This window comes from Zalophus californianus, chromosome 14 (genome assembly GCF_009762305.2).
Source record: "Zalophus californianus isolate mZalCal1 chromosome 14, mZalCal1.pri.v2, whole genome shotgun sequence".
Taxonomy (NCBI): Eukaryota; Metazoa; Chordata; class Mammalia; order Carnivora; family Otariidae; genus Zalophus; species Zalophus californianus.
The window spans coordinates 53,039,529-53,099,901 of NC_045608.1; the positions used below are offsets into that span (position 1 = coordinate 53,039,529).

Below are 60,373 nucleotides of genomic sequence, written 5' to 3' on the forward strand. Positions count from 1 at the left end.
CTGGGAGGAAATTTCCATAAGAGAATGGCAGTAGGGTGAAATTCATTTGGGGAAAATTGGCAATGTCTGAACCTGAATCTTAAGATGAGGCTTCAGCTAAAATTCCCATGGAGCCAAGGAGTTTTCTGATTCTAGTTTGTGTTTAGTAGTAGATGCAGTGTTTATGAATATTGCATACTGGCGAGGGTGCAGGATATCACACTTACTTTTCTCCTTATCACTGTGGTTCTGACCTAATAGTGTAAACTTGCCAAGTGTACTTCTCTGACTGAAGCAAGTAACATCCAACATGGTTGTCATCCCTAATGGTAAATTACCTTCCAAGGAAACAGATGGAAACCACATTGTATTTTCAGATGTGTGTTTAGTAAGTGTTACTCATCTATATCCAGCTCTTTATTATACATCTCTTAAGTTAAAATAATTTACTTAAGCTGAGCTGTGAAAAAAAGCCTGCAGTATGGTTAAGCTTTGGGGGAATTTTTTTTAAGGGGATCTAAAAAAAGTTTTTAGAACATGTAAAATGTTTAATGGGAAAAGTTAGAATTGTTCTGTACAGTAATATCGTATTATTAGTTTTAATTGAGTTTAGTACTTTTTTAAACAACCCTCTGCTGCTATTTTAAAGGGGTCAACAAAAACTTTTAACAGAGTTGATGGTATTGTGTTAACACAAATGAAATTGCACTAGACAACCCCTATATCCTTACTCTATCTCACTCCCTAACTAAATTTTCTCACTAGAATAAATCTTGCATTCCTGATTTGACTTGTCCATAAGCTCTTGGCTTATATAATGCTCCAATTTATAGATAATTCCCAAATTATATAGTATGATATATTTTTCTAGCTTCAAAATTTAATAATGTATTATTTATGATATGTCATTTCTATGTGCTTGCTATATAGTATTACCTGGTTTAAAAAATCTCTAAATAGAATCAAAGCATTCTTAGATGGGGTAAATTTACTCCAGCAAAGTAGAGGAATTTTTTTTCTCTTTTCTAAATTCAGTGTTAATATGAACTCACTAAAGTGAAACTGGATATGACAAAATCTTTTAAGGATTATTCCCCGCCAATTACTCAAATTCCCCAGGGTGTGACAAGATGAAAGAAGAGTCATTCAACTTCCAATACTTGTCAAAGGGGGCTAGGGAGTGAACTATTTTATTAGAGCTATTTTGCTCTATGTTATAGCAGATGATGTCATTATTTTCAAAGCCACAATATACATCTTATTTTATGTCTGTAGACTATGTGAAATTTTGATAGTCTGTAGCATGCCAAAATGCAGAGGTATAAATAAAGTCATTCACAGGGACTCTTTCATTTCTTTCCCATTTGGGGACGGGGGGTTCCATTAATGATGGATAATCTTTCCAGAAATAAAGTCAAAAGGTATTTATTGAAATATACTTGAGTATGCTGGACCCAGGAGTTTGAAGGAATAAAAGTAATTATTAGTTAATTAATTAAAGGGAATGGTATCTGACCACAAGTAGCTTATGTGTCACTTTGATTTATCATCAGAAGTGTTTGTTAAAGACTCCTGATATCTTCCAAAAAAGTTTTTTAGGTTTTCTAACAAAAGCTAGAGTGACCATCTTCAGTAACTCTTATTATTAAGATCCATTAGTAAAAAACCATGGAAGATATAAAAAGTGACAATATTAGTTGTCAATCCTTCTAGGAAGATACTTTCAAATAAATTTTTTGTCAGGATTAAACACTTATGTTCTAACTCTTTATTCTTAAATTTTAAAATTATCTTTTTAAGATACAATTCTAACAATCATTTAAAGGCTTGTCATTTTTTTCAATAAACAACCTTTGGGCAGAAATCAGTTCTTCTCTGTAGATCCTTTACTCCAACTCATGGACCTTAGGTCATTCTACAGACCTAAGATATGGAAATTATTTTATAAGTAAATAGTTATAATTCAAATCTATATTGCAAGCTGAATCTCAGATCAACATGCTCTTAACAAAAGGGAGAAGGAAGAAATAGTAATTTAAATGTTATGTGTATATAGTTTGAAAACAAAGAGTTTAATATTTATAAAACATCTGACTTTCTAAAGAGGTGGCCCTTAGGGTCAAAAATTAGTGTATCATAAATACTTTATAATTTAATATCAACCAAAATGCCATCTTGAGCTAATTTTGACATTGAATTCCAGATATATGTGCTACATCTTACTAGCCTCTATTTATATTGCCTGATGTAACTGTATGTGCACTAAAAATCTGCAGAAAAATTACCTATCTGGGGATATATATATAGGCCTTCATCTGGACATCTCTTCTACACTGGTGTATAGTTTTTAGCCTTATAATCTCCATTCAATGTAATTTCCTGACAGAATTTTAATTATATAACTTCAAAAATTACATATGCGTTCTAACTATATGTTTTTAGTTATATACACAATTCATTTCTGAATTTATACCAACATTTGAAGGTCAACCAGGGTGTAACACATATGATACCCTTTGGCTAGGAACTAAAAGGTTTTATAATCATTGGCTAAAATAGCCAATTTAGGAAACCCAAAACGAACTTCTAAAAGTATTTGCTACATTTTCCCATGCCTATTTAATAAATTCCCATGCCTATTTAATAAATTCCAACTTTTGGTAGGATTTCCAGTATTTTTAAGACTTAGTTCCCTTTGCACTGCAATACACCAGTCCACATAGATTACTAGTCCCCATGAAATAGAATCTGCCTCCCAGTTCTAGATTGTTCAATTTATGTTGGGACAAAAGCATGAATGGATCAACCAAATAACCATCAAAAAATTTTAAAACAAGGAATAATCTATTGTTTAGCTGTCTGTATTCTTTCCATTTAGTTATATCTGAATTACTGAACATTTTATCATCAAGCGGTACCTAGTTTAACTTATTTTTCTTTTGCTATTTTACAAGTATTTTTAAGCTCTAATATTCATCTTCGGTGATGTTTAAAACAAGGTGCTTTCTTTCAGGTTTCAATATAAAAGTTCTTGGCTTATTTGGGTGCTAGTTCCTTGCTTGGTCCTCTGTTGGCTATTTTAAGTCGGTTTGTAATTTCCAAAGGCTTGTGTTTACAGCAATAAAATGATTGGTATGCTTCCATTATCTTTTCTGAATGGTAAAGGTGGGGAGGTTTAGACTGTAAGGAATAATTAGAGTTGTTAAAACTTATTTTCATTTTCCATTTTCTAGCTCTTTTCTTTTTTTTTTCAGTGTTTACTGAGGAGGCTCCTCTCCAAGAGTACTTCCCAGCAGTGTCTGAGTGCAGGCATGAACAGCCCCACACTAACACATAAATGACAAATAGGATTTTAAACATCCATTGGATAGTTTTAGCATCTTTATGCTTTCATCTTTCTCTCTCTCATACTCTAATGTTGATTTTTGTTTAAACTAGCATTATATTTCTTTTAAAATGGATTTTCTTGGGGCACCTGGGTGGCTCAGTCGTTAAGCGTCTGCCTTCAGCTCAGGTCATGATCCCAGGATCCTGGGATTGAGCCCCGCATCGGGCTCCCTGCTCCGTGGAAAGCCTGCTTTTCCCTCTCCCACTCCCCCTGCTTGCATTCCCTCTCTCGCTGTATCTCTCTCTGTCAAATAAATAAATAAATAATCTTTTTAAAAATAAAAACATTAAAATGGATTTTCTTCTTATTTGCCTTTCAAATCCCACCCTTTCATCTTTATTGGGCATACATCTCTTTTTTTGCTCTCCAATGCCACTTTCAGAACATGATCACCTTCGTCTTACACAAAACCTTACCTTTTTCAGACTCCTGTGTTCTGCTTGTCTCCCTCTCTTCTGCTTGTGTCATTCCCTGACTTCCCAACAAGGTCCTCACTTTTACTGAAGACTCATAGTCAGGACCACAGTTTGCTGTGACCTTTCCAACTCCAGAGAGCATTCACAGGAACTCAACTGACCCCATGGGCGAGGCAGCTGACACCTGGAATTCTCAGTTCTCTGACCTCCATTCTCCCTATCCCACCCCAGGAGGGCAGCCTTCTGGATGCCTGTTTCAGTCTTCCCAGCCTCTGACCACTTCCTCCTTCTCCTTCCAGCTCACTTGCTCATGGATTCTGATTGCACACCTCCTCTGCTTCATCGAAGTTTCCTTGTTTTGACTCCTCCCACTTTCCACTATCCACCACCCCGCCTTCCTCCATCTCTAGTCAAGCTTCATGAGTTCAAATACGCTGTCTCTTGGTGAATGCCATCGAACTGCTTGCCTGCTCTTCCCTTTCGTATCCCAACTCTTTCACCCTCCGTCTTCTGTCGTCACACAAACAGCCAAACAAGTGATTCAAGGCAATTGATTTTTTGTTTTTCATTTTGAATACTCACTCTCAAATCTCAGATTAATATAAAATGTTTTCCCACAATCCTACCTACCTCTCCCATAGACCTCCCATCTCATTGTACTAGGTCACTATTCCATAGCTTCTCTGTCCTCAAAACTCCCACACCTCTTCTTTCCTCCTCACTCTTAGTTGATGACCTAATCTTATAGTTCATCAGACTTAAACATCCACCTGTACTTGTACTCTCTCCCTCCATCTTATTACAATGGAGTTAGTGTCCTATTTATATAAAAAGACAATCCCCTATTTGTGCTCAAGGACTTTATTCTTTCCCTAATAGTCCTTTTTTGAAACCATCTCTCTCTCTCTCTCTCTCTCTCTCCCCCTCCCTCTGTTTCTTTCAGAGCATGTTCATCAGCACCCCTCCCTGGAGCTACTGCTTCATTTTTTGTTTGTTTCATCAAACTTCTTAAGACTCATATACATGTGCCTTCTTTACTTTCCCATGTCCTATCAAACTTCAACCCATCCCATCAATCTGCCAGAATGGCCCTTGTCAAGTTTGTCTAAGACTTATAGATTGCCAAACACAAGATCCATGTTTCTGCCCTCATCTTTCTTAACTTCTGGGAAGAATCTGAAAAAAGTAACTATTCTCTCTTCCCTGTAACACTTTTCTTTCTTGGCTTTTATTCCATCTTTTCAAAATACAGCTTACATTTCATTGGCCACTCTTTCTCTTATTTTGTTTCTTTCCCATCTGCCCAATTATTAAATGGTGATGTTCCCCCTAAAGATGCCCTCTGCTCTTAACACTCTACACTGTCTCTATGAGACCTCATCAAAGATTTAAATTAAATGTTTAAAATTAAACACTTGTACCCCCAAAACCCCCTAATAAATATGACTCCACCAATCCATTGCTCAAGACAGAAACTAAGTACTCCTCCTTGATTTCATCCCTTCCCTCATATCCCCTGTCTTCATTTGATCCATTAATAAATGCTAATGACTTTGACTGATTCTATAACCAAAATATAGCTCAGGCCATCCAATAGCTTCCATCTCCATCTGCCATCATCCTACTAGAACTGTCTCTTAAGTAGTCTCTCTACTTCCATACTGGCCTTCTTCAAACAGTTTTCTACAGATGAGCCTATGTAGCCTTCTAAAACGTAAATTAGATTAAGCCAATCCTCTATTTTAAGAATTTTAATGGATTTCCATTAGATTAAATTCAAATTTCATTATGAAGTATCTTAAAAAAACTCAAGCATAATAAACACAAGTGTAGCATATTAAATTGGTCCAAAAGTTTGAAAATGAGCCAATTTCTGGGTATGTACTTAGTGACTGAGTTCAAATAAGACAAACTTTAGCTGACCCTTTTCCTAATTTTACAAACAAAACTTAATTATGAGAAACTTGGTATATCCCCGTCTGTGCCTATGTATTAGTAATCCCTCCTTATATAAAACCAAAGAAATCTATAGATTTAATGTAATCCCTATCAAAATACCAACAGTATTTTTCACAGAACTGGAACAAATAATCCTAAAATTTGTATGGAATCACAAAAGACCCCAAATAGCCAAAGCAATCTTGAGAAAGAAAAACAAAGCCAGAGGTATCACAATCCCAGATTTCAAGATATACTACAAAGCTTGAGTAATCAAACAGTATGGTACTGGCACAAAAACAAACACATAGATCAGGGGAACAGAGAGCCCAGAAATAAACCCACAATTATATGGTCAGTTAAACTTTGACAAGGGAGGCAAGAAAGTGGGAAAAAGACAGTCTTTTCAATATAAATGCTGGAAGAAAAACTGGACAGCTACACACAAAAGAATGAGACTGGACCACTTTCTTACATCATACACAAAAATAAATTCAAAATGGATTAAAGACCTAAATGTGAGACCTAAAAACATTAAAAATCCCAGAAGAGAAGACAGGCAGTAATTTCTCTGACATTGGCCATAGCAACATTTTTCTGGATATGTCTCCTGAGGCAAGGAAAACCAAAGCAAAAATAAACTATTGGGACTACATCAAAATAAAAAGCTTCTGCACAGCAAAGAAAACAATCAAATACAACCTACTGAATGCGAGAAGATATTTGCAAAATACATATCTGATCAAGGGTTAGTATCCAAAGTATATAAAGAATTTATACTACTCAACACCAAAAAACCCACAAATAACACAATTTAACAATGGGCAGAAGACATGAACAGACATTTCTCCAAAGGATACATACAGATGGCCAACAGACCATGAAAAGATGCTCAACATCACTTATCATCAGGGAAATGCAAATCAAAACCTCAATGAGATATCACCTCACATCTATCAGAACAGCTAAAATAAAAAAAACATAAGAAACAACAAGTATTGGCAAGGATGTGGAGAAAAAGGAAACCCTGTGCACTGTTGGTGGGAATGCAAATTGGTGCAGCCACTCTAGAATACAGTATGGAGGTTCTTCAAAAAATTAAAAATAGAATTACTATATAATCCAGTAATTCCACTGCTGGGTATTTACCCAAAGAGTACAAAAACACTAATTTGAAAAGATATATGCACCTCTATGTTTACTGCAGCATTATTTACAATAACCAAACTATGAAAACAGCCCAAGTGTCTATTGATAGACGAATGGATAAAAAAGATGTGATATATATATAGGAATATTATTCAGCCATAAGAAAGAATGAAATCTTGCCATTTGCAACAACATGGGTGGACCTAAAGGGTATAATGCTAAGTGTAATAAGTCAATCAGAGAAAGACAAATGCCATATGATTTCACTCATACGTGGAATTTAAGAAACAAAACAAACAAAGAAAAAAGAGACAAACAAGAAAACAGACTCAAATATAAAGAACAAACTGCTGGTTGCCAGAGGGGAGGATGGGGGATGAGTGAAATAGGTGAAGAGATTAAGAGACCCTTCTCATGATGATCATCATGTATTCTTTTTCTCCACATCCTTGCCAATACTTGTTGTTTCTTATGTTTTTTTATTTTAGCTGTTCTGATTCAATTCAATTCAATTCAAATTGTTAAATCACTATATTGCATGCCTGAAACTAATATAATACTGTATGTTAGTTATACTGGAATTAAAATAAGATAAAAATAAATAAATAAAATAAAACCTAGGGGAAGAGCCCTTGCCTCAAGAACTTTCCCACAACTACTCAAAATGTCAGACTCTAATTCTTGTCAAAGGTCACATCTGAGGGTGCTTGTGTGACTTAGTCAGTTAAGCATCTAACTCTTGATTTCAGCTGAGGTCACAATCTGAGGGTCATGAGATTCAACCCCGTGTTGGGCTCTGCACTCAGTGAGTGGGGAGTTGGCTTCTCTCCCTCTGCCCCTCCCCCTACTCATGCACACACGCCCACATGCTCTCTCTCAAATAAATAAATGTTTAAAAAAAAATGTCACATCTGGGGGCGCCTGGTGGCTCAGTTGGTTAAGCAACTGCCTTCGGCTCAGGTCATGATCCCGGAGTCCCGGGATCGAGTCCTGCGTCGGGCTCCTTGCTCAGCGGGGAGTCTGCTTCTCCCTCTGACCCTACCCCCTCTTGTGCTTTCTCTCTCACTCTCTCTCTCAAATAAATAAAAATAAAATCTTTAAAAAAAAAAAAGTCATATCTGGTTCAGCCCAGAATGTAATTTGTCAGATTTTTCAGTGGAAAATACTTAGCTGTGTTCAAATTAATAGATATCTTTTTCAAAATATATGTCAGTTTTCTACTTGACAAATTACTGACCTGGGCTTCTCGATTTGTTTTGACCACATCTGAGGTTGGGTTTACCCAGAATTAGACCCTGAGAAACAGGATTTGTGGGCAACCTGAGGGGGTAGGGGATGGATGTAAAGGAACACTGCTACGTAAATGAGAAATGAAATAGAGAAGGGAAAATAGCCAATAGAGGCCAGTTACCCCCATGGGCAACTGAAGCTCAGCCCTCTTGGGGAAAATGTTGGAAGTCAGTGTAGGTGCACACACCACAGAGTTAAACCATCTCAGAAAGGAGGATTTCACAGGCCTTTCCTCAACATTCCACTGTAAATAAGAATGGATTGTAAGTTAACATATTGATAAACTGGATAACAAAACCCGGTGGTGTAAAATAGGAAAGTCTTCAAGTCCCCCTTGTCATTAATTTGTACCTTTATGATATTATATGATTCATGTTAATTAGATGCCTGTCCCTCTAAAGTGTTTAGACATGTAATCATTCTCCTCTAAGAGATGACTTAGCTTTACTGTTATAAACTTAGGAGTGACCTTGATAGATAATTGGTTTAGATGTTTGTTTACTGCTAGAAAAAAGGGTCATGAGTCCATTAAAGTCATCATTTTTTGTATAGGCAGCCCAACGTTTTAAAAGCTTATTTCCAATAACATCATGTTATTTCACTCAGTTTCTAAGACATGTTCTTTACCTGGCTTATTTAAAAAGGTACACCAAAAATTGCATTGCCATTCTTTGGATATGGAAGTGATTAAATAATAAACTTTGAAATTATGTGTGCTACACAGAGGTCAGCACAGCAACAAACAGCAACTCAATAATTATTTGTTGAATACATATGTAAATGCAATCCATTCACTACCCAACTTTTCTAAAATCCATCCTTGCATTGAGTCTATATAAGAACTGAGTCCCCAGATTACACTATATTGCTTGTCAAATTCCACCATTCCCAATAGGACTTCTCCTTCTAAATTACTCTTTGGCCTGATGATTCCTCTTTAAAATGAGGGACAATATAATTTAATTTTGTTAGATTGTAAAATACATTTTGACCAATTGTCTTAAATATGCTTTGGAGAAAGATTAGATATATAAAAATTTAGATCTTACTAGGATGTAGTTGGAATTCAAGGTAAACTAAAAAGTAGCTTATTTTCAAATACAACTAAACATTTTTCAAGTGGAAAATATTTGGAAAATAGAGTCCAAAAAAACTTGGGATGAAAATGTGGCTTTCTTCATATGACAAAGGTCATGGTGGCAGTTGAAAAAGTGTTCCCAGAACTCTGTGAGATTGATATATCAACAAGCAGAAACTCAATAATTGTATGTTGGATACATAAATAAATGCAATCCATTCACTACTCAATTTTTCTAAAATATATCACCTGATAAATTAAATCAAATCTTTGTAGAAGTTCAGGCCTTTCCATATGTTGTTCCCTGGGAGAATAAATAAAGGTATTTCCTCTCCTGGTAAAAGAATATCTTACTAGATACCCCTTCAGCTTAGATGAAAGGCATGTCAAAATAACTATTCATCTTTGCTTTCCATTCATGACCAATAAACAATTTTTGAGCTAGTACCTTGATTGCTAGGGTAAGTGGAGGGCATTTAGAGAGAGAATATAAACTTTATAATTATCCCACAATGGAAAAATCTCCTCATGGCAAATTAATAAATTAATATTTTACTTCATAAATCATCTTCTATAAACATGATTATTGAACACCAATCACCAAGAAAACTAATCTACTTTCAATATAAAGATGAAAATAATCTGAGGCTAGAAAGCTTGAATTTAATTAAAGCTTGCCAGCCACCCAGGCACCCCTAATGAACCAAATTTTTAAAAAGATATATAATGTATTTTGGGGCACCTGGGTGGCTCAGTCCATTAAGCAGCTGCTTTCTGCTCAGGTCATGATCCCTGGGTTCTGGGGTTGAGCCCCACAACAGACTCCCTGCTCAGCGGGGAGTCTGCTTCTCCCTCTGCCTCTGTCCCTCCCCACTGCTTGTGCTCTTTCACGTGCTTTCTCTGTCAAATAAATAAATAAAATCTAAAAAATAAATAAATAAAAATAAACTTTTTAAAAAAAGATATATAATGTATTTTAAAAATCATTAAAACCAAAATGAAGATTAAAAACTAATTAAATAGAATAAAATTTCAAACACAGGTATAAAACTGTCAGAAATTAATGTGTTATAAACTAGAGGAGCAAGCAATAAGGAAAACCATATTTATTGACTGTCACTACAAATTAAATAGTATATGGAAAAAATAGCATATCTTTTTTTCTAAGATTTTATTTATTTATTCGACAGAGAGAGACACAGCAAGAGATGGAACACAAGCAGGGGGAGTGGGAGAGGGAGAAACAGGCTTCCCTCCAAGCAGAGAGCCCAATGTAGGGCTCGATCCCAGGGCCCTGGGACCATGACCTGAGCTGAAGGCAGATGCTTAATGACCAAGCGACCCAGGAGCCCTGAAAAAATAGCATATCTATACCTAATGCCATAGGCTTTAATAAATGGCAAGTCTGTTACAGACATACACATTCTAGAAATGATGAAGAAAGAATACTAGTCAAAGAGAGTGGATGGACTATGTGTTAGTTTCTCTATATAAATGTATCTAATTTAACTCCCAAAATCTGCCAGAGAAGGAAATAGATGAGGTAATTGCAATTTACAGAGATAAATTAACTCATTCATAGAAACAAACCAAGTTAGTGAAATTTCTGGAATTTGAACCAGATCTACATCTTTATCCCTTTCAATCTGCTACACTAGCATCACACATTTACCTTAACTCTAAATAGATAATTCTATGAGCATGACAAACTAGAAGCTATAATTAGAGATAAACTACATAAATATAATTAAATTCTACATGACAAAAGCTAACAAATGTGATAATAACACATTCTTTCAAGATCTAGTGATGTAAGCAAGCTATAGAATTATCAGAAACCATTCTTCGAGGAACCACTTCCACATCAGTGTTCAGTAGGGGAATTTTAGCTGAAAGGCAGATTCCTTAAAGATACCACCTTTATTTTTTGTCACTAAGCTTCCTCCCCCATAGAGATCTTTGGGTATGAGGCAGGATGGAGAGGCACAAAGAGAGAGAGAGAACACAACAGCACGTTCAACGTAACTCAGAGACCAATCCCAACTAGATTTAATGAGTAAAAACCAGTAGAAACAAGGGAAAGCAGAAAAATACCTAAAAAGACTTCAGATATGAAAATCATCAGGTATATACTAACAAACAAATAGAAATCTAGTAAAATTTATATACCTAGTGAGGCTGATCAAAACAAAAAGAGAATGTACAAATAAAAAATATCAAGAGTTCTTTAAAATAGGACCTGATTGTAGATTCCAGAGACATTAATGAAATAAGAGGAGATTATAAATAACTTGTTGCAGATTTAGATGAAGTGGACAAATTCAGAGTAAAAAGTACAATTTACCCAAACTTTCAAGAGCCAAACACTCAAGAAAGAAATAATTTCAATCTTATACAACTCTTCTACATAAGAGAATAAGACCTCACAATCCTCAACTCATTTTATAAGGCTAGCATAACTTTTTGACAAGTTCGACAAGATCACTGTAAGAAAGGAAAAGTATATGTTAATTTCATACATGAACATGGATGGAAAATTCTGTTTTAGGGGAGTGGGAGGTACAGGCTTCCAGTTACGGAATGAATAAATCATGGGGATGAAATGTACAGCATAGGAAATATAGTCAATGGTATTGTAATAGCATTGTATGGTGACAGATGGTAGCCACACTTGCGGTGAGCACAACACAACATATAGGATTGTTGAATCCTATATGATTTGAAACTAATGTATTTGAAACTAATGTATTATATTTGAAACTAATGTAACGTTGTGTGTCAACTATATGTGAAGGAAGGAAGGAAGGAAGGAAGGGAGAGAAATTTAGTTTAGCAAAATTTCTGGATATAAAAATCAAAAGGCCAAAATCAATTGTATTTCTTTTTTTTTAAGATTTTATTTATTGATTTGTTTGAGTTAGGGACAGAGAGAGCACAAGTGGAGGGAGGGGCAGAGGGAGAGGGACAAGCAGACCTACCCACTGAGCCCGGAGTGGGGCTCAACGCGGGGCTTGATCCCAGGACCCTGAGATCATGACCTGAGCCTAAGGCAGACGCTTAACTGACTGAGCCACCCAGGAGCCCCAAATGTATTCCTGTATGTAAGAAAATAAATGTTAGAAACTGTAATTAAAGAAAATACATCATTTATACTAGTAAGATAATGAATTTTTGTTGTTTTTAGTCACTAAGTTTGTGATAATTTATTACCACAGCAACAGGAAGCTAATAGACAGTAGGACTATTTATAACAGTCTATTCCAAATAAAAACATAATCATTTTCAAATGCAAAAAAAAAAAGAAAGAAAAATCAAAACAAACTCAAAAGAGAAAAAAAGCAAAAAATAGTTTCAACGTGTTTGACAGAAGTTGATTTCCCTTATATATGACGAGTATTTACAAATCCATAGTAAATGCATCAGTAACACTGATGGGGGTGAAGGAAGTAAACTTTTCAAAGAAACACAAATAGCCAATACCAACCCCCCATGAAGAGATGCTAATCTCATCATAGTAGAAAAATATGTTTACCAGCTGCCGTTTCTGCCTATGCCAACTTAGGCTTAATTACCCTGACTCGGTAGTTCTTAAAACTTCAGCCTGCACCCCCAGATTTATGTGAAGAGCATGTTAAGAATAAATAATTTTGGTCCCATCTCCAGACATTCTGATTCAGTAAGTCTGGGGCCAAGAAAACTGTATTTCCTATATACCGGACCATATGATTTTTGGTACAAGTGGTCCAAGAAATAGTTTCAAAAACCACTGCTTAGCTTTTGACCTTCCTACTCCGGAATTTCTTCCTAGACAGCCTAAGCGCACATCCCACTTCAGAGTGTGCTAGATGCATAACTAACAGCATAAAAGGTAAACTATATACACTATACAACTTTGCCAAAGAGGGGGGTCACTGCCAGAGCCACTGAAGCAGCCTGCATGACACTTAAGTAATTATCATAGTGCAGAAGGTGCAGCCACTGACATCATGACCAGGAGTCAGGGGACAGACAAAGATGACATTTTTGTGGGATAAGGATGCAGCAAGTATGTAATAAGCATGTAAGTGCACACTTTAATTAATACAGAGTGAGAAGCCACACTAGTCTTTCTGCACTGACTGAGAAGACAACCCACACCAAGGACATGACGTCACAGAGAGAGTCAACAAGGCCCCTCTGTCAGGGTGTAAGTATGATTTTAGGGTGTAAATTGACATCATCCTTATGGTATTAACATAACTCTTTAGGAAACCGACATTTAATCTCTGTGATTTCCAACACCTCCTAAATAACCTGGTTTGCAGGGACCACAGTTGCCTTACATAAATTGGCTTTAACGAGGAGACATGTTGTTTACCTTTAGTGCCATTAACTCAAGGTGGACAGTCAGAGGTGTATTCACAGCACGGCTCTAGGTCAAAACCAAGACAAGCTTTGTTTACATTTTTGTTCATCCCCCTAGGCCCATGTTAATGAAAACCCTTTTGCTTGAGTCAACTCTAGAACCTACTTGCCTACTGCATTTGACAAACATAGTTTAGGACCATAAATATTTTTAAAATTTCCTTTCTTCTAACACCTGCTATCAAGAAATAGAGCCGCCCTAGGATACTTAAATAATATCCACCGGTAACCCTACACTGATAACTTGATGGCAAATGCTGCCTTAACATCATGTTCACAATATTTGACCTAAATAGATTACATTTCTTTTTTTCAAAGAGAATTTGTACTAGCATGCATTCATTACCTGTCTTTGACGGCATTACTTTTAAAAATATATAAGTGTTAAAATACTCTTTTAGATGGACATGAGGTATGGAATGAGAATGTCCCACTACTTTAAAATGTCCCAGTACAAGACAATATTACAGAAGCACAGAACAATGCTTAAATATCTAGAGCATCCCTGAAATTCTATGTACACTTGCAAATGAGCAAATGAGATGCTCCTGGTTTGATATTGAACATTAATAAGAGGACAAACTTACTTTTAGAATTTGCTTGCAGCGCCAGCTATTAAACTTAATAATTTGGTAAACTCTAAACTCTGTAAAGAGTTTTTGTAAAAGATAATAGCATTTAGGCATCAACTCTTTTTTATTTTGCTTTCACATATCCAGCCAACACTGAATAGTGGTTTGGTATTTATATAAATTGACTACAATCAGGAGGTAGAATTCTTGCCCTACTTTGGCACTAATAAACTGCACAGCCTCTCAGGGTTATACCTGTAACATGGATCGGAGAGAAGGAAGAGAGGAGAATTGGATTAGATCATCTCTAAGGTATTTTTAAGCATTAATATTTTAATGTTCTGTTTTTATGATGGCTGGTACCCCACAAGAGAAAGAAAAGTAGCTGCTCTTTATCTACCTAAGCTCAGAATCATGACCTAAGTTTTGCCCAGAAAAGGATTTCAGTTAGTAACTAGCCATGAACTGAAACCCTTTCAGGATTCTACTCTGAGATCACTTCCACAACTGTCCCAAGGAGTAAATACAAATGAGGTGATGGGGCATCCAGTGTCCACTTCTCACTTACTGTACTTTTTAAATCTGTCTATAATCATAATCACCAGATTCAAATTCTGGATCACTGAGTACTGGAGTTACAAATGGGGAAATCTGGAGGAATCACCTAAAAGATCTAGTACTTAGTTCTATTGTTTGCTTTTTCTTTCCTTTTTTCCTTTTTTTGAAACTCACCCTATGAATAAACAGTAAGTTGGGTAAGTAGAAAATTTTATATTTCAGGAGAAATCAACCAATCACGATACAAACAAAGGGTGGAAACCCTTGCAATTACCTCCATCAGACACAGTCAGGGAAGAGTATAATTTTTCCCCTTGTGAAAAACAATAACACAGAGAGATCTAGATCTGTTTCATTAATTCTCTTAAGCAAATTAAATTATTCTAATTCAATATTAACTAAATATTGAACTGAACAATTAAATAAAACAAAAATGAATTTCTTTAGCTGGCTACACAATAATCAACTTGCCCCATGATGCCTGTTAATGTAATGCACCATTATATGTTGACTCGGAGCCAACATATAGTGGTGGAAATAAAGTAGTGGTGAAAATAAAACCATCATATCAGCCCCTGACTTCTCCCTGAACTTTTATTTCCTTCTTAAGCTCTGACTGACCCATTGTTTATAACCATAAATCTGCTAAAGGATCCTTACTGGCTTCTCCCATTCTCCACTGTTGTGCAGTTAGTCCCATTGCAATGAAAAGGTCTCCCAGATTCATCTCTGCTTGATGGCCCAGAGCATCATACTGAAAATACTGAAGCTACACACTCTTTTCTATGCCTTCATATTTTCCTTTGGATACAGACACCAAAGGAAATCTTATGTACACAGGCCATGGCCAACTGGGTGGCACATAGAAAGAAGATGTCAGCCATTTATTTTTTTAAAGCCTAAAATTCCATTTATTTGAGACACTTTATATTCTCCTCTTATATTTCTATAATTCAAATCTGAAGCACCCTTGCACACTGAATTTCCACAAGACACAAACCATCTCCATAGCTGTTTCTGGTGCATTTCTAGAGATAAAAATGCACACCGTTAGCCAAGGACTCTCCCTACTAACCGATACAGCGCAAATTCTCATTGTCCTTCCTTCTTTATTCCAAAATAATTTGAGTGCTTTGTGCAAAAACAGAAAAACAAAGCCACAACACAGTTTTAGCCAATGAAAAGGTCTTTGGTAGGCTGGATGGAAAGAACCACTCCACACCACCCTGTCTTTTGGAAATCATTTCAAACAACGACACCCTTTGTATTTCTCATGTAGAGAAACACAGAGAAAATGCCACTGTGTCCCCAAAGCCCAAAGCTCACTAGCACTATTGATAGAGGTTATATTTCAAGAGTAAAAATATTTAATTTAATGCTGTTCTAACGTTTCCATAAAAGAAAATTTTTCCAAGGTAGATAAAATTGTCACATTTCAAACCTCTGAACAATTCATGAAAACAAAGGATGAAAGCTCAGTTGTGTGTGAAAGAGTTGTAAAAGCTTATTTACTCAAGCATAGCTTTCCATAACTCGGTTTAAGGACTTATCTAACACACAACGAAAGAGTAAATTAATATCTGGAGGACTACCTGATGTACTTTAAAACTTGATATCATACACATGCTTTATCAGGTCAGCTTATATATTTTTTAATTAGGTAGATATCTTCAAATATTAGATTTGGCTTGGGCAGATGTATCCAAATACCAGCTTTTTGTAACAATTCACTTTTCCCATTGTTTAAATATAATTTCCTGCTCTCTTTCTTATAAATCTTTTCAACATATAATTCATTTAGCTTCATTTTAAGGTACTATGCCAGCCCTCTATTGCTCTCTCCTATGCTCCCCAAAATGCCAAACTAAGATTCTCAAAGACTAAGTGTTATTTAGAATACTTTCCACTACCAGCGATAGAGCCCATCTTGTTTCTTAATTGCCGCAATGGGGTAGTGAAGACAAGAGGCAGTCTCCAACCAACATGTATTAGCAGTTAGAGAATTGTATCAAATTCTCCAACCCAACATGTATTAACAGTTAAAGAACATTCAACTACATTTTCTTTTTATGTTTGTTGATGATGCTTGCCAACATGCAATTTTTTCATGGGGAAACTATACCTATTCTAAACTCACACTAACAAAGGGTAAGAGAGAAATGAAAAAAGGGAAATGATTTTCAGGAACATCCAGCCACTGCTCTGGTCTTTTCCCCCTAAATTCTCAGGTTCTCAATTTCAGCTTCCTCTTAATAAATATTTATGAGGGATTCAAATGTGTTCTTCACCCATGTTATGTACTTTTTTTACCAGTGGAAATGCCACGAAGAATGAGCAAACTCTGTCTTGCAGTTACCTTAAAACAGTTTAGTTAATTAATACCATATATAACAGGTTCAACTGTATATTGAGGAAAGAAAGTGCAAAAATGTGGGAACAAACATACTAGAGAAATCAGAATCTCTTTATCCTAACCTTATTTTTTTCAGGACATCTTTCAAGTTGAGGAATGCAGTTTGACCATAAGACTCCTTAAGGAGGGAAGCAGGAATCACCTGAATTAAGTGATGAGAGTTTCATTAGTCTCTCTCTCTCCCTACACCATCCTTTGGGCCTGATACCCTTTCACAGTGTCCTCTGCTCAAAGTGTCATCCTTGAAGTTGGTTCTGTAGTAGACCTGTGTGTGTGTGTGTTGTCAGTATATATAATTTTGCTTTTACAATGTTGGCAGAAGAAGAAGCCTACTAATTTTATTCAGCATGATGATAGGCCCTAACATTTTAATTATTTTTCATGTTGTGAGTAATTTATTATTCATTGGGTATCTTCCCTGTAAATCTTGTCCTCACTCTATAAGATTTTTCTTTGGTGTCCAACAAAGGGTTTCATTGCAATAAGAATCAAGGTGTGTCTATGTTCTTACCCAGAGCTCAAACAATGCCAGCCTTCCAGACCAGCCCAAGAGTTTGGGGTGGGGAAACAGAGTCATTATAGAACATCTTCATTCCTCTGCCCAGACAGCACCAGAGTTATCACCCATGCCCTCCTAAAAGGGCATCTTGAAGCACATCTTGCTGCAGAGCCGAATTCAGAACCCAGAGGACTGGGACTAAAATTAAATCTCACTGGGATTCGTGTGCAAGAGAGACTCGAAGGAATGGATTGGCTCCTTTTCAGGAACATTTGCCTTTTGATCATTTTAATGGTAAGTAGAATTTAAAGGCCTGGAAAGGAAATGCAGCCTTATCTCCTCTGTCGGTTTTCAGACTTTCTACGTGGGATTTATTCCTTTCTAAACCTGTTCCTGTAAAGAGAGTTCTGTGAGTTCAGCCAGTGGTGACTTGAAAGGACTCTCCATATTTGAGGGACCAAATACCATAGAAAAGCAGGGGGAGAATCTGGTTAAATTAGAATTCAATGGCATCACAGACATAATCTAATTCAGATTAAATACCAGAACAATTCTAAAATTTATAGTCAGAAACAAAATTATTTTTCTATTTTCTTTTATTTATACTTAAACCAAACAGATTGCTGTCAAAATTCCCAGTGCAAATGGATTCTATATGTGTAGGGAAGTAAAGTTGGTCAATGCCATTTCTTTTAAACAGTTATTTCCCTGTGAGTTTGTTTCAAGGTGAAGGAATGGTAGCTATGTCAAAATTACACTGTGAATAACTATGAAATATTTAAGTCATATGAGAATTTTTTCCTATCAGAAATGGCTAAAGGAAATGAGGAAAACCAAGCCACCAAGACAAACCCTTTCTGGCATTATTAAAGCATTCCTACAGTCCAGGAAAGAACCATTTAGATGATATATTTCTTTAAAATAAACATGGCATTTTGGATATTATACTACTTTCCTCCAACCCTTGGGTGCTCAAGGCATGAAGTACTTTCCAGATAGGTATCATGCATAGCAAGTGTCCTATCCTTGAAAAAGGTAAGGCAGCTCCTAATGCCAGGGCCCTAGAGAACAAAAATCAGGTTGGTCAATTCACCAATTTTCAATTAGAAAAATCTATTTTAAAAATTAAGGGGTACCTGGGTGGCTTAGTCAGTTAAGCATCCTACGCTTGATTTCAGCTCAGGTGATCTCATGATCATGGGATCAAGCCCTGAGATGGGCTCTGCACTCAGCAAGGAGTGTGCTTGAGATTCTCTCCCTCTCTCTGCCCCTCCCCCCACTCATGTTCTCTCTCTCTCATAAAGAAATCTTTGAAAAAAATCAATTAAACTTATGTTAGATTACATTAGACATAAGTCTATTGATGCTCAGAACAATTCAGTCAACACAGTTAAGAAAAGTTAAAGGGAATGATAAGAGGAGGGGATCATTGAAATTGTACATATTTTTTTTCAAAGTAAATAAAGGCAAATACCCTATTGTTGGCCTCACCCAGTCGCCCAGGAATATCCACAGTGATGCTATGATATTAGCGTGGAAAATGATTCCCACCATATTCAGGCAACTGGCATTATATGGGACTCATCTGTACATCAGTTCTAAAAGGCAAAGGACAGCCAGGCTAGGGAGATATGGGAACACATGGCCATCCAGTTGGCCCAGCAGGTGCCATTCTTCTGGGCTTCACAGTTTCCACGAGCTTCAAAAGCAGTGCAGGAGCCTAATGCTGCCAAAGGGCACACAGCCCAAGCTTGGAAGGGAACAGTGGTAGAACATTCCATTCTCTGAGTTTGGGAGACAGATTATTAAATAAGATCATTTTTGAAAAATATTTGTAAACTGAAAAACTCCAAAAAGAAGTGCAATGCCCTGTTATAATGATCATTTTTATTTATGTTAAGTTACTAAAGGAAAAGGAAAGACTCTGACTTAATTTTTAATAGAAATTAAGAATCATCCATATAGGGGCTCCTGGGTGGCTCAGTCAGTTAAGCGTCTGCCTTTGGCTCAGGTCATGATCTCAGGGTCCTGGGATCAAGCCCTGCATTGGGCTCCCTGCTCAGCGTGGAATCTGCTTCTCCCTCTCTCTCTGTACCCTGCCACTCATGCTAGCTCTCTCGCTCTCTCTCTCTCAAATAAATAAAATCCTTTTTAAAAAAGTATTTCAAAAAAAGGGAATCATCAGTGTAGACCTCTTGTTATACTTCTGTGTATTATCTCCATGATTTTAAACTCAGATAAATCTTTTGTTTTTATAAGGAAAACTGATTGCATGCATCTAGATTTTAAAGGCTACTTCTGAGCACTAAATTTTGCCTCCTGTTCTCTGCACAGGCATGTTTTATGACAATATTATTTAACTGAAGAGTTAATTTTTCTTCTCCTTGATCTTGAAAGAGTATTATATGTCAGATTCTCAGCATCTCTTTTTGGTAGTATTGCTTTATTATTCTTACTAATTTTCATGTTTCTGATGCTTAATTTCTCCCTACTCCCCACTGATACTACAGTATTTGTGTTTTACATTTCTTGGTAATTGTGATAGATTTAAGGTCTTTTCTAATAGATTTCTAATAGAGCTTTTAATATATCAAATAATAAGTTCTGTAATTAGGAAGTAGAAACTTCTAGCATGTCTCAAGATTGGAATTAGTTAGGGAAAAATCAGTATAATATTATGGATGTTGTGAAAAATAGGCACACCTACTTGTCTTTCATTTCTTGAACATGAACTCTTTTTTCATTAACTAAATCAAAGGCTATCTGGGCATCAGAGCAGCTTATGCTAATGAGGGTGGGGCAGCTTCTCAGAGATGGAGATGGGTACTTTGTGTCATCTATATCTCAACCACAAAGAGTACTTTAAACAAGATTTTGACTGACATGATCTATAAATGGTGCCCAAAACTCTAAGCTACAATAGGGTGTCTCATTTTATCACATGAGCCCTTCGGCATCTTCCTCCTAAGGACGTTCACCATGTTTTGCTTAAAATGGGTTGGGGTGGTCAGGTATAGTCAAAACTGAACTGGGACTCAGAAGCCTCAAGGGTGACTCACAGCTTCCCCTCAAAGGGGCTGGATAACTTTGGTCAAAGTACCCAACCTTTCAGGGCCTCATTGTACCCCGTGTCAGGACACACTGTTAGACATGATGTCATGAAGCTTCTGCCAATGCAGAAACTGAGATCCTTTAATGACCTATACTGAAGAGTCGGGTAGTAGAAGTTCATCTCTGGCTCCCAAATATTATTCTCATAACTTTAGTCAAAGAATCTAAAGATTTAGGTCATGCTGTGGATTGTGTAAGTTTCACCAGGAAAGAATCACTTAAGACAGAACAGTTATTAGCTGTGAGAGACCTATATTTTATCAAGTTGATACTATAAAAAAGAAAAACCAGGCAAGTAGTTCTTATCAGATAGGAATTTTTGTGCACATATGGTGGTCATTCCTGCTACATATGAGATATAAACATTTCAACTAAGTCTTCTCCTTCTTGGAAAGTAAAGAAGGTAGATGGCAAAGCATACAAATATTATCTCACTGTAAATTGAAAACAGACATCAGAATTTAAAAACATATTTAGAACTAACCGAGCCACTTACCAATTTAGTTCTCACATAAAACCATGTGATTCTGCCATATAGAACAGAAATTTGTTTTATTTTATTGTCAGGCAAATCTCTAGGAGTATAGACTTATGGGAACACCACCACCACCACCAACAAAACACCTTATCTGATTTTGTTTTTCACTTGTGCTAACCAGAATGCCCCAGATAACATTAAATGACTGGTTTTAGTACTGCTTGTCACAGAAACAATGATGTCCCAATTGGGCCAATGTTGTATCCTTTCCATGCTTCTTTTTATATTGTCTATTACATTCCAATATCTTTTCTCACTTACAGGCTTTCCTCCTTCTTTCAACACGTAACACCAAAGGTTGCATGGAAGCAAATCCTACCTCTATTATTTTTGTTGTTGTAAATATAAGTGCCTAAGGAATTATAATATATATTTTAATCCCAGTTGGCAAATTTATATTTTTGCCTTCAGATTCCTGCAGACTTCATGTTGGACTAAAAAAAAAAAAAAGTTATAGCCCAAGAGATATCTAGTATTATCATCATAACATGACCCATAATTTTACTATAGTCTTCTCAAGAATATCTACCTGTAGAGTTGTAGGATGAAAATCCTGCTCTAAAAATACTTCATGGCTCTTGAGATTCTATGATGTTTCCCCTTTTTCAAAGATATTTCTCTTTTTAAGAGAACTCTTCAATCCTGACTACATAGTCTTCTGACTCCTTGTTAGTCCCTAAGTATCCAGGCAGGAGTTCCTTACAAAGTAATGAAACTATTGTTTGAGCTGCCAGGACATTCCCTTCCCTTTCCCAAGTGGGAGCACTGTTGGAATATTTCATGCACAGGGAGCACCTCTGATGAGAGAGTTTGTGGAAGGAGTGATTGGAGTGAAACCTTCAGATATTACCTGCATGAGAAGTATTTGCCTTTCCTTTCTACATGGAAAATTACACGGTTTACAAACTAAAATGCCACTACTCGATATACCTTCAATTATAAACAAAAGTGGTATAATTAGGCTTGTACTTGGCATCTCTAACATACCTCTGTGAGGATACCAATGGCTTTACACAATTATTTTTATAAGTATTATTCAAGAGAGAACTGCTTATTAATAAGTTAGTCCTAGGTGTGCAAGTGACTTCACAAACTGACTTCAAAAAGGTAAGTCACAAAAATGAAAAACAGCCTTGTTCAGTAGCTACTGCTTTAAATCACAGTACGTAAAAGAATCATGTGTAGTCTAATATTGCAGGAAGCACACATAAGGACTTAGATTCCAATATCTTATATAAAAATCATCCTATTCTCTCTAGGAGAAAGTACTGACAAAGAAAAATAAGCCCAGGAAAACTTCAGCAATTTGCCAAAAGTTAGAAGGCTACAGAATATTGTCTGTCTTTTATTCTGCCTAGAATGGGGTGCGTCATTACAGTTGGAACTTCCACACAAAGGACAGTACTTGTTCCATAATATTTTATCAGTGACAATTTTTAAATAATGAATGGGTTTCATTTCTAATTTATCTTTCTTACCAAGTCACTTCACCATATTTCCCACCTATATGCTAAAGGGCCACTTTAATGTGGCTAGTGAGCTTGAAGGTTTAAAATGGAGACAACCATGGAGTTGGATCTTGGGGATTTGGTCTGCCACTGCATTCCCATTTTACTGTCTTACACTAACAAAGCACTTTACAGTTAACAAAGTCATTTCACACACATAAAAGAAGTCCTCAAGGATAAAGAGAAGTATCCTCGCTTTACAAATAAAGAAATTTTCAGGGCATAAATAATTCATAAATGTACCATAAGTGGTACAGTTATCAATACTACATGTCCAAAATTTTATCCACTGTTCCAGCATTGACTCCTTTCCATAACTGGGCGGATGCTCTATCCTATCCATGCTTCTTTGATAGTGCCTATAGGATGCCAATCTCTTTTTACACGTCTTTGCTTTCCCCCTTCTTTGAATGTGGGAGCCCCTTCTGGGCAGATACTCCGCCTTAGTCTTCATCACTTTCTTGGAGAGTAAGTAGCACAGGCGCATAGCTTTTAGCTTCTGAGGAGTTCTTATATTGCCAGAAAAAGTCCTTTTCATGTTACTTCCACTGATGCAATTTATGGTAAAGACATCCAAAGGAAAAAGGAAGATGGGAAACCCTCTCATCAGACTAGGCCACAGAGAGCACAGCACACCGAGCATACCAAACATCTCTCTGGGTTATTTCTGCTCCCTCACCTGCACGTGCCTCTAACACCCTTTTTCGTGTATTCTGCCATTATGGCAACTGGTTCAACCCTCTCCATTCTGTGTGATGTCTTTTAGCCAGGCTCTCAGGTCAAACCACACCTTAGCCTGATGTGTGACCTACATAGACTCCAAAAAGGTGACTTTTATAGGCAAGGAATTTCTGCAATTAGCCAGGAACCCATAACTATTCTGCACAGTTTAATTGAGGTTCATGCAGGTAGGCTACTACATGCAATTTAGAAAGATGATGTCATTTCATGTTTCTTCCAAAACACCTATTCACGGGTATTTCCTGGAAAGTGAGGAGCCTCCTGACAGGGCTCATGATTTTATAGGGCTTGAGAATAAAACCCACAGTTTGTTCAGCAACACCTGCCCATAAAGGGACAGGATTTGGAGAGTATGGCTATTAGGCCTCTCATCAGTAGAGCCAGCTGAGCAGAAAACAGAAATACCAGAAGTGTACCACCCCAGTCAGGCACAACATAAGTTCTCCTAGATAAGAACCCTAGGATCTAACATTGCAACTTCCCCAAACTAAAAAAAAAAGAAAAAAGTCAGAGACATTTACACCTTATACTCGCAGACTCATAGGGCAACCATGGATCGTTGCTACTCTTCAACTGAGTTGGATTCTGTAGAGAGGACAAGAGCAAATAAAATAAATTCAAAACATTGCCTTTATCCCTTTAAACTGAGGACTAATCAGGTTGATGTGGCTAATTTCAAGTCTTTAAAAATGAATGACTAGTACTTTTATATGATAGGGTGTGCTGTGAACATACCCTCTAAAGCACAGAAGGAAACTCTTCTTTCACTCTTCTTCCTCTTTATAAATATACTGAGCATTTACTGTGCCTATCACTTTCACACTTTTTATTCTTTTTTAGATCAGAACCTGAATCAGAGAGAGGCTAGGAAATTTATCCAAGATCACGCAGTTGGTAAACAAAGTCAAGACTCAGACTCAATTCTTCTGCGTCCAATGTGTCTAAACCATATTGCTTTTTATGAAGCTAAATTATAATTTAGGGCTACATATCTTTGAAATATAAATTATTTGACTTAGACACAGACTTAAGAAACTTGATACCAACTTAATTGCTGCTATAATAATAATCTTCATTTGGGGCACCGAAATCCCTGACATACATGATCACTTCGGAGGGTACAAGTGTACAGATAATCTAAATGAATCATTTACTAGATCTTCAGCTCTCATATATATATTCTTTCCTTAAGTCAATCTTATGATCATGCACCTGAACTTGAGGTATCAAGCTAGTTGTCCTCTCCCAAATCTCCCTTTAAAAAAAGTCACACCTCTCAACAAATATTATTATGTTGCACTGCAATGGATTATGAAAGTATCTGGGGGCACTGAACCAAGGGATAATTCGAAGTATCTATGTCAGTATTGAGAAAAAATTGACTCTAAAACTCATGAAGTGTCCTCTTGCAAGTCATATGATTTTCTTTTTTTATTTAAGATTTTATTTATTTATTTGAGAGAGAGAATGAGAGAGAGAGCACATGAGAGGGGAGAGGGTCAGAGTGAGAAGCCGACTCCCCGTTGCACAGGGAGCCCGAGGCGGGACTCGATCCTGGGACTCCAGGATCATGACCTGAGCCGAAGGCAGTCGCTTAACCAACTGAGCCACCCAGGCGTCCCTGATTTTCAATTATTTATTTTCAACAATATTAAAAGAGGACCCAATAGAATTGTCAGCATATAGGTCATTTTAAAAATCATTTTTAATGATAAATGAAATATTATTAAACATTCTCAAGAATGCAAAATACTATAAAAATGTTTCTTTTCATGGCAATGATAGTGTTTAAAATTATCTGCAGGATCACTTATAAGAATATGAAATCCAGAGATTTATTTTGGAAATATAAAGAAAGAAGATACAAGTAAAATTTTGTTCTCTTAAATTTTACACCTGTATTCTATTTCTTAAAATATTTTTTAACACTAAAATGCCTCTGGCAGATTCATTATTACCAATAAATTCCAAAGAGTCACTCAGCAAAAATAAAATACCTATTTTGTCCTAGTTTTAGATCAGAATAAGACTTTCACTTACAACACATATCTCCATGTATACCTCCCATAACTGCACAACTTGAAGCACAATAAGTCTCCATAATCATTGATGTTATATTTTCATCTAAAGTCTGTATATATAGTAGAACTAATTTTATGAAGACCAAGCAGTTGGATAAGAGGCAGGGGAAGAACAGTACTAAATTACAAATATTATTTTGTCTTCTCTTTTTTAAACTCGCACTTTTTCTGAAAGGGCTACATCTCACCCAACTATTTACAAAGTAAATACAGATTATAAACAAAGCCAGCTTCTAGATTTCAAACCAAGTTTATATATTCCATTTTTCTTAAACAGAGTTTTGTGACAAAGATCAAGTCTATTAAGACTTTAATCATCCCACAGAGCCATCACATGGCCCTGTAGAAGGCAGTCCCCTCTAGCTATTTTATCACAGTGCCAATGTATATGTAAGGAGTAGAGTTCAATTCACTGCTACCCAACTGGTTTTCTAATCTATCATCTAACCATTTGTACAAAACCATAATTTAGTCACAGTTACACTAAAAGTCCTATGGTACAAATGTATGATATACGAGTTTAGTCATGCCTTCGATGATGCTAATCAAAGAGTTATTTTCTCATGTGCGTTCATCATACTTATAATTAGATTAATGCTTTATAGATAAGGTAAAAAGTTGAAAAGAAATCTCAGAAAATTACCACTTAAGGTACATGAGAAGTCTAAGAAATTTAAATTTGCAAAGAGAAAATTCTCCACAAGGTAGAAGTATGTCTGAGTGGATGTGGAAGGCAGCCCACTCATTCCAAGGCTGCTCCAAGTTCAATGCTTAACCAAGAGTAGGGATAGTGAGTGATCACATGCATATCATGAACCAAAAGAAAAGGATATCAAAAGCCACTGTAAAACAATTTCTTTCAAAGAATTATGTGGATTATTTCGTACATCTATGTATCTGTGTATATTTTTCCTTTTATATCTTCTACATTTTCTAATAATGCCACACTCAATTTTTGCAAGGCTTAGTATCTTTATCATTTTTATAGTGATTGTCCATTCATTTCTACAACAAATATTTACTGCATGCCTAGACACTGGACATTCTGATAGGGGAGAGAGTAAGAACATGATCCCCAAAGTCCCAACTTTCTTGGAACATATATAGTAATGGACAGGTACAGAAAATAGAGAAGTAAATGGATAGCTTTTCAAAATAACATCGGACACTGAAAAATGCTAAGAAGACTCCTACAGAGGAAGATGTAACAATGATGGATTTGACAACCATTAACAAAGTGGTGGTCGTGGATGCTGATTGAGCGTGGAGGTCGGGAAGTCAGGGATGTCTCACTGAGAAGGGGACTGAGCTAGTGCTTTGAAAATTGAAGTTTGAGCTTTCCAGGCAGTGACTCAGTAACCTGACAAGGGAGCACTTGGGTCCTGGAAGAACAGAGAGCAAAAGGGACAGAGATAAGGGATAGAGTTGAGAGATCGGCAGAGCCAAATCAGATAGAGCTTCTTTGCTATGAAGGTGGTCTAAATTTCATTCTAATGGCCCTGGGAAGTTGCCTGGAGAGTTTTAAGCAAGGGAGTGACTTAATCCAATTTATGCTTTAAAAAGCCTGCCTTAGCTATTAAATCATTTTTATTTGGCCCTTGCAAAAGATCCATGATGTAGCCCCCTAAGATATTTTACCATATATATATATATATATATATATATATATATATATATATACACACCATATATATATATAATATCAGATTTAAATAAGGACTTTGTATTTGGTAACTTTTTCAATCTTAAGAGAATTGGGGATAACCAGTTAGGAAAGAACCTTAATGAGAAAAGATTTGATACTCCTAAGGAACATCTATTAAAGCTATACATTATACTCCACAATAAACCTGTTTGTACAATAGTTTTCAATGGAGGTACAATTCATTAGTTAAAAATAAAAAAGGTGTTCAAGCAAGAAAGCTTTTCCAACCGTCCTTTAAAGTTAGCACAACACAAATGCAATGACATGATTGTCTATGTATAAAATTGAAAAGAACTGACAAAACAACTCCTGGAACTAATAAGCAATTACAACAAGATTGCAGGATACAAGATTAATATACAAAAGCCAAATGCTTTTCAATATACCAGCAATGAACAAGTGGAATTTGAAATTTAAAACACAGTATCATTTAAATATTCCAAAATTAAAATTTTATATATAAATCTAACAAAATATATACAAGGTGTACATGAGAAAATCTACCAAATTCCGATGAAAGAAATGAAAGAAGATTTAGAGAGATATTCAATGTGTGAGAAAGAGAGAAGACAGTGCAGGAGAGGGAGAAAATAGAGACTAGTGGGAAGCTGAAGATGAGGAACAAGAACCTTTAACAGTGGGCTCATGCACCAAGCTCACCAACCTTCTGGCATCCATCAAGGAAGGCCGTGCTTCCAATTACATTAACCTCCCACTGGAGGACAGTGCCTGACAGTCTCATGTCAGATTTAGTCTGTAGCACTAACTAGTCAGTTCTCTGTTACCTAATAACCCAAAGACCTGCATGGAAGACACCTGTTAGAGTGATACATAAGGCAAACTTCACAATGTATGATGTCTCTATGTATTCACTGATGTGGAACTTTACCACAGTAACCATTGAGTACAAAAACCAAATTACCAAACAGCATATTATAACTCCTTTTAGGTTAAAAAAAATATTACAACTTGTGTATGTATGTGTTTGGGGAAGAAGAGGAAGAAAAAAAGCCTGAAAAATTGTTTCCAAATAGTAACAGTGGTAATCTCCAAGTAGTAGGATTTAGTGTGATTTTTACTTTTCCTCATACCTTCCAGAATCATCTAATTTTCTAACAACAGAAAAATATCTAAGCCCCAACAAGCATTATTTATTATGAAATAAAGCATCCTTTGCAATCAAATAAAACCAGCTTCTATTAAATACTGAACTTTTGGGACCCTTGGGTGGCTCAGTCAGTTAAGCGTCTGCCTTCAGCTCAGGTCATGATCCCAGGGTCCTGGGATCGAGTCCCACATCGGGCTCCTTGCTCAGCAGGGAGCCTGCTTCTCCCTCTGCCTGCCTCTCCCCCTGTTTGTGCCCTCCTTCTCTCTCTCCGACCAATTAAAAAAACAATCTTAAAAAGAATCAATAAAAACTGAAGTTTTTTTCCAGGTCTAGATCTTTTGTTGATGTCTAATAAAAGTACATGTTAGGCAGAAAGTGAATTAAGAGGAAACACTATGCCCCACTGCCAAATTTCTAATCTGTGTTTTTCCCCTTTCTGGACTCAGGTGCCATTCCAAATCCCCACCATAGCCCCACTCGCTCTTATACCCCCCTCACACCTGCAGATCTGCTCTGCATCCTTTCCCAGTCAGTCTCTCTCCAGTCTCTCCCTGATTTCACTCTGCTCCCTGACTCACTGGAGTTCACAGTAGTACCTTATCACCTCTCTGCATCTCCCATCTGCCTTGGTAACAATCCCCAACTAAAGGATAGCCCTCACATTCCTTCTCTTCCTGCTCCCAGGCTGCCAAGTTCTATTAGAAAAGGCACAAAATGATGGGGTGCACATCATATTTTTGCTTCCTCATCTCAACTAGTCTTCAAACTCAACAACTATGGACTAATAGTTGGTTTCCTCTGTTTCTGAATTTCGGTGCTCAAGTGTTCCCTAACTCAAGAATGCTAAGTGGAACTACTGTTCCTGATTTGAGGCATTAGTTGGCTTCCCGTCACTTTCGCTCACCTCTCCCCGTTCTTGCTCATTCCAACTCCACAAAACGGTGGTATAATTTTTCTTCAGTTATACCTCAAAATGATTTTCTCTCTTTATTCTTCTATTTCAAAGGAAGAAATGGTCTACCTCATTACCCAATCTCTTTTACTCACAGTTTTGATCCAGCCATTCCTATCCTCTTTTAGTCACAATTGTAACTGTTCCTTGATGTCTTCCTCCTGCTCCCCTCCCTTTACCCTTTTCCTCTTAACACTCTTTCTCCACAAACCCCTTTTCCTCTCCCTTTAAACTGTATATTTGGTCATGATTTCCCAACATAAAAAATACGTCTTGATCTAATTAACACCTCAAACTGCATCCTACCTCCCACATCTCTTTTACTTCCTAACTTGAAAATGTAATCTATGCTTGCTATTTCCACTTTTTCAGTAACTCGTCCCTCGACTCTAATTTGGCTTATGCCACCAGCAAAAGTTAGCAATGACTGCTTGCTTTAAGATCCCACAACCTTCTCAGTTCCCACTCACCTTGACCTTGCTATGCACATAAATCATTAAATATTCCCTCTTTGTCTAACTTCTTATCACCTCACTCCACTCATTCTGCTTCCTTTCTTGCCACTTTTCCACCTACTTATCCAATCTCTCCTTTCTGAAGTCAGTTTCCTCATCAACGCACCACAACCACCACAATCACTGCCATTTCTGGGAATTCTGACACTGACAGAATGTGCTGTGCACCCACAACCCTGGTCCCTTGATCTCTCTATTCCCCTAGTCTCTCAGAGCCCTCGGCTTTTAGACTTCTTCCTTCTGTACACTGCACAAATGTCAGCATCTCCCATAAGATTCTTTTCCCTGCCTACTTTATTTACTTTAAACCATTTCATGTAATATCCTCATTTCCTTTAACTTGAAATAGCACTCCCTTTTGGAAAATTCTACTTCTTTAGCTTTGATATCTATCCCAAATTTTAGAATCACATCATTAAAAATAAATAAAACAAACATCAGTCACCCTCTCGCTGCAGTGACACTCTCTTGCTGAATTTTCTGTTTCTGTTGTCCCTGAAAGCCAAGCTTACACCACCAGAACCATCTGCCCCTTCCTCCCCTGGCACCCCATGGTCCATAAGCCCTATCTGTCCTTTGGGAATGTCTCTCTCCTCTTTCTTTTCCAGTGCCACTTCAGCATACTTAGAATAGTTGTTGTTCTAACCATGTCCTACCTAAGCAGTTGCTAATTCCTAAGTGTCTCGACTTCAAGTGCTTTTCCTTTAAAATCTGCCTTTTGTATCAATGCCATGTTTTACACACACTGCTTTGGTCACTCCTAGTCTCTTATCCAATAAAGTCTAAACTCCTTAATCTGGTATATAAAGCACTTCATGATCTGTCTCCAAACTGACATTCCAAACCTTGTTTTCCATGTCTCCATAATACTTCTTCTATCTTCCAGCTAATAATATTAGTTATCATTTCTGGAACATCCTTGACACCTGTGCTCATGTTTTACTCTGGCTGAAACTTTCTTTTTCATCAATTCCTCTTATCAAAGCAGCTTCATCCTGCAGAACCCCTTTAGTCCCTACTTTCCTACAAGGCCTTACCAAAATTCACTTTGATCACTTGAGTTGTCTACTATACCCTTCCACTGAGCCCATGGGTGACTCTGTTGAAGCATGTATCCTAACCTGCCTTGCTGTAATTAAACGTCTTTCTTCCCTAAAAGTTTAAAAGCCTTTGGAGCGCAAAAAGTCTATTATTTATTTTGTATTACCCATGTTTATTCCATATTATGAACAAAATGCATATTTAAGAAATGAATTAATAAAAGAATATTGTCAATGGTTTTATGATACTGCTTCCTTTAATTATGCAAATTTTTGCTAATGTTGTACCTTCTGTAACAGGTGGTGCTGGAAGTAAACAGCGAATTTATCGTTGAGGTAATGTATAATAAAACTATTTTCTCAATTTAAAATTGAAAGAAAAATGGAATTTTGTAATGCATCATCTATCAAATATCAGAATATTTGAAATCATAATCATCTAGATAAAAGGTAAGAGAAAGAACCTCAGCCAAATTGAAATAGCAATGGTAAAACCCATAACTCCCAAATATCCATATTTTCAGGCATAGTTTGTGACAGCTCAATGTCATAGTAACTCCCACTTTTCAAACTATATTAGTAGTTTATCCATACATTTCCCAACTTAAAGCAAAACAAAAGAAGCGCAATAACACGTTAGGATGGAAGAGGATTTTTAGACAGTTACATCATCAAGAAAGACAACTGGTGATCAACCAATGAGGGAAAGATAGAAAAGTAAAAAAATATGTAATCATAACTAAGTAGAACAACAGAGAATCTGGTGCCAGTTAGAGTGGAGCTCAGGAAATAAAGCAACCATCCTCGATCTCTGGAAGGGCTTTATTTTATTAAGTAGTTAAACTTTCATTATGATAGTTGCAAATCACTGAAGAAAATAAAATTACTTTTCTAATCTCTGTTGACAAAATAGAGAACATGTGGTACATTTCAGGAAGTTGTATCAAAATGGGAGGAAAATGTACATGCTTTGGTTCTTAAAAGGATAAGCTCCATTCACAGGGAACATTTCCTTCCCACAAAGTGCTAATTAAATGCAGCCCTAGCTTAAACAAACCTACAATCATCTGTGTCTCAAATGAGTACATTAGGAGTTACTTAAAAATTTATATATATATATTTATACATATAAATATATGCATACATTTATACATGCATACAAATGCTTATGCATGTAGTAACATTTCTAAACTCTCGAATACTATAAAATTCTTAGACATCCTCCAACAAAAGCAACATAAGACTACAAAGAGAAAAACATATAGCAAGCAGAGATACAAATGGACGACATTGAGAAGTCACAGAATTGTCCATGGGATTATTACAAGTACCATCAATTCAGTTAAAATATATATTCTTCTAATCCTACAATAATATATTTGGATGCTTAGCCAGAGTGGTGTCCTCACCAACAGAAAAGAAAAATCCCTTCCCTCTTTTAGGTGAACATACTCACCAGCACAACTTCCCTTTTGCATAGGATGTACTCACTGGAACACTAGTAGTCTTTTAAACTCAGGAGACCAGAAAGCCTGGTCAGAGTTAATGAAGGGTGACATAGGCAAGGCCTCCACGTGTTGAGGACAGATTGAAAAAAGAAAAATCATAACATATTATTCAGTATAAGACACTGTGAGCACCACACATAGCTAATGAAATTTGTTTCACTAGAATCATATAGTTAGAAGTGAGATGGATTCCAAAAGAAGTAGGTAGGCAGGTGACCCAGCTATACCTATCTAGAGTCATGAAGTGTTTACTAAAAACACTTTCTTTGTTCCTCAAATTCAATACCATTGCTTCTTCTGGGTGCACCTTATAATGTTGAATAAATATCCTTCCTAAGTAAAACTGTACTAACACGGTACAAAATGTAAACTATTTTTGCATAAGGTGAAAGAATTAGACATTGAAAATGGCACTACAAAATGGCAGACTGTCAGAAGACAAAAGCGGGAGTGGATCAAGTTTGCTGCTGCCTGTCGAGAAGGAGAGGACAACTCCAAGAGGAATCCGATTGCCAGAGTAAGTGATGAAATAAACAGGAGCACGCTGCGCTGATAACAAATGATTTTGCAGGGCAGGAAAGCCCTCAGACGTTTTGGAGATTGGCAGCCTTCACTACTCCATAGTGATTTAGGAAGATGAGTGACATGTATTCAGTCATCTGCTCATGTTGCTGAGGCACTGTTTTGAATATCACCTTTGGGGAACTGATATAGAGCAGAGAGTCTTTGAGTAATCCTAGAAGAGAGACCTGGATCTCCAGCACAACTGGGCTTTATCTATTAATTTGTGTTCTGCTTATCTGTCTTATGTACATGTTATAGGAAATGTAAGCATGTAGTAATAATCTTCTGACTATCCCTCCTCCAAATCAAAGGTTTACAGTATTGATTAATTCTCTCCAAGAAAAAAAAGAAAGTGTCAAAAGTTCCCACTAGATTCCTATATCCAGAAATTAGGAGAGACTTAAAAAGTACCCCAAATAATTGTAAGGAAGGAGAGTTAAGGGAAGAAAGTGTAGTAAATTGATCCATGAAGAATGGGATCCACATTAGCAGTATCACTAGCTCTTTCTGGGCATCTAGGCCTTGCCCCACTAGTGAAAATCAGTAGAGCAATCAACCAGAATTCTCTCCTGAAAGCTTTACACTTATACATTGTTTAAATGTATATATAAAGTTTTACATAAATATAGTAAGCATCAGCAGTGATGTGACAAATACAATCTCAGCTCAAGAAGAGATTATATATTTTCTCTTGGGAGTTTTCAGAATTTGTGAAATTTTTGGAAAGCTTTAAATAATTATTGTTTCCTTTCGACTCACAGTTATAGCTTTACATTACTTCACTCTCACTGCACAGCATATTCTTTTCTTTTTATTGTATTTGGAGGATTTCCTGGATTTTCATCTATATAAATAAGATCTCTGGATCAGAGTGGAACTAATCCAATTTGTATTTCCAGTTGTCCTCATTTAGTTGTGGATATTTGGGTCACAAATCTTAGTATTTTACTGAATGTTCTCATTTTCAGTATACAGGTGAGATTTCAAAATTTAAACTATCTTTGTTTAAAATTATGAGCAATAGATATAAAACTATTAAAACAAAACCTATATGGCAGAATATTTGCTATAAAACCAATTTGGCAGATGAATGAATGATATGGTAGGTTTCAATTCAAAAAAATTATTGCTTGTATCTCTAAACACTGTGTTTCTCTTCTGGTTTTCTTAAGTTATCTAGAATTTTGATTACATCTGCAACTAAAGTCTAGTCAAGGTACATATCAGTATGACTCAATCTTTTAACAAATGCTAAAGATGGTGATTTCTTCTGTCAAACTCTTTATATGCAAAGAAAATCAGAGAATTGAACAATGTGTTGTTAATAATAACAAATCCAGCATCAAGCATGTATGTGCCTTATGCCAGGCATTGGGGTGGGGTGTATACATGTTACCTCATACAATCCCCACAACAAAATTAGGATGTAGGTGGGATTACCTCATTATACACTGATACATGGCAAATTTAAGTGAACTTTCCAAGGTTACACAGGCCTAAATCATGGTGCCAGGTTTCAACCCAAAGCCCATCTGGCTACAAAGCTATTCCCTTCTCATTCTATTATCTTCTGTAGTTCATGATCTGTTTTCAATAAGATCACAGTCCTAGCCATTTTCTTTATAGATTCGATCCGACTGTGAAGTGAACCAGAAGATTACATACCGCATCTCTGGGGTAGGAATTGATCGACCACCTTACGGAGTGTTCACCATTAATCCTCGGACTGGGGAAATTAACATCACTTCAGTGGTGGACAGAGAGATAACTCCACTTTTCTTGGTAAGTCACAGCAGTGTGTTTTAATTTATGCATTTTATTTTTCTTCCCCTAAAGCTGAAACCAGATAAAGGGATCGAAGAGATGAAAAGAGTACGAAAACATAAGTTTATAGTTCAAGAGTGTCTATGTGGCGTGTTGCATTGGTATGCCATCAAATGTCTTGATGATGTTTAAATTAATAAACTGTAATATAGTCTGAATTCACTAAGTAAATTGTTTCTTTGCATATTTCCTGAAATATTTTTGAGCATGTTACTTAATTTCCTTTGATGGAAAAAGACAGTTTTTTCCCCACTCTCCAACAGATCTATTGCCGGGCTCTGAATTCACGGGGTGAAGATTTAGAAAGACCTCTTGAGCTCAGGGTCAAGGTTATGGACATAAATGATAATCCTCCAGTTTTTACACAAAATGTGTACACAGCCAGCATTGAAGAAAACAGTGACGCAAGTAAGTAGATGACAATCCTCTGCATTATACCACATCGATTTCTCTTGGCCAAAAGCTGTAGAAAATTGACATACAGGTAATTTAAAGGTCAGAAAAAGTCAAACTTGTATTTTGAACAAACCCTACAAATTCTAACTTAAAACTGACCTAGAAAAAAAATTGTATCTAAACTGTTGAATATCCTCTTATTTGTGGAGGATTCTTATACATGTGATTTAGCAGGAGCTTTCGTGCCTTCCTTAAAGATTATTACTGACTCATGACTAAATTAATCGAAATGAGTGAACTGAAGAAGAAACCACGGATGTGGAAAAGGGCTCTATGTCGGCCTATTCCTCAAATTCTGGGCTGAAGCACACCAGAGAGTCATAAAGGGTGCATCTCCGACAGGACCCGTCGGGTTGGTCCCAGAGGGTAATCACTGGTTCTTCACAGTCTACACAGCAAGCTACATTACATTCTCTCATTTTTTTTCACTTTTTCTGTCCTGCTTAATTCCATCTCCAGCCCCAATACTCTTTTCTCCCTCTTTCTATCAGTTCTCCTGAACGTCTTCCCTTTCTGTGCCTGCCCTATGTTGCTATTTTCCTCTGTTCCCTTTTTCCTTCTGCCTCTCTCTTTTCCCAATCCTCTAATATTCTTTTTCCTTTCATATCTATGTCTGCACGTATACCTCTAAATTAGATCTGGAGAAAAGAATAGAAAAAGAAATTTCAGAAGAAAGGCAGATAGAAAGCAAACTAGAGATACTGATGGAGGGTCAAAGAAAGAAGGATGGAGACGTCTAGAGGAAAAGAGACAAAAAGCAAGAAATGCTGGAGGAGAGAAGGAAGAGGTAAAAAGGCAGGAGTCGAGACATGGTGTCTGCAGAACTCCTTCTTCAGAGACCCTAACAATGGTGATGTTTTGTTTTGTCCAAGAGAGGCCAAACAGAGAGAAGGTCTCCAAAGCCCATCACTGTTTCCTCACTAATATACTCCAACACAACCTGATGAAGAGAAAGAAGGTGAAACCCACATCCAAATCCACACCCAAGTCCACGTCCACCTCTGCTTGGTTGCTGGTTAGCAGTGTTGTTAACACTCCCTCGAGTGTTAACAAGCAAGAAGAGTGAACCACAGGGCCAGGGCATATTTTCATAAACTATGAACTCCATGAAAACTGGCTTTTTCTATTGAAAGGGTCCCTGATTCTCTGTGTTATGGTTTTTCGCTTTGGAACTGGGCTAGGAAGGCGAAAAACATCAGGGAGAAGCCAGCTCTGGAAAATCTGTCCTGTGGGCTGATGTCCTTGAGGACTGCCTAAGATGCTTGTTCTTTGTCCCTATGAATAAGTAAGAACTTTTTCTATTCCTGTAGACAGTCTTCTTTTCAACAGTTATATGTTTTTGATGAATCAACAAAGTACTATCATCCACCAAGGCAACCAATGGTAATTCTCTACTTTCTGGACAAATGAAAATAAAGAATATAGAAGCTCAATAAATAATCTTAAAATTGAATTTAATTAAGCTATAGTCTTTCTTACTTAAGCATTTTAAAATAATGTCACAGGACCACAGCAAAAACAAATTGATAAAATCCATTTTTCAGCTTTATGATAAAGGCTATAGAACTTTTCATACATTAATGATTACTCTAGTTTGCTCTTAATTTACCATTTAATCACTTAAAGAGTACTTTATAAACTGTAAAGGATTTTATAGAAGCAAACCACCATTATTTTTGCAATCAAGGGTGTGGCTGAAAGTTACGATACTATATTCTCATGGGAACTAAAACAAAAGAAAATTCAGGGGAAGGCCAACCACTCTTTCCTCCTATGCCTGATGATTTGCTGAACCGATTCTAACAGAACCCCAAACATTCTCCACCTCCATCTTCATTTCTAGACACACTGGTTGTAAAGTTAAGTGCCACAGATGCAGATGAAGACAATCATCTGAATTCTAAAATAGCCTATAAGATCATCTCTCAGGAGCCAGCAGGTGCACCAATGTTCATCCTGAACAGGTACACTGGAGAAGTTCGCACGATGTCCAGTTTCCTTGACAGAGAGGTAAAGCCTTCTATGAATGAATGATAAGAAATAAAGAATTCCATTTTCAAAAGACAATGATAAAATGACCTATGTATGCCCTTCCTCCAATGTAAAGGAGGGAAGGAAAAATAATCCAACCATGACTTTTCAATGAAAATTGTAAGAAGAAAAAATTATATTAGAGTCTTACATAAAATTATAAAAGGAAATTGGAAGAACAACATCAGAATGTGTTGGATTTCATTCAAAATGAGATCTATGTCTCACAATTCTTTTTCATCTTAAGCAACACAGTATGTATAACCTCCTCGTGAGGGGCTCAGATCGAGACGGAGCAGCAGATGGACTGTCTTCTGAGTGCGACTGTAGAATCAAGGTTTTAGACGTCAACGATAATTTCCCCACCTTGGAGAAAACTTCTGTAAGCTGTTACTCTTATAATCTTTTTTCCCTAAGTGTCAATAATTGATTTGCTTTCTTGGTAGTTTGTGAGCCTGGTTGTGTTATATGTATGGATGGACTCAGCTTTGCTGCATAAACCTTGGAACTTCTTTTGTATGATAATAATAGACCTCATATAATCAATAATATTGTACTAACTCTGTATGGTGACAGATGGTAACTAGACCTACTATGGTGATCATTTCACTGTATATAAACATCGAATTACTACATTGTACGTCAAACTAAAATGATAGTGTATTTCAATTGTATTTCATTAAAAAATAAATATATGCCTTACTATTCATGTTTACCTCTGAGTCACTATTCTGTGCAACTCGCATCTATGAAAGCAGCAGACCATCTCCTCCATACTTTCTACTTATAGAAATGCGGGATTTTATTAATATAAATCTGGGAATCATGTAACATTATTGATCTATCTTTATGGGTCTGATAATTTGCTGAAATAATTCCACAAGAGTCCCAGACATTCTCAACTTTCATTTTCATCTTTAGGCATAAAGAAGCATAAAATTGAAAATAACAAGGCCAAATCTGGCTCAAAAAAAAAAAAATGTTGGTTAAAAAAAGTTTTATTGGACCACAACTTGACTCATTCCTTTATATGTTGTCTGTGGGTCCTTTGATCCTACAGCAGCAGAGAAAACTAGTTGCAACATGAACTCTCTGGCTCACAAACCCTAAAATATTATTATCTGACTCCTCATAGTAAAAGGAGGGAGTAACTTAAGGAAAATTAAAAATAAGCAAGAAAAATGAAACAAAGTAACAGTTTGACCTTGATTTCACATACAGCACCAAAATAAATCAGTTTTATTATCTTATAATCATTTTATTCTTATATTTCTGATTGGAATGTATGGCATTTAATAATGATGCAAAAATTATTGATGGGGTTTGTTGTTAGTATCTTAAATGACAGTTATGTATTAGTAAATATCTTTCCTCTTTTGAAACTTTATTGATTATAAAATTGATCTATGTCATTTCAGTATTCAGCAAATATTGAAGAGAATTGTCTAAGTTCAGAACTGATACGATTACAAGCAATTGATCTTGATGAAGAAGGCACTGATAATTGGTTGGCAAAATTTTTAATTCTCTCCGGAAATGATGGGAATTGGTTTGATATTCAAACAGACCCACAAACCAATGAGGGCATTTTGAAAGTCGTCAAGGTACAGTATGGGATCTGCAATACTTCTAATGTTTTAAAATACTCTTACAGACAGAATCTGCCTCAAGAAAACACTCTATAACCTCAAATACTATTTATGTGGACGAGTGCAGTAACTTAGCTCACTATGTCAGTCTGAGACTCGCAGCTCAGCAACCCGCTCTTTATTACCAAGAGCAATAAGAAATAAGGAGGGTGTTTTGCTCTCACAGTGCCCAATATCTAGTTGAGAAGACAAGGCATGCACTCCTGAATTAGATAGTGAGTTAAAAACAAAGAAGTAGTTGTATAGATGTTATAATGTTAAACATTAATTAATGGCCAGATGGGTGAAATGTAAAATAATTACTAAGAGGTGAGATCTTTCTGAGCTGGATTTGTCTGAAAAGATTTCGTGCAGAGAATACAGCTTAAGCAAGACCTTAGAACTGAGATTGCTAATGTGAGAACTGAAATGAGCAAACTCACTCAGGTGAGGAAAGGTAAACCATGTTCAGGGTACTGTGAGCAATTCTTTGAGGCTGCAGCAAAGTGTTCATGAAAGGAAACAAAGATGCAAGAACAAAGATGTTGAGTGAGAGTCGGTCTACTGGTTTGACTTTTTCCTGTAAATTAATTTTTCTTAAACTACTTTATGATTTTTACCTTATGGACAGCAATCAAATCTAAAAATACAAATTAGAAACAACTAAAACTGCAAACCAGTAAGATTCAAATTAACTTTAACGTAATAAGGGAAATTAATTTTTTTCTCAAACAAAATTACTACTAACAACATAAGCAGAACTTACAGTTATGAAAATATATACTAATAGAAAAAATACACACATTTAATTTGGTACACAGGGTGAACTGTAATTATTCCATTCTGTTACTACTTTTCTTTATCCCAATTACTATATATCAGGAAGCCATTTGGCCTTCATCTAATGCAAACATATAATTTCTATAGAGTCTTTCTCCGTTCTTTCTGCAGTTGTCTGGAGCAATTAAAGTATTACTACTTTACCACAAAACACAATCACCAGCACTGAAATCATGCACTGCATTAATTCATGAGGTGGTCACCAAAATTATGGAAAATATCTATGTATACCTTCTAAGATTGTCATTCAAATGAACACACAAAATTTCAAAATTCCTGAACAGAACACAAGGACTCTAAGAACATACCAGAGCCTTCCTGTTTGAGAAATATTGCTTTAGGCCATAGGTCAGCAAATTATAGCCCAAAAGCCAAATATGACCTGCCACCTTTTTGCACATAACATTTTACTGAAACACAGCCACACTCATTCATTATTTTCTGTGTCCATTTCTACCTTCCAATGGCTGAACTGAATGTTTAAGACGAAAACTATATATGACCTCCAAAGCTTAAAATATTTACTACCTGCTCTTACCTAAACAATTTTACTAATCCCTACTTTTAGATGAAGAAAACTTGGGGATATTAAAAAAAATAGCAGTCACCAGTATGAGCTCAACTCTGGAAAGATTAAAGAAAATAATTATATACTGTAAAGCAAGTCCTGAGGTGCTAAGAACCTGATCTAAGGCAATAGAAATAAAAATGGAAATGAGGGAACAAGAATAACAGCCATTGGCAAATTAACGTAGGTAAGGAAGAGACAAGAAATCACCTACCATCCTATCAAACTCTGAATATTTAGTCAAGTTTGTTTCCAGGGATCAGAATTTGTTCAACCTTTTATCTCAGTTAAAAACCAAGATCTAGACATGTCATATAATTCATACCCATTTCTTACCATCTTCATCATTGACTTAGACTGTTATCTCATAACATGTAACTGTTCTTTGCTTTGGTCTGCTTCCGAACCTTCTAAAAAACATAGTAAGAACTTTGCATATAAACAACTCGATCTAAAATATCATTCCACTCTTAGCACCTGGCCCAGTGTCCAGAAGATAGTAGAAACTCACAAAAGTTTGAGGATGGTGTGGCTCTCACCCAAATGGGTGTCACCAGGCTTGATTGCATATTTCATACTTCTTAAAAAATTATAAAAATGAGAAAGAAAACATGTTTATAAGGCAGGCAATACACTATAACTTACATGATGTGTCTTCTGTGAGAGCTAAAAAGGTGTTTTGCTTTTTTTTTTAACAGACTTAGTTCATGACAAAGAAAAACTATGGGAAATTCAGTTTCATGAAAAATTGGTCAAGGTAGTGTTAGATGTTATGTAGACAGAGTGTCTCTCTTTCCTGGATGATAACTTCTCAAGTCTATTAAAGAAAGCAGGAAAAATATGCTTAAGAATATCAAAATAATATGGAAAGGCTAATTAAAATAAATGTAAAACCTTAGTATGCATGTCAGGACACAGCCAGAGGAACTATGTATTTAGAGAACATATGTGTAATTTCCCAAATTTGGCATTTGGAATGAGGTCACTAATGCCCTCCTGCATCTTCTCCATTTTCACCCAAGCTGCCATTTAACCTTGTGGAAACTTGCCCCTCAGTCATGGGTTTTGACTAAGCTTTCCATAAGTCTTTTCTTAGTCTAAGGATCTAACCCTTTTCTTAGTCAAAGGATATTACAAATGATTCAATTCAACTCAAATGTATTGAGAACTGCGAGGTGCTAGAGATATGAAGGTGAATGAGACATGGTTCTTGTTCTCAAGGAACTTGTAGTGTAACAAGAGAAAACCTTTAAGAAGGTAAAAGATCCCTCTGTCATTAATAACTTCCTTTTGGTATTTATTGATAAATGTGTATGGAAATACTAACAAACAATATAAATGTGTGTGCATGTGTGTGTGTGTGTGTGTGTACACACATTCATTTCAGCACTGAGAAGAAAAGCAAAATGTTATCCAATTGGAATTCTAACAAAGAAATATTAGTTCCCTGATTTTATAATAATTCTAATTAACGTTTACTAAGCAGCCACGAAATACCAGCTAGTCAGTTATATGCGTTATAGAGGTTTTATGCACATTATCTAATCATCCCAACTCTGCGAAGAAAATATTCTGATTCCTTTTTTTATAGAAAGTGAAACAAAACCGAAGAGGAAAACTAACTTTTCTTAGGTTTACCCAGGTGGTCAATGACAAAGACAGGATCCAACCCGAGCTCTCTGTTTCCAAAGTCTTACTTAACTGCCACCTCCGTGCATATTATCTAAAAATCCCAACTCTGGAAAGAAAATATTCTGATTCCTTTTTTCACAGAAAGTGAAAAAAAAACCGAAGAGGAAAACTAACTTAAGTTCACCCAGGTGGCCAATGACAAAGACAGGATCCAACCCGAGCTCTCTTGTTTTCAAAGCCTTACTTAACTGCCACCGCTGTGCCTCACGGTGGAAGGTGGGGCCAGGAAAACAAGTCCCGCGCAAGAACTCGAGCCTTGAGACATTTTCCTCTGTTCACCCCTGTAAGCCCCTTCCCGACTGTGTGTGCCTGCTGCTGTCTTCCAGACCCGTTTCCACCAGAAAATGTCATTTCCTGCAAAGCAGAACATACACACCCACACACACATAACCATTTCCTCAGTCCCCTGCCACAGAGCCACTGCCGTTTTGTATACAGACTGCTAACCTCCTCACTTTCTCCAACCTTAATTCTGAAATGAACCAGCAGCCCCCTGAGAAATAGCAGGGTCCTATTAGACCCAAAGCAAGAACAAACAAAATTGCACGTGAGACTCTAACAGCTAAGCTTCTATGTTAAAATGTAACATAGCAAAAAACTCCCCAGAGGCCAAATCTGTTTCTGAAGGGGTCATCTTTATCCTGAGCCCTTCCTGAGCCTCCTGTAGACTCTCTTAACATTCGCTCCACACATTCGGACACAGATCTGCGTATCCTTTGTGAGTATTCTTCAGTCAGCTTTACAGTGCAAAAAACGGAGTTGTTCTAGCCACTCCATTCTAACTCCAAGCAGAGGCTCATAGTTGGTTTTTTGTTATGTTTTGTTTTGTTTGTTTTGTTTGTTTTAACACTGGCTCAGTTTTATTATCGGTGGTAACCAATATTTAAGCACCAGTGAAAACAGGTGAGCAGCGAGTACCCCAGGGCCAGTACAGGCAAACAATTATGCCCCCCAAACAAAGTAGCAACTACTGCCAAAATCATGCCCCTAGGGAAGGACACACTGCCTAAAATGGGATTCTCTTGTGGACTCAGCCCCCTGTTCCAGGCCGAGGCTTAGCAAAAAAGGGGGGCACAAACTGCTGCATGGTCTGCACTACCATGGAAAGCTGGTTGAGCAAGGAGGCAGTGGAAATTTGCAGGAGGGCAGAGTCTTCGGCAGTTACTTTGATCAGCAGGTCAATGCCAGTCACTGTGAGCTCCGTCTGAACGGCCCCGTGGAAGGGTTCAGCACCTGAGGTCAGGTACTGAAGGGCCACCTCCGCATCCATGTAGCACAGGAAAGGCACCGTAAGGGTGAACTCCAACACTTGGTTTCCTGAGGCTTCGCCCGAGGCCAAAGCCAAGGCTGAAGCCTCTTCACCCTGCCTTGGGGAAAACGATGCCCCCTCGACCTGGGGAGCTCCTGCAGCCACTGTGCCCTCGGCTGCGGTGCCACCCCAGCCTCCACGTTCTCCCGGGGCTTCCAGGGCCAGTGGGCGCTCCAGCACCAGCCTCTGCACCGCCTGCGCCGTCGTCTGGGGCCTGCATGGCTGGTGGGCCCGCCTCCTTAGAGCCCATCCCGGCGACACTCCTCATAGTTGTTTTTATTGCTCTTCGCACAATCCCAACTTCTGCGCACAACCGCAGAACTCTTGATAAAAGGTTCCACTTGCATAGGATATGAGAGAGTCTCTGCTATTGGAGGGAAGACTAGCCCCCAACCAATTTCCTGTCACTGTATTCTGTGAATGTCTATAATTGACACAATGTTATATACATATTAATATATTTTTCACAACTATTCAAAAGGGAGAGAACTATCCTGACAAACGAAAAGCCCATACGTGTGTACACACAAAACAGCTCCAAGAGATTTCTCTACCAAAAGAGAGGATCTCAGATCTTTCATTTGTTTAAAGACAGCATGGAATTCTAGAAAATAAAAGCTGAGTTATAGAAGAGGGGTTTCTGCTGATCAAAAATCTATTTTTGAGTACACCATTCATAGTCGGCTCTGTGCAAGGCACCCTGTAGACCAGGGAGGAGAACAGATGTACAAAAGAATCAAAACCCCAAACCTGAAGAGGCTGAGCTGAAATCTAAGAAAATCATGTGATCACGATTGAATTCCTGTGAATACTTCTATCTTATTAGCTCTTGTGAAGAAATTAACTAAAATTTACTGAGAAAATATTTATGATGTCATAGAATTTCTTTGAGAAGCAGAGATTTACCTCAGGGTCTTGCTGATGGCGCTGCTATCTTGACTTCTGTTGTTGGTAAATGTGGTGCAAGTGATGCTTACATTAGCTTCCAGAACACTTCTAAACAGACTTTGTCCAGGACTCCCTTTTTCACAACTGCTTTCTCACTTGTTGTGCAAGAGGGGAATCTCTTCCAACCGAAGATCCATTTTTTAGTACACAATTCACAGTCAGCTGAATTGTCGGTGGTGACTTTTCATGTCACCACATCAATCATTCTGGATCAAACGAGTCCATTCACCTTTTATCCAAAGAACCCATTTCAAAGGTGGCTTTTCTCTGGGAAAGGTATTTATTTATTTGAATGTGCCCTGTGAAGAAATCTTCTTGTCCACCAGACCCAGCACAATGAAATTATAGTTTAGGGCTGCATTTAATAATCATGAATTTTCTTTTAGAAGTTGTTTGCATCATTTTTTTTTAAATTACATGTTCATTTACATCATATATATTGGCTCCTTTATTCTGCTGATTTCAAGAGATTCTCAGATGTGGATTCTACAAAGAAAACCTGGGTCTTATTTATTCATTCACCAGGTGAATGAATTCACCTTTTATTTCAAGCTAAGTTTATTTTTTATGTTTCTCATTTGGAAAGAGATTGTTTTTGACTTCAGGGTTTTTATAAAAGAAGTTTAAAACTCTAGGATTTGAGTCCAACTTAAGTCACAGGCCAAAATGACCTACATACCTGATTATGCCAAGAGATAAAGGGAATAATATGTCTGAAATATCTGATGCAGTAATTAGGAAAGTTTTATCCATTAAAAATCTGAATTACATAGCTCCTGGACTTCACTCTCGTGTGTTGCTTTCTTATCATGGCTACTTATTCTATCAAAAGAGAGTCTTTTTGCTGTTTTGGAATTTTCTACTTTCCATCATTTCAGATGCTGGATTATGAACAAATGCCTAATATTCATCTTGGTATTGGAGTGAAAAACCAAGCTGAATTTCACCACTCAGTTGCCTCTCGATTCCAAATGCACTCAACCCCTGTGAGAATTCAGGTTGTTAATGTGAGAGAAGGACCCACATTTCATCCAAACTCTATGACCTTCAGTATACGAGAAGGAATAAGAGGGACTTCCTTATTGAATTATGTGCTTGGCACCTATACAGCTACAGATTTGGACACGGGAAATCCTGCCACCAATGTCAGGTACCACAAATACTGTGCTCATGTCAAAGTGATAAAATGGGGTTTTGTCCAGTATTAGCTCACAGAGAATGTGCTAGATTATGTGGGTTGAAGTACTTTTTGAGTTTTGCTTTGCTTCTCTTATTCATTTGCTTGTTTTAGAACACTTCTGTAGCACTGACATTTTTCCAAGATTTAATAGTATTTTAGGGGCAATATGGCCTCCAACTGGTTAGAAAGGTAATTGTGTCCAGGGAGAAACTATGAGGTCAAAGGGCTACCTAAGAGACTTTGTGAGTCTCTCTAATCTTCTGTGGCCACTTGCTACCACCCTGGCCCCAGGCTGATTAAGCCATATTGTAAACTATGAGACATCATAAAAGATGAATCACTGCTTGTTTCCTTAAAACCCGTGTTACCTAATGACTTTGGGGCTAATCTCAACCCCCAGCTTAATTTAAAAGGAAGAAAAAAGAGAACAGGAGAAGCTGAAACACAGGTGTTTCAGAAATTTGTTGAGTACAAAGAAAGTCAAAATTGGAGAAATAGAAAGGTAAGCATTTGAGGCACTAGGTACACAGATTATACATGAATTACATTATATTACAAAATACTCTAGAAAATGACTTTAGTGAAATATTTAAGTATTCTTTCCTTATCTCTCTTCTTTTCTCCTCCTAATATTTTTGGAGTGAACAGTTCATTGACTTGTAAATTACTTTGATATTAACAGTTTTGATTACTTAATAGACTAACAAATTGACAGACAACAAAAATTATGAAGTCTATCAATATGGGATAGAGGAAGAGGGTGTGTCAGATAAGTGCTTTGGTCCCTTGAAATTGTGCCTGGTACAGAGATCTTCTTCCACTAAGGTCAAGCACTTTGAATCCATTATTATATTATAGTATATTATATTATATTAATATAATACCACAATCCCTAACAAGCCAACAGTGAGGTACCCTAAAACTAATACGCCTTAAAATCTAGGAAAAACGAAGTACATCACATGTGAAAATGAATAAAGGATATTCCTTCAGTAGATATTGCTATAATAAATAAATCTGAAAGAGACTCATACATTTTACTAACAATTATAGTAAGAGCTAAAAGAGTGAGAATCATGAAATTTTAAAACTCTGTTGTGAACCTGTGTATTAATAAGTTCAACACAAAAATTTTATTGATATGTATATATATTTTATAAACCAAGGCAATTATCACCATAAACCATACAAACACCATGTTTATGTTTAACACATTGTATGTGACTTAAAATTATTAACTTTCATATAAACAAATGATGAACTTATTTATTTAAAAAACAGGTATATCATAGGACATGATGCAGGCAGCTGGTTAAAAGTAGATTCAAGGACTGGTGAGATAAAATTTTCTAGGGAATTTGATAAGAAGTCAAAATACATTACCAATGGGATATACACAGCAGAGATCCTTGCTATAGACGGTAAGAAAATTTCTTCTCAATATTTTAATAAAATTATTATTCCATTAAATATAAATGTAATTCCAATATTGATATTAGATTGACTCAAATAAAATGTATCATTTAATGTGTCTGTCTACAAGACTTAATAGAGAGTTCTAAATACCTTAGATTAAGAACTGAACTCAGTACACTCATAACCATAATTTACATTTAAATCATAATTTATTTTACCTACTTCCAAAAAAGAACTGTATGTGACTTACAGCAGAAAGCATAAAAGCTTAAGTCTATAAGTAAAATTCAGTTTCTGCTTATGGCCTCATTTCTTGAAATGGTTAATCCAACTTTCAGAGTATGTTAGGAATGTTTACATAAGGTAAGTGCTACAAGGTGTACGCAAAGTTCATTTGGGGATAACCTATGGGAAAGGCAGTGTCCCAAAGAGTATAGTTTTTTTAAGGATTTTTTTATTTATTTATGAGAGAGAGATTGTGCACACACATGTGAGCGGGGCTGGGGGTTGAGAGGGAGAGCAGAGGGGGAAGGACAAGCTGACTCCACACCAAGCGTGGAGTCCGAGGTAGAGCTCCATCTCAGGACCCTGAGATCATGACCTGAGCAGAAACCAAGAGTCAGATACTTAATTAACTGAGCCACCCAGGTGCCCCAAGAGTATAGTTATTTTAGAATCACTAAAACTGAGCTACAATGAGAAGCCTGTGTAAATGCAGCTTAAGTGGACATGTTGTAAAGCACAGAGTAAATCACAAGATTATTCCAAATATAAGAGCCAAATTAAAAGTCGTAACTGCAGATACACTGAACTTTTAACTGAGCTGCTTCTCATGTGGGAAAATCTATTAGGCATTCTTCCTGGTGACTACAACAGGGATTTTTTTTATTGTTATGTTAATCACCATACATTACATCATTAGTTTTTGATATAGTGTTCCATGATTCATTGTTTGTGCATAATACCCAGTGCTCCACGCAGAATGTTCCCTCTTTAATACTCATCACCAGGCTAACCCGTCCCCCCACCCCCCTCCCCTCTAGAACCCTCGGTTTGTTTTTCAGAGTCCATCGTCTCCCATGGCTCATGGTTCGTCTCCCCCTCTGACTTACTCCCCTTCATTCTTCCCCTCCTGCTATCTTCTTCTTCTTCTTTTTTTCTTAACATATATTGCATTATTTGTTTCAGAAGTACAGATCTGTGATTCAACAGTCTTGCAAAATTCACAGCATTCACCATAGCACATACCCTCCCCAATGTCTATCACCCAGCCACCCCACCCCTCCCACCCCCTACCACTCCAACAACAGGGCTTTATTTATCAATAGTTAATCATTCTCTAAACAGTGCCTAGGAAACCAGCTACTACAGAACAAAACAGAAAAAGGTCAATAACCAGGAAAGAAGAGCAAAAACAGGTGTTCCAGACATATACCTAATAGAAGATAGATACTATAGGTTTGTACTGTCTATCCGAGCTTTACAGTGGCCAAAGACAAAGATAAAGGGGCAGTATAAGATTTAAAAAGAAACCATGATAATACCCAAGTAACTGTGGTCCATAGTTCTGGTCTTCATCCTGTGAGTGTCATTTTAACACCTGGGTCAGTTATCAAAATATTATAGTTTGATTTATTTTCAGTATTCTAGAAAACCTATCCTATAATGGATTCTAACCATGTTGATCACGGCCTATGTTTGCATATTGGTCATATGTGAATATCTTCAAAAACTAGAATAAAAATTAGTCATTGAGTGAATAGAAGGAGGAAAAAACTATCAAAATGTACAACAGAAAACTAAAAGCAAGAGCTATTGTTTAGGTACCTAAGCAGAGTACCTGCACAAGCACAAGCCAACCAGATGAAAAAGTGAACTAAAAGCCCAGATTCCTATTCCTTGGTCCTCTGCCCTTTCTAATAAACTATATTAACCCAAAATTTGTTCCAAGTAGGTTAGGAAAAAAATTTAATAGATTTATATTTGTTTTCAGAAGTGTCATTTCGAAGAGAAATAACATCTAAGGGATGGCATTAAAATAAAGAGCAAAACAGAAAGTAAAAATATACAAACAATTATTGCATTTCAATTTTGGGTATTTTCCTACAAACACAGAACTCAATAAGGATCCTGAATGGAAGGCTATAGGCTGGACTGGGAGTCTTGTTCACGGGGACAGGGTAGGAACAGAAAGTTGTGAGCCTTTTCTGAAGGACATTTACTTTTGCATCTTGGGATGTGTAGGAGTTGGCTGAATGAAACTGAGATGAAAAACGTTTTGGGAAGAATGAATAGAATGCACAAGAGTCTTGGGTTAGGAAGAAACTTGTTCCAAGAACTACAAAGAAGCTAGTGTGGCTGGAAGGTAGTGAGCAAAAGCAAGGGTGGCTTTGGGTCATTGAAATAAGCAGAAACCCATCAGGTACCACCTCAAAGAGTCATTCATGTTATTCCTCTATGCTGCAGCATCATCATGGAATATAAGCAAGAATTTTCTCCCTCACACCATTTACCCCAACACCCATGATGCTCTGCTGTTTCAGATGTCTCTGGGAAAACGGCAACAGGAACCATATGTATCGAAGTACCTGATGTCAATGATTACTGTCCAGTTGTTTTGGCTGAAAGTAATTACATATGTATTGCCTCTCCATCGATCCTTATCTCTGCAAGAGATGTTGGTGATCATTCTTATGGGTCTCCCTATACTTTCTGTGTGGTTGATCAGCCACCAGGGACAGCTGACTTGTGGGAAATCACATCAATAAATGGTAAGTGGAATGCAAACTTGCTCATCTTTAAGACCAAAAGCAAAAACAATGACTAATTTAGTCAAGACATGTAATAACACTTTCTATCTCTGTTTCTATGATTCTTGGTCATATTCATAATAAGTAAGAAAATCTTTCATATTCACACTTAGGATATTTGGAAAATTTTTAAACTGAAATAAAAGTAAAAATGTTTTATCAATACTGCAATTACAAGTAGTAGTATGTAAATATCAGTTTATCCACCATTTTGTGTACATGGCGTGCTACACCAATATTTGATCAGTTTGAAATAAACAGAACCCTTGACTAACTCACCATAGGTCACAATTTCCTATTTTGAATTATTTCAGGCAAATCACTTAAAAGTTTCTGAAACTCAAGTATCACATACATACATCTATGTATTTGGTACTCAGGTACATAAGATCAATGAAATTCTTTTTAGAAAGAGTGATAAGCTCAGACTTTTTGTAAAGGTAAAACTTTAAATCCAAACTGCTCAATATGGGAAGAATGGTTAGGCAAACAGCAGAACATATTATTCGGATGTAGTATGAACAACATTAAAATTAGAATTATGTGAAGCATTTAGATACAGAGAAACACATAAACCAAAGTATTTAAAGAGTAAAGATCTCCAAGTAGTAAGTGTATTGTGCTAAGTGTTGCTATGTAAAAATGAATGCCTGAAGGTACTGAGAGTGAATTTCAGATGACATAACATTTTATATACTTAGGTTCTAGTTCCTTGAGATGTTAAATGTATAATAGAAAATGAAATGCTATAAGAGAACCTCATTTGGGTTACAATAGCTCTCTAATTTCATATTCATTTGAGGCAACACTAAAAGATGTTTAGGGGGTGATGGGATGAGGGTCAGGCCCTCATATTTCAGAGGAAATACTTCCCACCTCTCTGAAGCCGCTAAGCTTCTCCATTCAGAGAATGGAGAGACCCTAAAAGGATGCCAGAAAAAAATGCCACCCTCAAGGACTTCGTCAAAAGAGGAAATTAAGCAACTTGTTCTCATAATAATACTTTTTGGCTCTTTTCCACAAAACCACTTTAATATTTTAAAAAGCTAGGGACATTAAAGTAACCCCATGAAAAATCAAGACAACTTTGAATTCACCCTTCCTATAAAGCCCAATATCCCATTCTTAAATAACAACTGCTAACCACGTTTTCCTCATTAAGATCCTAGATATTATGAGTAAAATCATTTTTAAAAAAAGGTTCAATGTGGAGGTTCATAAAGGTATTCAAATTATATTATAGATTTGCCAATAAAAAATATAATCACATTGGAGACAATATTCCTAGAGTCCTATTTCGATGTTAATTTTAAAGAACAGAATAAACTTTCACCTAATGTGCTATAGCATTGCACGTTATTCAACTCTTACCTTGTGCACAGGTTACATTTTGGTAGACATAGCTGCCTTATCATATAGCTAAATGAAATTAAGAAACCATAATATTTATAATTATTGCATGTTATGGATCAATCAACATTCGTGATTTAGGTGTAAATTTAATCATCTCTAAACCGTCCCTGGGTTAATAAATAAATTTCAACCATGTTTTAAGCAATAATTTCCATGCAAATCGATAGGCAATGGTAGCAAAAAGATTTAGGAAAATAATAGTTATTGGAATCATTTAAATTTAAATGATAGAACAGCGACTTTGAATAAGAGATCAACAAGTCTTAAGGAGGGTATTTGCAAACCATAATCCTAAATAGAAGACTTTTAATATGCCTTTCTGCTCGATAGTCTTCATTCATTGGACAAATATTTATCAAATATTTATATAATATGCCAAATATTGTTGCTCTGGAAAATAATCAACAGGGTCCTAGCCTGCTTCAGAGAAATACCAATTCAGCAGGAAGGAGTATTCAACAATTCATCATAAATATTAAAAAAAAATAAGTAGAGGGTGCTGTATGACTAAGGGAACATGATAAAAATCAGGCCCTAGGTGAGTCTTGGGTATTAAGAAGGGTTACCGCAAGGAATTTCAGTTTATTTTCTCTTTCCTCTCTTCCTTTTCAGCTACCTCTGCAATCCTGACGGCTGGACAGCCTTTAAATCCCGTAGTTTACCAAACCCCAATCATAGTGAAGGACAGCTATAACCGAGTGTGCGAATTGCCACAGATTGTGGTGTTAGAGGCCTGTGATTGTGACAACAACCACATGTGCTTGTACTCTAGTACCACAGGCATCAATGTAGAGGACGGCAGCTCAGCTACCAGTGACATATATGGGACTGTTACTGATGAACAAGCTGGGGGTTCAAATGTCGGTCTCGGACCGACAGGGATTGGCATGATCGCTACGGGACTCCTACTACTACTTTGTAAGTACTGGATCAAATCCCCCTTTTCAGCAATTTTTCAAAATAAGAATGTAACCAGGCTCACTGCGGTGGCTAGGTTCATTTGGCCATGTCCTTTTGGTATCTGTAGCAATTCTCAGGGGAATGTGGAAGAAAACAGTGGGACTGATAAGGGCGCGTACTTGTTCAGTAACGATAACTAGAATTAGTGAGGGTCATAGAGATGAAAAACACAAGCAAATTTCTAAATATAATACAGCAAAACATGGAGTAAATCCCATCATGAAAATTTCAGCAACGTGCTTTAAGAGAGGTAAGAAGCAATTCAAGTCCAAGTGGGAAAGGTTGGGAGTCTTTATGGAGAAAGTGGCTTTGACCCAGACCCTACACACTGAAGATTTTCTTAGAAGGAGGATGGCATTTGAGGGAAATCGGAAAGGAACAACACAAACATAAACAAGGAGAGGGATGGAAAGGCATTGAACACTCAGGAAATGGACAGCAAGGCAAGCTGGGAGCCATCATGCAGGAATGTTCCCGATAAGCCAAACATTCTGGGCTTCAGTCCACAGGCAACGAGAAATCAGTGAGGATGTGTGAGATCAGGTGACCTGTTCATGCTGGCATAATAAGAAGCAGGCAGAAGAGCCTAGAAGAGAAAATGAGCCTCTGGACTCTTGATAGGAGTGTCTGCAAGTAGGACCAGGGTCATAGGAATGGTGAGGTCCCTAAGCAAACACCACCAAAAGGGTCCTCCACTGCCTATATCATTTTTTAAAACATGTAGATCCTCAGAGAATTAATACATTTTAGGCTGCGCCTGCAATACTTTAGATTTTGTGGACATCAAAAACCTGGATTCTAAAATTAAAGCAGACCAAATCCTTCAAACTATAATATGAATATGTTTCAATGGAGAAGTACACACTGAAACTTTACCATTTTGAGGAATGAAAAAATAACATGACTTTTGAGCAGACCTTCTTTCTTAAATTAATATGAACTTTCAAGATTATACCAAGATCATGAGTGATTATCATAACGGTATTAGAGATATTTTCCCAGAACATGCCCAATAGCAAATGAGTCGAGGTGTCAGCTTGCTTTTAAGCCACCAAGTCTCCGTCTCAGCTGCACATCAGAATCATTGGCCATCTTTAAAATTAATCCTGTTCAAGCAGGAGTAATCAAGATGAGACCCCAGGTGTGGCATGTGTAAGCCCTCTGCTGAGGCTAATGTGCAGTTCAGGGATAAAAACCCAGGATCAGCCACATTCCCAGTGGACTAACACTCAAAATTTCACGCCTCCTCCTTAATTAGGCCAAGAAAGCATAAGAGTTGTGAAGTCGATTGTAGAAGGGGCATACCCTTGTGGAAAAAGTTATTTGTTCTCAACAGAAAAGCCCAGGCTGTGGCCTGGTGGGGGAGGAGTAGTGTGATGGAGAGAGGAGGGGTCCCCGCCCAAAATATCTTCTCAAAGGGGCTTCATTTAAGACTTTTGATGTTTGCTCCAAGTGAGATTAACTATTTCAACAAAATCGATAAAAGCCCTGATTTAGCAGCTTTGATATTTGCATCGGTACCTCTAACTAACTCAGTGGAATGCATGTTATACTAGGGAATTAGGAAAGTATAAAAAAACAACTAGAGTGGACCCAAAGAACTAAACTGATACTAGATCAGTTTCTTAGATTCTAGATACTAGAATCTTAGAAAAGTTAAGAAATGTCGATATTTAGGGGCACCTGGGTGGTTCAGTCGTTAAGGTCATGATCCCGGAGTCCTGGGATCGAGTCCAGGATCGAGCCCCGCATCGGGCTCCCTGCTCAGCAGGGACTCTGTTTCTCCCTCTCCCAGTCCCCCTGCTTGTGTTCCCTGTCTTGCTGTCTCTCTCTCTGTCAAATAAATAAATAAAATCTTAAAAAAAAGTCGATATTTATGGATTAAAGTGCAGAATTGAGGTAAATTTTTCATTATAGTTTGTAGACAAAAATCTTAAAATAATAAATGTAAATAGCTCAATTAAATTTAGTGGGTGATCTTTGATTGACTCAAAGTATAAGTATAAGGGTTGAAGAGGAGACCTATTTCTAGGTCCTATACTGAAATTTGTATTCAGTCCTTCTGATAGCATATACTGATTATGTATTTAACTTATAAGTATGTATATGACTTTTGGTTACATAGGTTTGTATATATTGGTTTTTATATGGATATGCAAATAGATATATATACATATCCACAGAGACAGTCTATGTGTACGTTTATACATATCCAGGTACCTGCGCATCTACACATGCTCTTGGAGATAAGTACATATTTATTCATATGTATATATATCTAGCAAATACATATACAGACACAGACAATTATATGTGCGTACATGAGGGGCTAGGAATCAGAAAACTGGATTTGAATCCTGGCTCTGCCAGCAACCAGCTGGGAGTGCTAGAGCAGAGGGAAGAAAGACCCTTATTTCCTAATCTATCAGTAAGAACCCTGATTACATGATGCCTAGCTTCAAAAGTCTATGTGATTTGGTGTTTATAAACATGGATATGTATATTCAATCCTTTAGGGAAAACTGATGCTTTCTTACGCTTGCATTTAACCCTTTGGTTCTCAATATAATGCCACGTTTTTCAAAAAAGGAGACATTCAGTGACTTCCTAAATTGGGCAATATGTGTGGACTCTCTTTCCACTTTCTTGGGTAGTGTCACCACTCTTGCTGCTCATGTGTTGTTGCAAAAGAAGACAGCCCCAAGGCCTGGGGACGAGGTTTGCTCCTGTGCCAGAAGGGGGAGATGGAGTGATGCAGGCTTGGAGGATAGAAGGCGCCCATCCCGAGGACAGGGTGAGTGCACTGACATGTTCCAGGGAAGTGTGGGATTTCAGTGGAACTGAGCATGTCTTGACAACTATACAAGACACAAAAATAAAAATATGTCAGTTTTTATATGTTTAACATAAAGCATGCATTTTAAAAATATTTTTCTTTCTTTTCAGGATGTGTCAAATATATGTGTACCCATGACAGCTTCTAATACCCAGGATCGTATCGATTCTTCTGGTCAGTGGACAACAAATTCTGTTGTTCTTTTTTTTTTTTTTTTTACTTTACAAAATTATTCCACCAGATAAATTTCATGTATAAGTAATTTTAAAGAAAACAGTATGTCTGCCAATCTCTTTGGATGACAGTATAAAGACAGGGAAAGTTACTTGTTTGAAGTTAGCACTCTCTTTTTCTTAAACTACAGGCAGAGGAGTATGGTGTAGCAATTTAAAAGGCAAACTCTAGAACTAGAATGTTTGAGTTTGATGCCCAGCTATGTCTTTGGGCAGCTCTTAACCTCTCTGGGCCTCAACTGCCTTATCTTTGAAACTGAGTTTGTGATAATATCTACTTCAAAGTGTCACTGTAAAGAGTGACACACACACACACACACACACACATACACATATGGATGATATATAATGTATGTATTAGATATTATATAAGTTAGATATTATATATGTATATGTGTGATATGTGAATATATATCACAAAATATACACATATACATATACATACAAAATTTATATATATATATCACAAAATACACATTAGAACAGTGCTTTGCACAGAGTGCTATTATAGCCATTATTTGTAATGCAAGCTGTTCAAAAAAAATAAGAGAACAGAAAAAGCAGCAAATATGCTCTTCTAATATACACGGAAGCACTTTTCTTAAATCCACACGTGCATTTGCCTCACCAGTTATATTCTCCTAATTTGCCAGCTCCATGTGCACCTAGCAATACTGTAAAATACCCAGCTAGTGGGCAATGACTGAACAAAGAGGAGAGGTTGCCCAATTCGAGAGCAGACAGGAGATTTCTCAGTGGTGGTTCCTTAGTATCCCAAACCAGACTCTGGGGGGCGAACATGCCTCTGGAAGCCAGCTGTTCCTCCAGCGCTGGGGTGAACGAGGACTGTTTCCATTTCTGCTGGTCTTGCTGTGGAAGGTTCCTGGGTGGGGTGCAAGCCCTCTCCGACACCCGGGGCAGCTTGCGAGAAGCAGCGATGGAGAGCTCCGGGCGGAGGCAGAGGTCCTGCTCTTTCTTGGCGAGCTCTCCACTTGTGAGTCTAGGGGAGAAGCTTGTGCAAATGCGAGGCCAAAGTCCGAAAGCTGGCTCCCTCTGTACCATTTACTTTTATTTCATCAGCCAGCCTGAGACTGGGTAGAATTCGAATGGCCCCTTGCCTTGCTTTCCAGGACCTGCTCATGCAGGTAGATGCGGTGTGTAACAAGGCACACAGTGGCCGGCAGTGTTTCCGATGGATGAACAGGGCAGACCACGCAAGCACTGTCACCTGAACACTCTCTCCTTTCAGAAATCTACACTAACACCTATGCGGGCGGAGGAACGGTGGAAGGGGGTGTGTCAGGAGTGGAACTCAACACAGGGCTGGGGACAGTCGCTGGCCTAGCCGTGGGAGACCCAGCAGGAGCCCGACGGAGAAGGAGTTCCACAATAGGGACCCAGTGGGAATATGCAGACACGGGCCTGAACATGGCTTTCCTGGACAGCTATTTCTCTGAGGTAATCCCCCTGCACACGGTTACTCAAAATAGTCTTGAGACTGAATGATAACAACAATGGCAGTAGGTTCTTCTGAAATACGTTCAGTTATTCTCAACTCTATCCCAATCAGGAAAAAAAGAAAGTATTTCATTTCTCCTTAAGATACAGAAAGCCAATTCACCAAATGCATTTCATATTCAATTGACATACATCCATTTTAATATTGTGGAAAAGGCTAGCATCTCTCATCATTCCCTACTTCACTTTTCCCATTTTTTTTTTTTTGTTTTCTGTTTCCTTCTGGTTTTCCTACTTTGTTTCCCATATTAGCAGCAAAACAGGAGGATCCTGATCAAGAAAAAAAAATGTGTATCTGTGTCCTGTCTTTACAGTGTCCTTCCTGCTCTGCTCTGCAGGTATCTCCAATAGAAAGTAGAAAAAAATAGATTAAAGGCTAGGACGGGGGAAGGAAGAGAATGGTAACTCAGGAACAGAGCATCACCATGACTTGATGATAGATCAGGGCCTAGAATCCCTGTCTCCTATTCTGTTTCCAGTGCCCTATCCCAAGGATACCTGTCCCTCACTAAGAGAAGGGATCATGGGTCTATGAGCGTTCCAAAGAAGAAAGCTCCATAGGCATTAGACTGGCCTAACAGAGTAGCACAAAAGATAAATAAATCCCCTTGTGAATCCCTACTAAGTATGCTTATTTCATTTAATTAGCAATCCATTTCATATCACATTTCAACTAGCCTGTTTTACTCCCTATATGGTAATACATGAGTTTCACCACTGATCTTAACAACAACAACAAGATGCTAAGGATGTTGTGGTAATTCTAAGCTCTTTCCTAAAATTGGTGGTTACAAATACTATCACAGACTATGCATGAATAGCATCGACTATTTAAATGAGTGATCGAGTGGTGCCCGGGTGGCTCAGTCGTTAAGTGTCTGCCTTCGGCTCAGGTCATGACCCCAGGGTCCTGGGATCTAGCCCCGCATCAGGATCCCTGCTGGGGCAAGAAGCCTGCTTCTCCCTCTCCCACTCCTCCTGCTTGTGTTCCCTCTCTCGCTGTCTCTCTCTATCAATTAAATAAATAAATAAATCCTTAAAAAATAAATAAATAATAAGTGATTGATACCACTTAGTATACTCAATAAATGGGCACAAATTATATATGTATCATAGAAATGTCATAGAAATTATATTTAACGAATCATTCATAAAAATCACACTCATTTTAAAAAAGCTTTACCATTAACATCAAAATTGTACTGGGCATTCTGATACGTCAAATAAAATTAAAATATGTTCTCCTTTCTCTGTGTACACTGAGGTCATCCTTCCCCAAATATTTCAGCTCTACACTTAAAAATTGGCACTACATTTCAGAGGTGGTGAGGCACAGACTCTCCCTCTACTAGGTGGAACCTGCAGAATGGTGAAGTGCTTCCTTCCTGCCACATTTTACACCACCACCCTCCACCCCTACAGCCAACATGTGCCCCACGCAGGAGGGGATTATCCTCTTACGGAGGTGTCACTTCAAAATATTAAACGGCAGGGCGCCCAGGTGGCTCCGTCGGTTAAGCGTCTGCCTTCAGCTCAGGTTATGATCCCAGGGTCCTGGGATCGAGTCCCACGTCAGGCTCCCTACTCATCAGGGAGTCTGCTTCTCCCTCTTCCCCTGCCGTTGCCCCACAACTTGCACTCTCTCTCTCTCAGATAAATAAAAAATAATAGTTAAAAAATATTAAATAACAAAGTTTTAAGGTAATACCAAACTCATGAAGAACTGATTTCAAGACTTAAAACCATTTATTTCCAATGGTAGAATTTAGAGTCTAGTACATAGTACAGACTGGAGGGTAGGCAACATGATGTAGTGTAAAAAGGATAGTTGGACTTGAGGTAGCATTCTACAATTATTTGAGTCTTGGGCACACCATTCACTTTCTCTGGGCCTTCGGTTACCTTATTTATAAAATAGAGAGGGGGTAAGATTATAGCAGGTCCTGGGGGATTTCATGGAACCCAACAGGGCCACAGCGGCTGAGGGAAAGTGAGGAGAGAACTAGCAGCCACCCCAACCTCTTCAAATAGAGAAGTTCCCTGGGTCTCTTCACTTAGGTCACATAAAACCACTGAACATTTGGACATAAGTCTCTGAAACTTAAAGATATTGATATCTTTATACGTGCTTTTATTCCAAGTTGATCAACTATTTCTCCTTAAGTAAATAACATGTTGAATATAACTAAATATATTTTGTTATTTCTAGACCACCTCAGAAACAAAAGACTATAAATCCAAAAAACTAAAACCTTGCTTTTGACAAATCTAGATTGTCAAAATCTGAATAAAATGTAGAAATTATTTGTTAGCTTTCAAATAAGAACAATGCACATTTATTCAAATTCTATGCACCATTAATACAGACTGATCTCCTTTAAAAATTCCATTTAGAATTTCAGCAAAAAACATCAGTTTTTTGGTTTTTTTTTTTTCAGTTCATTCCATTAAAATCTCAAATCAAACACCTCTAAAGCACTGTTGTTATTCTTTGGTTACTTTAAGGGAAAAGAAACTTCTAATTTCCATTTTCTTCTAATTTTAGAAAGCGTATGCTTATGCAGATGAAGACGAAGGTCGGCCAGCAAACGACTGCTTGCTCATTTATGACCACGAGGGAGTGGGGTCTCCCGTTGGCTCCATTGGTTGCTGCAGTTGGATTGTGGATGATTTAGATGAAAGCTGCATGGAAACTTTAGATCCAAAATTCAGGACTCTGGCTGAAATCTGCTTAGATACAGAAATTGAGCCATTTCCTTCACAGCAGGCCTGTATACCTATCAGTACTGACCTGCCTTTGCTGGGGCCTAATTATTTTGTTAATGACTCCTCAGGAATGACTCTCTCAGAGGCTGAATTCCAGGCAGAAATGGCAATACCTGAACCCATGATCCATGGGGATATTGTAGTGACTGAGACTTACACAACGGCTGACCAATGTATGCAACCCACTACAATTGTTTTCGATCCTCAGCTCGCACCTAATGTTGTAGTGACAGAAACAGTAATGGCACCTGTCTATGATGTTCAAGGAAATATCTGTGTACCTGCTGAGTTATCCAACACACACAATGTAATCTATACTGAGAGACTGCTGTCTAGTCCTAGTATGCCTGACATGAGCTGTGGTAGCATGAATGATGGCTGTATGGGACCTGTAATGAGTGGCGGTATTTTGGTAGGGCCCGAAATTCAAGTGACACAAATGGTAAGTCCCAACATTCACATAAGCCAAACCACTGGTTCCACATCCCCAATGACATCTCGACACAGAGTAACACGGTATAGTAACATACATTACTCCCAACAGTAAGTGTTTTGGGTCAGTATTCTATAGGGAGACCTTGCACTTTGTAATCACCAACATATCCATCAAAGGTGTATAATGTACTATATTTAACGTTTTAACAGCCAACAAATATTCAGATATCCTAAGGTCAGTGCCACTCTTTGAATATATCTTTTAGGGGGTGAATATGGCTAAGCACTTTAGTTATAAGCCTTTTATAATTCTTTCTGGTTTTAAATAATGTGCCAAAAATTTAAAGAAAATGTGTTCTATCCTTTGATACTGTCTAATAAATAGCACATAACTCATAAGGCGAATCTTAGAGGTCTTCAGGCCTATAGGACTGGTCATGTAAGCCAGGATGCCC

The 60,373-nt window shown here is 37.2% G+C and overlaps 1 protein-coding gene across 1 annotated transcript; it reads left to right on the top strand.

Moving 5' to 3' along the window:
- The first annotated feature begins 19,325 nt into the window (after positions 1–19,325).
- On the top strand, positions 19,326–60,030 carry DSG4 (desmoglein 4). Its single transcript, XM_027575374.2, has 16 exons — positions 19,326–19,451; positions 31,284–31,319; positions 32,877–33,008; positions 34,682–34,837; positions 35,143–35,287; positions 37,179–37,345; positions 37,614–37,748; positions 38,785–38,970; positions 45,230–45,501; positions 46,813–46,952; positions 49,491–49,718; positions 51,783–52,088; positions 54,785–54,924; positions 55,077–55,140; positions 56,449–56,657; positions 59,263–60,030. Exons 1-16 carry the CDS (start codon positions 19,326–19,328, stop codon positions 60,028–60,030), a joined length of 3,210 nt encoding a protein of 1,069 aa, XP_027431175.2.
- Positions 60,031–60,373: the final 343 nt, after the last annotated feature.

Bases quoted from the DNA above. Each gene is read 5' to 3' on its own strand.
- DSG4 (XM_027575374.2), top strand. From the start codon at position 19,326: ATGGCCATCCAGTTGGCCCAGCAGGTGCCATTCTTCTGGGCTTCACAG. The intron at 37,749-38,784 runs GTAAGCTGTTAC...ATGTCATTTCAG, and splicing joins CCACCTTGGAGAAAACTTCT to TATTCAGCAAATATTGAAGA. The intron at 45,502-46,812 runs GTACCACAAATA...TTTAAAAAACAG, and splicing joins AATCCTGCCACCAATGTCAG to GTATATCATAGGACATGATG.